Source organism: Magnolia sinica, chromosome 8 (assembly GCF_029962835.1).
Source record: "Magnolia sinica isolate HGM2019 chromosome 8, MsV1, whole genome shotgun sequence".
Classification (NCBI taxonomy): Eukaryota; Viridiplantae; Streptophyta; class Magnoliopsida; order Magnoliales; family Magnoliaceae; genus Magnolia; species Magnolia sinica.
This window is the reverse complement of record NC_080580.1, coordinates 51,145,026-51,217,114: the sequence shown is the minus strand read 5'-3', so window position 1 is coordinate 51,217,114 and position 72,089 is coordinate 51,145,026. Positions and strand designations below refer to the sequence as shown.

Genomic DNA, 72,089 nt, shown 5'->3' with positions numbered 1-72,089 from the left:
ATCTTGAAGAACGATGAACGGTTCCTTCTTCTTAAGGAGGATGCCGAAGAATGATGCAGAATGAATTAGAAGTTACTGGATTGAAGGTGAAAATTTTTGAAAGGCAGAAGAAAATTCAGAAGAGTTTCGAAACAAGGATTTTTAGTGCTAAGTATTGCCAAGTTGTGCGGGTGAGTTGCACGGGTAGCTTGTGCAGAGATTAAATTCTGGTTGGAGGAAGGACTTTGTAATGAAATGAATGAATAGAAGTCTGGCGAGTTGCGCAGACCCGTGCAACTCAAGTTCTACAAGAAGAAGTTGATCCTTCAAGTTGACTTAAAGAAGTCAAATTTCAGATTAAGGGGTCATCTATTGGGGAATAAAATTTTGGTTATGGGGAGAAGCTTCAGGGAGAAGAATTGGTGAAAGAAGTGGAGGATAGAGAAGTAAAGACCCGAGTTACGCGGGACCCGAGTTGTGCGGAACCTGAGTTGCGCAGGACCTAAAGTATGTAAGATTCTAGTTGCACGGGATCGCGCAACTCATTAGAGTTACATCGGGTCGCACTATATTTTTTCATAAATAATTACCAAAGTAATGTGAAGTGGGGTCCATGGCACAAGATTCGAGGGCTCACATGTGAGAATGCCTATAAATACCCCCTACCCCCCTCATTTTAAGGGAGAGATGCTTAGAAGACCAGTGCCTCTGACAGGTATTGGAGATAGAGAGAGGGAGAGAGAGTGCAGAAGGCCGGGCCACGCCACTCCATACGAGTTGTGCAAGCCCGCGCAACTCCGGTATTCTTTAAGGTAGCACCATGCTGTATTTTCTTAGGTTTTCAGGCCATTTCAGATATTTTAAAGGGATTCTAGCACTCCATCATGTCAATGAGGGATGAACTGCATGGAAAGCCCGCACAACTGATCTCCTCTGGAGATATGACTGATCTGAGATGGAATGCTGCCAAAATTTACAATTGAGCCGATTCAATACTTGTATTTTTGTATTTTCTAAGAAATTCTATCTCGGAATCAACTGATCAAAAGTGTAACGACCTTGGAATTTTTGTTCTTATCTTTACTTAACTAGTTGATTTTTGGGTAATTATCGCTTTACTTTATTGCTTGTGAAATTCGCATCATTCACTTTTAATTGTATCTGCATGACTCTAAACGTGTAGATTAGTGAGCGCTATGTTACTTTGAAATCTAGGATCCATCTAAATCCAGTTATTCTGGGGATTTTTGGAAGATCTGGATCGGACTGAGACCGCGCTCGAAAGTCCGATGGCGATGATCTTAGGTTTTTGCGGTCACCGAGTTGGGCTTGGTCTTCACCTCAAAAATCAAGTCGATCGGATTTCTAGGTCGATTTGGTTGAGTTCGAGTGAAGAGTGTGAGAATGGTTGGAATTTAATAAGCTTTTTATGAAATTGAGTCGTGTCGCTTGCGGATGATTTTGAGCAATCTATCCGTTGGATTTCGACCCAATTTCACCCTCGATCGGGATGGTTGGCCCAGGCATATCCTAGTGCTTGTGGACTGATCGAGATTCGTGACCGTTGAATTGAGTGTGGTCCGCCACAGCTGATCGGAAGAGCTGATCAATACGAAAACTCAGCTGACCTAGATCCATGGTCGGTGAGCTTAAGTCCGACCTTTCGTGGTTATAGGCCCACCGAAGTGCTTCGTTGGATCGAGAAAGGCGTGCTTTGGTTATAACCTAAGTATACCTTGACCGGGTTATTTCCATCATTTTAAGGTCTATATATAGTCCTTAAACCCTAGCTCTCATTTCCATACGAATTTTCTCTAACCCTAGCTTGGAGAGAGTGGAAAAGAGAGAGTTAGTGAGAGAGATTGGTTGGTGAATCATCTTGATTCTTCCTTGTTCTTCTTCACCTTTGAACCTTCACTTTGAATCGTTCCTCTGACGATTCTGAGTTCTTTTGGGGTAAGTTAACCTAACCCTAACCTGTGTTAGAGCTTAGACTAGACTTGGTGTTGTTGTATCTCATTTCTATCCTTATTTTAGGGTATTCTAGCGCCGTTGACGAAGACAACTCGTCTAAATCAGTTCGGCGGTTCTTTCTTTGCTTAAGGTGCGGACTTTAAGTGTATAGGTTATGGTTTTCAAGGCTTTCAATCCCAGTTAGTGATTTATTCTTGTTATGGATGAGATTTCACATGTCAAATGTTATGTTTGCATTGCTTTCCTGATATGCATGTGCTATATTGAGATTTGTGTATTCTAAGTGTATTTATAAAGTACCGTATACGTATAAAATATGCACTTATGTTTGCCATGATTAATTGTCATGTATGTATGCTGGATGCATGTATGACAACTCCTTGGGAAAAGGAAATGTCTAAGTGCATGTGTTTCAACATACGTCATGTATGTTGTTCCATGAATGCTAAGTGTTTGTAGAAATGCATGAATGACCTAAGTGTAACTGATTACACTAAGTGTGGGCGTTGAGAAGTGGTTCTCAATACTTCTATGGATGCGCATGATTTCCTTTATGCATTTACATTCCAAGTTATTTAAATTCAAGCATTCCTATGCTTACATTTATGTTAAGTTGATATTCTTCAGATGTGTATGCTCCATGATTTGAGTGGTTGTTCCATTAATGATTTACATTCCATATGAAAATATTTAGAATTGTAAAGTATTTGGGACTATGCCTTAGTCCAGGAAATCGGTAATTGACCCTATGAATCGTGGTTGAGATTGCTTTCGCCACGTAGGACGTATTAGACGAACCCGAGCCGTATTAGAGTTGGCGGCAGTGGTTTGGCCACGCGGAGTGTTTGCGCACTCTATGTCGTTCAATTCAACGTGCGCTCGTGCTAGTCGAGTTCGTCAACTAACCCGATTATCCAGTGTATGTTAACCATGTATGGACGCTACTGCTTGAATCTAGGGTACCGAACTTACCAGTGAAATCCTAATAACCATGGTACCTGATCCGCTAAGACTCATGAGCCGGACATGGTGGTATGGACACCGTGGTCGAGCCGTCGGCCACAGGGGTGACGAGCCTCCCCGTAGTGACCAGTGAGCAACTTAACTCGTGAGCCGATTATGGTGGTATGGGACACTATATTCGTGCTGTCGGCCTACATTGATTGGTGACGAGCCCTTTGTAGTGACCTCGAGCATACCTGGATACCGCAAGGAGGTGACGAGCTGATCTGTGGTAGTAAGGGCATGAAAGGCGTGCATTGATTGGTGACGAGCCCTTTGCTACGACCTTAAATATAAAATCGTATGAGATGTCTAGGATTGACGACCCTAGTATGGATCACTGTTTGGATGGTGATATGAGGAAGGTATCTTAGCTTCCCAATCCTGCTGTATGAATTGGACTAATAACAACTTGGTAATCATATCCATGCACCGCATTTGCATGTGCTTTGTAGATGTGGCGCACTTTGAGGCGATGTCATGCGTAACGTAAGATGAAGACGCTGAGGGTGTACGTGTGAGGGCACGCATCATATTGCATTCATACCTGCATTAATAAGAGTACTTAGGCTTTATTTAAGTGTTCTGCTTTATCATTACTGTTTGATTGAACTGATAGCATGTTAATCAGTGCCTTATTGTTCCACTGAGTTGATCACTCACTCCCACGTTTCTGGGGCGGTGTTACACACCCACCAGACTCTGTCTTAGGCCCTGATGTTGCAGATGTGGATGCGACGTCTGAGGCAGAGCAGGAGCTGGATGACGACGAGGCTGCCTTCTCCTATATGCAGTTTTCAGACGGGTTCTAGCGAGCTTCGGTCTGTTGCGCGGGATCTCTGGGATTATATTTTGGGAATTGAAATGATGTAATTGATACTTAAATTTTGTTAAATAACACTTTTACACGATCTGGTTGTATATGTAATTCAGGGACTTACACTTGCACACATATTTTACTATAAGTCTTCCGCTTGCTTTATTCACTTATCCCTGAATCATATCTGCGTTTTGGCTTAATCTATCCCATGTTTATGTGCTAATACAGTCAACATACATCATTCATTAATTATGTTGCATAAGTGATGTTTTGGAACTCGGGAGTTGAGTTATGCTCGACCCCCGAATTTCAGGGCGTTACAAAAAGGATGTAATGAATTCAGAATGAATGAAATTTATGATTATTCCCTTTGCTCTATCTTTTGTTAATATTAAGTGAGATAATTCTCCAAATTAAATGCATTTCGTTTCTAGTCGAAACAGTTCTCTTCAAATATACAAGTTAAATTTTAAAGCTCCTAAAGGTAAGTCCATAGAACTTAAGTCATCCAAATATATTTCAAAAGATAACGATGTTAATTCTGATATTGAAGACACAGAGGATGATATGGTTTTACTTGCTAAAATGTTTTACAAGATTTTCAAAAGTAAGAAAAGAGTTGATTTTCAAAAACCTTCTGATAAGAGAAAGGGAAAATCTAAAACTTGGAAATCTCTAAAAGACAGTCAAAGTTTTAACTGCCATGAATATGGGCATTTGGAAAATAAGTGTCCAAAAAGGGATAAGCCAAAAAGAAAAGGCATGTTGGTCACTTGCGATGAATTATCTAGCTCTGAAATTTCTTTTAAGTCAGATGAATCAGAACAAGAAACTTCAAATGAAGTAAAGGCTCTAATAACTATAGCCAGAGTCACCTCCTCAGATAGTTGTAATTTATCTGAGTATGAGAATCTCAAGAGTGACCTTGAAAATGAAAATGAAGATGATCTTCACAATGCCTATAATGCCCTATACAGGAAAAGTTACAAAATAGTTGTCAAATTAAAGCTTCAAAAAGAAAATTTTCTTAAATTAAAAGAAGAACTTGAAAATATTAGTTTGGAAAATTCTCATCTTTCTGATTGTTATGAAAAAGCTAAGCTTGATTTAAGTTTCAAAACTTTTGAATTTGAAAAAATCATAACAGAAAATGAGAAATTAAAGCTTGAAGTTTCTTCTCTATTGAGTTCTAAGGATACTTGGAGATATGCGCATGGAGACCCTAAGCTTGAAAAATAATTAACCGCATCCAGAAAGTGTGATGATAAATCAGATTTGGGCTATATCAAGGATTCTCCACTGAAAAATAAGAATGCATCTCCTCTATTTGTAAAAGGAAAATTCTCAAACTCAAAAGAAAAGAACTTGAAAAATAATAACCAAAACAACTTTAAAAATTCGAAACCTTTTCAAGCTTCTAAAGTCAATCCTAATAACATCAGCTTCAGAAATCAAAGATATAACCCCTTAGTTGAAAAAATAGTGGACTTACTCAAAGAGCTTCTCAAATCTAACTCTAACATTAGAGTTGATAGATAGAGAAATTTCAACTCTACCAAGCCAAGGAAAACTAATAGTACTCCTAAACCCAGAACAACAATGAAAGTGGTTCCCAAAGTTACTTGTTTTGTAGCCCACACTGCCTTCAAGGCTTCTAGCCTTTCAAAGTAGTACCTAGACAGTGGATGTTCAAAACATATGACAGGTGATAAGGATATATTCACCAACTACAAAGAAATGAATGATGGCTCAGTTACTTTTGGTGATGGAAGCAACTGTAGGATTATTGGCCAAGGTACTATACAAATTTCTAACCTTCTTCCTTTTGAAAACGGCTTATATGTTGAAGGTCTTAAACACAATCTCTTGAGTATATCTCAATTCCATGATAATAAACCTAGTGTAAAATTTACTAATCAAGGATGTGAGATTCCAAATGAGAAAGGTTGTGTGATATTAAATGGTCATAGGACTTCTAAAAATTGCTATATTATTAATGAGTCTTGCTCATCTACATTCTCATGTTACATGGTTCAAACAGATGAAAAGAAATTATGGCATAAACGTCTTGGACATGTTAACTACCGAAATCTCTATAGACTGAGCCAAATTGATCTTATTAGAGGTCTACCCAAACTAAAGAAAGTTAATAAAATATGTGGCGCATACCAAATTGGTAAAAAAAAACTAAGAGTAGTCACAAGAAAGTGAACTCCTCTGCCACATCCAAACATCTTGAACTTCTCCACATGGATCTAGTTGGACCAACTAGAATGGAGAGTAGAGGTGGTAAGAAGTACTTTCTGGTTATTGTTGATGACTTTACCAGATTTACTTGGGTACCATTGATGAGAGAAAAATCTTAGACTCTCAATGAAGTCAAAAGAATACTAAAATAAATTTAAACTGAAAAAGAAATGAATGTTATCAAAATCAGAAGTGATCATGGTACTGAATTCGAAAATAAAAATTTTTAGAAAACTTTATTAATCATGACATATCACTTGAGTTTTCGCTCCTAAAACACCTCAACAGAATGAGGTTATTGAAAGAAAAAATAGAGTGTTATAAGAGATGGCCCATGTTATGCTTGATAGCATGAAGTTACCCAAAAACTTATGGGCTGAAGCTATAAATACTGCATGCTATATTATAAACCATGTGTACATAAGAAAATCTAAAGATAAAACAGCTTATGAGTTATAGTTCAATAAGAAACCAATTGTTAAATACTTTTGAATTTTTGAAAGTGTTTCATCTTACGTGACCGTGAAAATTTAGGAAAGTTTAAAGCCAAAAGTGATGAAGGAATATTCTTGGGTTATGCTCTGTATAGTCAAGTATATCGGGTTCTTAATAAGAGAACAAGAGTGATTCAAGAATCTATTAATGTTACAATGGATGATCATTTGAACACACCCACGCCTAGTAAAGAAGATGATGAAGTCAATTTAATTGAGAAACCTGACTCCTCATCTAGTCTAGTCAATACTAAACTAAGGTTAGTTAAAGACCATCCTACTAATCTAATATTAGGAAATCCTCTCACTAGTGTGCGAATAAGAAAATAATTAGAGAATATTTGCAATTACGTTTACTTTACTTCTCAAATTGAACCAACCAATGTAAAAGAAGCACTTACAGATGAAAATTGGATTGTAGCCATGTAAGAAGAATTAAATCAGTTTGTTAGTAATGATGTTTGGTATTTGGTTCCAAGATCATCTAATAAACATATAATTGGAACCAAATGGATTCTCAAAAACAAATATGATGAAATGAGAAATATAATTAGAAACAAGGCTAGACTGGTTGTACATGGGTACACTTAAATAGAAGGAGTTGATTATGATAAAACCTTTACACTAGTAGCTCACCTTGAATCCATCAGATTATTTATATCCATTGCCTGCTTCAAAAAGTTCAAGATATATCAAATAGATGTTAAAAATACATTCTTAAATGGTGATCTATATGAAGAGGTCTATGTTGAACAACCTAAGGCCTTTGAGGACCCTAAACACTCAAATCATGTATATCGCCTTAAAAGGGAACTTTACGATCTGAAACAAGCTCCTAGGGCTTGGTATGAGAAGCTGACTAAGTTTTTACTCAGTCACAATTTTGTTATGGGAAGTGTTGATAAAACTTTATTTGTTAAAAAAATAAAATGATCACATACTAATTGTATAGATATATGTTGATGATATTATCTATGGTTCCACAAGCACTAACCTGCCCATTGAATTTGCAAAGCTTATGAAATCCAAGTTCGAGATGAGTATGGTTGGAGAATTGAATTACTTTCTAAGCTTGTAGGTTAAATAGCTAGAAGATGGTATCGTCATTTCTCAAACTAAGTATACCTTAAATTTGGTTAAGAAATTTAGATTTGAGAATGGTAAGAAATTTGATACTCTTATGAGTATGACTCTCAAACTTTCAACTGATGAAACAGGTAAAAGTATAGACTCTCGGTTATATCGCAGCATGATTAGTAGTCTCTTATACTTAACTGCTAATAGACTAGATATTGCCTTTAATGCAGGTATCTGTGTTAGATATATATCAAATCCAAAAGAATCACATTTTATTGTTGTCAAATGCATTATTAGATATGTCGCAAGTACTACTAATTTAGGCCTTTGGTATCCACATGATACAAATGTTCAACTAGCTGGATATACAGATGTTGACTGGGCGGGGAACATCGATGATAGAAAGTCTACTAGTGGTGGATGTTTCTATGTTGAAAATTGTTTAGTTTCCTAGCACAGTAAGAAACAGAGTTCGGTATCTTTATCCACAGCCGAGGCTGAATACATTGTAGCTGGTAATGCATGTACCCAGTTGGTTTAGATGAAAAGAATGTTAAACGATTACAAAATTGTGCAAGATACAATGATCTTATATTACGATAACTCTAGTGCAATTAATATTTCAAAAAATCCATCTAGCATTCTCATACGAAGTAAATAGACATTTGTTATCACTATATTTGAGAATTATTTAAAGATCAAAGCATTTCTTTAGAATATATACAGACCAAAAATCAACTTGCTGACATTATGACTAAATCGCTTGACAGAAATAGATTTTCCAAATTAAAACATGATATTGGTACGTGTAATTCAAATTAATTAAATCATGTTATTTTTGCATGTTTTATTTATTTTTTTATGAAAAAATTTTGGAAAACATTTAAATACAATTTGATATTTCAATGTTGCACGACCAGTCGAGCACGTACTTGACTAGTCGAGGAGCGCGGGTGGGTGTCTCTAAAAATGGGAAAATCACTTTTTTATTCATTTTCTTCATCTTCCTCATCAAGCTCTCTCTCGACTTGTCAAACCCATCTTCATAAAGTCATTGTAAGTGTCTCATTTTCAATTTTCTTTTATATTTGGGTTATTGTATGCATCTTTAGCATCATTTTGTTATCGATTTGGGATTTTCATTCTATTTTTAGAGGGTTTTAGCTATAAATCTGATTTCTTTGAAACCCATCCTCTATTTTTTATTCTCTCTATTGCAATTATTCTGTAGATAATCGAACTAAGAAGAAAGCAACTTGTGGTTCATCTTATAGGGCAACTCCTCTTAGGATTAGAACCCTAAGGGCACCCAAGGAAGCCCCAGAGTATGATCAGGATATTGCAATAGAGAAATCATTGTATAAAGAACTGTTAATGTCAATCATTTGGCTCCTTTTCAGCTTCTTCCCATCCTTACCTCTGTTGGTTGGGAAAACATTTTAAATTGGGGTAGACCGGCATACCGCTCAATTGCACAAGGGATGTATGTGTCTATCAGTGAAGTGTCCCTAAATGATTTGACATTCTCTATCAATTTTAGAGAAGGGATGTTTCCTGTAAATAAGCATCTTATCTCAGGCTTATTAGACATCAATGTCAATGATGAAGTATTCTAATACCTACACTAGCTGAGAGAATGACTGAATTTGAACGACGAACAATTACCCGCAAATTGTGTCGGTTTGATGCTAAATGGAGTTCGGGTAATGCTCTCCATGCCAATCAAATGTTGCCCAAATATAGAGTTCTTCACTGCATTTTTATTGCCAATGTTTATCTTAGGTTTGGAAACAAGGCCGAGCTTACCTCCTTTATATGTCATATTCTTCATTTTGTTATGTCTGGCATACCCATATGTCTTCCTTAACTAATTTGTTATATCATGATACAATTTTGTCTCCATCCTGGCCTTAGCTATATCCCTTTTGCCTATCTAATGACTACCCTAGCACTTCATTGTAATATGGCTATTCCTACTAGGTGCTGATAGGAGTTCTTCCATTTAATAACTTCAACATCAACAAGATGCACCTAGAATATTTGCCTAGTCAATGTGATGAGGAGGATGTTGAAGAAGAAGAAGAAGAAGAAGAAGATACCTTGCCTGTAGACACTACTATGGATGATATTTTTGATAAGTTAGAACTGATGATGAGGCGGATCCTAATTTTCAATCGTCTCACTTTGATGAGCGCCTTTGTTCTTTAGAGGAGAAGGTGGTTGAGTTAAAAGTGTCACAGGACAATCTGACTGAAATTCACAAATCATCAATGAAGTATATGTGAAAATATTTTCATCGCGTTACTAAGGGGCTTCATCAGATTGACCCGTCCATTCCATCTCCTTCCTCCTCTGGTTCTGACTAGTTTTTTATTTTATTTGTGTTGGGACTATAACTTTCACTTATACTTAGGTTGTATGACTTAATTTCTAATCTTAGATGATACTCTCTTTATGTTACTCTCATGATTTACTCTTAATCATATTACTCCTAATGTGCTTCATTTATTTATGATTCTCCTTCTGTCTTCCTTTATCAAGTTGTGACAAAAAGGGGGAAAGACTTGTTATGGTTATGGTTATGAGTATGATTAAATCAATTATGTTATTGATTTACGACTTGTTATGGTTATGATTAAATCAAATGCAATGTGCTATTGGATTGTGTGGATTGTATGTTTGGATATATGTATATTTGTTAATACAGGTATTCTACACAAGTCTAAGCTCAGATTGAGGGGGAGTAGATGTTGTGCTCATATTAAGACAAAGTGTCAAGTGTGAAGTTTGTGTATTTTATTTTCTAATTTTGTTTTGTCACGAATTTGACAAAGGGGGAGATTATAAGTGTTGTGATGTATAAAGCACCCTTAGTTGTCAAATTTCGATGAGACAAAATAGTTTATAGTGTGACTTATTCATGTGATGGAAAGTTCACCTCCAAGTGAATCAAGATGGATAGTTCACCTTCAAGATCATCATATGAAGTTTAAAAGTGCAAGACATGAAGATAGTACTACAAGGTTGAGTTCTACTTCACTTCAAGTTCAAGATCAAGCTACAATCACGAGTCTACTTCAAGTAGAAGATCCACTAAACGCTACTGAAGATTCAAGTAATAATTTTAAGGTATATACTTCAATGTCCAATAATTACAAGTATAACTGACCCTAGAAAGACCCTAGACTTAGGTCCTTTCATATGTTAATCATTCACGAGTTTTTATACTTTTTTTAGGCTTAAATTTGACTAGTCCAAGCCTAAGTTCGACTAGTTCAGGCTCTAGTTCGACCAGTTTAAGATTCAAACTCAAAATTAAAATTTTTCCGATAGTTCCTCGACCAGTCGAGAACTGTGCTCGACTAGTCATGGACACTCGCTCGACCAGTCGAAGGGAGCTCGACTTGAACTTCAGCAACTAAATTCATGCTCCCTCGACCAGTCAAAGGATATGCTCGACTAGTTGAGCAGGCCCCTCAACCAGTTGAAGGTCGGTTTTATCCGATCACGCCAAAAATTTGAAATTTGGTTGATTCTTCAACCAGTCGAAGGAACCATTTTTTAGCCTATAAATAGAAGTCTTTTCTCATTCTAATTCATTCAGAAAAGCCACAAAAAGCCTTCACTTTGAGAGAGAAAAGTCTCTATCATTATCAATTTATAGTCTAGAATTTTAGATCTTTTTATAGCTTTTGTTTTTGTAATTCTTTAATCTTTATTTTGTGAATTTGACATTTTAAAAGGGAGTCTTTACTCTACTTTGTGAGATTTAAGGAATTCAAACAAGTATCCCTAGGTTTGAGTTAATTTAAAATCTATTTAAAACCTAGAACCCTTGATTATGTTTATTGGACACTGAACATCTATACATTAAGTGAAGCTGTTCTACGGGCTACATTAAAGAGCGTCTTCAGAAGAAGATAAGTATTCTTTATTTGTTTTTAGTTTTTGAGATATCTAGAAAATCTCTGTATTGGTTTTGACTGAGATAAGCCAAAAAATCTCAGCGTGGGGTTTTGATTGTGATAGCTCATTTGAAAACACAACTGTATCAGTTTTAAGGTGAACCTGAGAAAACCTTGATTTTTAGTGAACGTCAATATCACGTAGGTTGTGATTATTGGGAGTGGAGTAGGTGTGGTTGTTTGAGAACAGTTGGTGTACACACTGAACCACTAGAACTCCTGATGTTTTGTGCTGAATGATGTATGTCATATATGTGTGTTAAATGATTGTAATCTTTTCATGTACATGTGGTGAATGCTTGTAATAGTTAGCTTTCTTCCTTTGCCTCTTGTTTTAGTTTGTGATCTTGATCCTTACTGTGTTCAAGAAATCAGGTTGTCCTACCTAAAACATTTATTTTTGGTGTAAGGTTGTCCTTTGAACAAGGTTTGAATCAATTTCTCAATACTATTACAATTGAGATCTTTGATTGGTTCTAATTTATTTAATCTTTCAGTTCATTAATTTTTTATTTGGCATAGTCTTATTCACCCCCCCCCCCCCCCCTCTAGGAATGAGAGCTCACCCTTTTCATACTGATTCTGAACTTATCCCATTTCCCTTCTTTTTCTAGTCTTTGATTTTATATCAACAGTCAATTTTTTATTCATTCTTTTTATTTTTGCATTCTTTTCCATATTTTTCATTCTTTTTATTCTTTTTCATGACCTCTTTGTCAATCTCCTATTTTTTAAACTAGTTCTTTACTTCTTTTAAGGTGGATAAAATTCTCCAGTCTTGATTCTCACCATCTATCAATGATTCACATACTAATAATCAAAACTTCTAGCATGTCTTACATAAGACAAATTGAATGTGGCTTGCGATTTAGATTAACATGATAGTCAAACTATCTTTTAATCAATTGAGCGCAAGAACTTAGGTGATAGATTACTTAGTTAATCAAACTCTAACAATCCAAAATTCAATCTCTATTTTTATCATACCCAACACATTGTTAAGTACACAATTCATCGCTCCCCCAACATATTTCAACTTGACACATTGAAAATTTTTAAAAAATTGAGAAAAAACTGATTAGTTCACCTAATCCCTCATCCCCAACCGAAAAATCTACAATGTCCTCAATGTAAAAGAAATAAGCATGTAATGCAAAAGAGACAATGAAAAGAGAAAGGAAGTGATGGCAAGGTAATACTTGAAGTAGAAATTTTGAGGCTTTTCAAATGGTCTCAATGTGAAGATGAGTTAACACAAGAATTAAACCAATAGAAAGCAAACTATCCTAAATAGTGGAAAGCAAACTATCCTAAACAACGAAAAGTAAACTATCCTAAACAACGGAAAGTAAACTATCCTAATCCTAAATCATATGGAAGCAAATAAATCTACCTATACCTCTATCAGACTAGGTGGTCAATCCTGGTAAATAGGGTCAATTAGAGGTATTAACATGTCCTCTGAATCAAAATTTTCAACAAATAGCTTTAAATGATGTCCATTTACTTTGAATTCATTGCCATTATTTGGATTCTGAATCTCGACAGCCTCATGAGGATAAACATTAGTAATAGTGAAAGGGCTAGTCCAACGAGATCGGAGTTTACCCGAAAAAAGGTGTTACCGAGAATTATACAAAAGGACTTTCTGACATAGTGTGAATGATTTCTAAAGAATGTGTTGGTCATGAAACACCTTCATCTTGTCCTTGTAAATTCTCGAGTTTTCATATGCTTCATTTCGGATTTCTTCCAGTTCATTTAACGGAAGTTTACGTAGTGAGCCAGCATTGTCCAAATTAAAGTTCAGATTTTTAATTGCCCAGTAGGCCCTATGTTCCAACTCCACAGGCAAGTGACAAGCCTTCTCATAGACAAGTCTAAAGGGAGACATTCCAATAGGGGTCTTAAATGTAGTACGGTAAGCCCATGAAGCATTGGTCAATGGATTGACCAATCCTTATGGTCAGGGTTAAATGTTTTTTCCAAAATATGTTTAATTTTCCTATTAGAAATTTTAGCTTTCCCACTTGTTTGTGGTGGTATAGAGTGCTCACTTTGTAGGAGATACAATATTTCTTCATTAAGTTCGCAAATGGCCTGTTATAGAAATGTGAACCTTCATCACTAATAATGGCTCAAGGTGTTTCAAACCGGTAAAGGATGTTCTTTTTTAAAAACTTAATGACCGTTTGATGATTGATGTTCCAACACGGGATTGCTTTGACCCATTTAGTGACATAATCCACCACTAGCAAAATACACAAATTTCCAAAAGATTGAGAGAATGGTCTCATGAAATCGATGCCCCAACAATCAAATGCTTCGATGATCAGAATGGGGTTCAAAGGCATCATATTTCAACAGGACAATGCTCCAAATTTCTGACAATGCTTACAAGCTTTGCAAAAATCATAAGTGTCCTTAAACATAGTGGGTCAGTAAAAGTCATACTGCAAAATTTTGGCCATGGTCTTTTAGAAGAAAAGTGACCACCATAGGCTTACGAATGACAGAAAGAGATGACAATTTGGTGTTCATTATCTGGCACACATCTCCTTAAGATTTCTTCTAGGCAATATTTAAACAAATATGGAAACAACAAAAATTAGTAGTTAAATCAAGTTATATTCTATTTTGGAGATGAAAGGTAGGATGTTCTCGTCGAGAGTCGCCATTTTAGCACCTTATTGGCGCCAAACAATTGTGATTATCTTTCATGCAATTCTTAAGTTAATATTTAAGTGAATATTCCCTAGCAGAGTCAACATTTTGTTTCGAACAAGAAACAAATGCCCATTTAGGGAAATTATCTTATTCACTTAATTATGAACAAAAGAAAGTAAAGAAAATAATCATAGCATTTATTCATTCCAAGTTCTTTTACATCCTTTTCTCCTTTGATTCCAAAATAAAATATTTATGACTTGTAATAGAAAACAAATAAAGAAAATATGTGTTGGAAGTGTCGTATATTGCAGACAACAAGTGTCGTATATTGCAGACGGTTGTGCATTGAACATTGCTGTGCACTAAGTATTATCATGCTTTTGGGCTACTATGTGGCCGCCTTATTGTGCGCTTAGCTCGTTGCACGCTTGCTAGTGTTGTGCGCTCGCTAGTGTTGTGCGCTCGCTTTTGTTGTGCACCAATAGCTTTGTGCACCAACTGTGTTGTGCGCCGCACAACACCTGTCTCTCACAATGAATGCAGACTCTACCTCTCTCTCTTCCAGATCTTCTTCTTCTCCTTGATTGGTTGCTAATGACCTCCTATTGAAGGGTCAAGGGGTATTTATATCCCTTTCACACATGTGAAGATGCCACGTCGACATTGCGTGGTATTCCTTATGCACTAATTCCCCTATGTGCAGTCTCCTTTGTGTGGACTTCAATGTGCGAATTCCTTTGTGCGGACTTCAATGTGCAGATTCCTTTATGCGGACTAACTCCTTTCGGCACACAATGCTCTACTGCACATAATGATCATCAGTGCACAATACCTCTCTGCGCACAATGGTTGTCTACATACAATAGTTGTCTCCACACAATGACTTCTTGCTGTCTCTCTCTCTCTTTTTTATGCCTCAACAGATGCCCCCTTGATCCTGCATTTTTTGTTTTTATATTTACAAAATAAACAATGTAGGATCAATATTTTAATTTACTCTAACCAATTTTGCTTTCCTTTTCTCTGTTGTGCGCATCATTAAATCCTTTGGCGCACAATCATTTTCTCTATTGTGCGCTCACCGAGCTGCACACAACATTTTTCGTACAACGTCTACCGCACAACATTTTTCGCACAACAAGCCAGACATTTCCTATAAATATAGGACTTCTACTCTTTTCCCCCACTTCATTTTCCACCTGCTTCACACTATTTCCATGTCAAGATATTCTTCATGCCAACATCATTGTGCGCCAACAGTGTTTTTTGCCGCACAACCCCTGTCTTGCACAATAGGACTTCGCACACAATGCTTCTCTATGCTCAATCAGAATTTAGTGCACAAGGACAGGTAGCGCACAACATTTTTTGCACAACGACTTGTGCTTAAATGTAGACTTGGACACCAAATTTACTCACCCCCCTTTTTTAGCAATCTTTCATACTTCTCCTTTATCTTAATGAACTTCTCTCCCTCATTTTAATTTATTTACTGACTCCTGTATAGATCTTCGATGGCTAGTTCAAAAAGACCTCTCACCTCCCCAAGTACTACTAGGTCTTCTGACTCGCAACCAGTCGAGACCCGTGGTCAGAAAAGACCCAGATCTGCTAAAGGCTACTCTTCCTTTTTCAAAGAGCTAGCTCCTATCATTATCAACTTTACTGATCGTATCCAACGCCTGTCTGAACACATGCGCATGGTTGTACTGATGAAGGAGATAGAGGGACCCCCTACTACAGGACAAGTGTAATAGCCCGACTAGAACAATATGATATTGTCTGCTCTGGGTCCCACTGGACCCGCACAGTTTTGTTCTCGGGGTTTCCCCCAAAAGGCCTCATACTATGAAGGTTCCAACTCCACATATAACCACCACAACTTCGAACAACGCTTCTGATGTGAGACAAGTTCAACCTCCTATTGCATACATAGTACCCTGCAGCATAGTAGCCTACCAACCACTGGTAGCTCGCCCAGGCCATTAGACCCCGCCCACATCAACATCTGCCCACATGTGCCCACCCACATATGCAACAGTGACGACGCATCACAATATCCCCCATCGAGGGTAGAGCCATCCTTGGCTCCGATACCATTTGTAACAGCCCGACCAGCACAGTATGATATTGTCCGCTCTAGGTCCCACTGGACCCGCACAGTTTTGTTCTCGGGTTTACCCCCAAAAGGCCTCATACTATGAAGGTTCCAACTCCACATATAACCACCACAACTTCGGACAATGCTTTCGATGTGGGACAAGTTCAACCTCCCACTGCGTACACAATAACATGCCAACACAGTAGCCTACCAACCACTGGTAGCTCGCCTAGGCCATTAGGCCCCGCCCACATCAGCATCCGCCCATGTGTGCCCGCCCACATTTGCAACAGTGATGGGGCGTCACAATATCCTATGCACTTTATGTATGTGCATGTTATAGGAGCCCTAATGGCCATTTATTAAGTATTCACAAGAGGTATAGGGCTTCAGTGTGCTATTGAAGACACTTAAATGTATGGACGTTTATGTCACATTGATTATTCTTGTGTTTAGGCTAATTATTGTTTATATCTGATAATCATGCTAGTGTACCTAGTCTACTAGGATACACTGAAAATATGCTTAGTATAGCATCATGTTACATGCCCATGCGCATCATTTATATGCTTGTTATAAGGAGTGATTGATCATAGCATATGACATTGGGTGGATTGTTTATAGGATTCCTTGATAGATGGAGTTGCCCAACATGAGTGTGAGGTGCGCGCAAGATTAATCTATGATTAGATAGTGTGATTGATTCACCTTACATGGTATGATTTGATTGTTGTATGCCCTAGCGACATCAGGGTCGTAGCCTTCATAAGCATAGCATGGATGACAGGGTTGGACACCGAAAATACTTGTTCTAGCACGAGAGTGCCATAGATGTCCCAAGGTGAAAGTCCACAAACCTTCTTGGTACCAGAGGATGCTCCAACATTGAGACCGAGTGGATACATAAGCACACAAGGGCCGTATACCAGTAGGCCACATCTCCCACTGTGTCATGGTCGGTTAGAAGGGGGTGTGGCCTTACTCGCCCGAGTGAGGGGGCAATGACTAGGCTGAGTCTGACCCAGCTTGAGGAATGGGTCCAATATCGACGAGTCAGGCCCGATATTGGCAAGTGGATAGTGACGTCTCTTCCACTTACCCAGTTGTGCGCTTAGATGGGGCAGCAAGCTGGTGTTGAGTGTACTAGACCCCTGTGAATATCCAAAGAGGAATTTTACTGATATGTGGATTCAGATAAGGACTTGCATGCTTGAGCAGCATCTTACATATGACATTTGGCCAGCTAGGCCTTGCATCTCATAACCTTGGCACAGTGGATAGTATTCATGTATGGTACTGACATTCTGACGCCTTGTCACTGTTACACACGTGGTTGGGCACACGTGGGTGGACGCTGATGTGGGTAGGCCTAAGGGCATGGGCAAGCTACCAGTGGGTGGTAGGCTACTATGCATACAATGGGGCAGAACCTTATCCCACATCGGAAGTGTTGTGGTGGTTATATGTGGACTCACTAAGTAGGAGTTGCATACTTAACATCTGACTCATTCATTCATTCATTCACTATCTACTCAGGCTGGTGGTGCGCAACTAAATCATTATATGTACCTTCATAATGGCCATGATTTTGGTTGGGTACACGACCAACCTTAGATCAGGAGTTTACCACATTGAGTCTAGCTATCCAAATTTAGGTATGAGCCTGGTTTGGATAGAAGTCCCTTATGATGGACACCACAACTTGCGATACCGCATACTATCATCTTGACTACACATATCAACTCTGTCATTGCCCTTCCATCATATGTCATATAGTAGAAAATAGAATTTGATTATCTTGTTCATGATGGTTAGCTATTTTAATGATTCATGGTCGTTTGTTGGGTGACATGTCTATTATTGATGTCATGTTAATGGTAACTTGTGTAATTATAAGACATGATTGATTGATAACCTACTCACCTATGATAACATGACTGGTTGATAACATGCCTATGGTTGTTTTGGATAAGGGAGTGCCCTGATAAGACGTGTTTTACTCCCAGCACGTAGTAGACTCACGAGCTGTGGTTTGCTCATATGTATGACTTACACTTTTTCAGGATGAGTACAAGCGTTGTTGGAGTTTGCTATTATTTCCTTCATTATTGTTGAGCTGGTGCACCATATTATGTGTGACATGTCAAACAAGTTCGTATCTTCGATATGTGTTGATACCATGTACAAAATGTATAACCGCCTAAACATATTAACCGTTAAAAAAAAAAATTTACATTGAAAATCCTCCTTGTAGGACCCTAGGATCAGAATCTGGCATATGGGTGTTAAGAGCCGAGAATGGGATACTATGAAGGCTGTCAACGCCGGATTCAGCGATCGGGAATTTTTTAAGCCCGATTTTCGAGTTTGGGGTGTAATAACTTATGGGAGAGTTGAAATTAGAATTTTGAAAATAGATGTTCGTATGTTTTGCTTAGGACTAAGAAAATACTGGTTGGGGTGTGTTGAGTGTGAAATATTGCATATTTTTCCCTTGTTATACCTTGGTTTTATGAACATGATAGTGTTTAATTGATATATTTATATATGTTTTGTCTTGCAAGGTGATTTTGAGAATTGTTCACAACCCCAGGTGCAAGGTCGCGATGTAGTAATAACTCGGTGAGACTGAGGTCAAATCTACAGGGAATGGGTAACACGGTTTAGAACTAATTTAAATCTAACTTGGTTAGTTTGGGTTGTAAATTCAGAGATTTAAAAAAGGGTTTTAAAATAATAAAGATAAAAGACTAAGGATCCATGAATTCACTTATAGCAATCTCAATAGTCAATCTAATTGATTCAATGATAACTCAATTGGAATCGAAATCCTATCCTATCCAATTGGATGATGGAGCAGTTAAAATAGAATCTGAACTTTCCATTAATTTGGTTCCCAAATATTCATCTAATTGTAATGATAGTAGGGAATTTAATCATCCTACCATGCCCAAGAGATGATGGTGAATAACGACTTATACACATCACACAATTCGAAAGTCAATAAGATCATATCAAAAGCCTTCACATCATCTATTGTAATTTCAGTCACAATAAATCATAAAAAACTAGAAATATATCTTAATTCAAACCAAAACTTAATAGAAGTTCAACATAAACATGAATGAAAGTAAACTAAACATTAAAAGAAACTATAGGTTTCATCTCTTAGCCTTAGCTAAGAGATTAGCGTGAGAAGACTAACATCTTAGAAGAAAAACTATAAAGATCTACTAGAACCATGAATAAATCGATGTGGAAGAACATTGTCGGCGCTCCACCTAGGCCTTCTCTCCCTTTTCAAACCCTAGAAGATGCTTTGGAGCATCCTAGGGACTCCTATTTATAGTTGTGGAACTCCAACTTTCGCAGCGAGTCGGAAAAGTCCACAAACTGCCTCAATTTTACGCAGTCCGTGTAAAATTTGCATAACACCTTTAATACATTGAACAGTCTTCGATTGATCAAAAATTTGTCCCAAACTGTTCAGTGAGTTTGATTTGAGAAATCCTGAAATTCTCAATTGCATCAAACTGGCTTCAATTGCACCTTCGATTCTATCGAAGTCTATTCTAAAACTTTTTCAGAACTATATTTTTCTGGCCCCGAAATTTCAGAATATCATTTTTCAGGACAATTTTCAGGATTCCTTTTCTTCACTTCAAATCTTCAATTCTCTTCATTCCTCCCTCAGTTTCCTTGGATCTTTGGCATGTAAATTCTCCATTAATAACATTCAAATATCCAATTCTTCATTATTTTCTTTTGAGATCTAAATCCATCCTTTTAAGTACATATTTATCATAAGCTTCCAAATCACCTCGCATGACAAAAACGTATATAATTAAATCAAATTATCAATTAAATGCTAGAAAAATTAATATAATTAAACGGTTAAATATGAAATACTTGAGTCTCAACAAGAACTTAATGTGAAAAGGATGCTAAAAGCATGGATTTGATTCTTAAAAGATTACCAAAGCAAGGAATGGATACTTGGAGGCCAAGAATGAAGATTTTAAGAGTGCGAGATCTAAGAAAATCAAGTAAATAATGAAGAAATTTGAGATTGCAAAGTGCATAAATCTAGAGCTGTTGAACTTGATAGTTTGATGCCAATGAATACAGCTTCAAAGCCATCAAAGTAAGTGCTTGATGCCATCAAAGGAGGCTCGACCCCATCGAAGCCAGTTCAATGACATCGAAATTATCATGAATTTTAGGGTGAACTCGATGGACAGTTCTTGAAGTTTTTTTCTGCCATTGAGTACGCGTTCAATGACATCGAAGGAAGTTTGATGCCATTAAAGGTCAGGCGATCTCATTGATGGATTTACGCAGATAGTTTACAGTTTCCAAATTTGACTCGAACTCGACCATAGATCTTTGATGCCATTAAAGTCCCATCAAAGCTCACATCGAAGCTGCATAAATTTAAGGCAATTTCAAAGTCTGTTTGATCAAAGCCTATATAAAGGGACCTTATGAGTTCTTTTAAGCACAAATTTGGTTAGGAAGAGAAGAGCGAGGAGTGTTGCTACCTCAAGGAATTCTTTCTTTCCTTTCTAGTTAGTTTTCCATATTTTTCTTTAAGAGTTTTAGTTCAATCATGTCTATGGTTAACTAATCTCTTAGCTAAAGCTAAGAAACTAATCTCTGAGCTAGAGCTAAGAGGTGAAGCTTGTAGTTTATTTTAATGTTTATCTTACCTTGATTCAAGTTTATGTTGAACTTTCATTAATTTTTGGTTTGAACGAAGGAATATTTCAGTTTATTGTGATATATTGTCATCTCCAGTCACAGTAGATGCATAGGAAGGTTTTGATATGTTCTTGCTTGTTTTGTGTAAAATTCGTGATTTACCATTGTCTCTAGGCATGGTAGATTCTTAAATTCCTTGCGATCGTTACATTGATGCTTTGTGAGGGAATCGATGCAATGAAGGTTCAAAATTCTATTATCTTTAACTGCTCAATCATCCAACTGGATAGGATAGGACTTCGATTCTAGTCGTGTTATTATTAAATCAAGTAAGGTAGAATTAAGATGGCTACAAGTGAATCCTCAAGGCTCTAGTTTTTCCATTATCTTTGATAAGTTATTAACAATTGATCTCTTTTATTACATATTTTAGTTTAGTTCATATTCTAGTTCTAGTTCTAGTTTTAGCTATAGTTTATTTGAGAAAGAACACATATAGTAAGTCCATGTGGATTCGACCTCGGTCTCACCATGATTATTACTACAGTGCAGCCCTGCACTTAGGGTTGTGAACAAATCCCCTGCCCCTCTCACGCCCAAGTCATGCAACCAACCACCCTATTGTCGCCTGGTGGTGAAACATCCCAAAATTTCACAGCCAGGGTTTATACTCGTGCCTGAGAAAAATAGGTGTTAATAATGTATAAACTGGATGCTTTAGAAATCACACCCTTTTTTTTCATTTAGATCACATCGAAATACATTCATGAAGGGAGCTTCTAACATTATCGAGTTTGCAGTGGAAGTATCAACTATTTGATTATTTCGTCAGAGTAAAAGAATTCAGTAAATAATCAAATGTCCTCTCAATGGGAGCTTCTAACATTTATCGAGTTTGCAATGGAAGTATAAAACTAAATCATAAAACTATCTTCTTATTCTTTCAGCATAATCTTCCATAGGGAGATTGCTCTCTAGGTCTTCAGTCTGTACGTCACCTGCATCATCTATACGGTTGGAGAGGGTCAACGCCCTACTCATAGTGATGGTTATCCTTTTAAGATTAACATTAATTCAAGAGATTTATAAAAGCAATATAAAGGTTTTGATATGTCTCGTATTCCACTATTACAAGGAGTATCAATATGCGCAAACAACTTACATGAGATGCATGCCTAGAAATTTGTGTGTGGCTCATCATATGTAGTGATCATCATAATATGGAGCATGATTCATAGAAAACCCGACTCGACCTGTATCCCATAACTACGTATATTCACCGGCATGGACAACGCTACCGTGGATTTACGCGAATACCTCGAGGTGGCACAATACATGAGTCGGATGAATTACGTGACACAATTTGTTCATGGAATGATTATTTACGACATCCAATCCCTGAAGTGATGTAATACATATTGCGAATTACTTACATCGATTTGTGCACCACTACCCAAAAACCTATGGACTTACATGACGACCAATAGGGTCTCTAGCCAGAGCGTATTACGTCCATGAGAAAATATTTAAATCACTAGTTGTGATACCTCTTAACACATCACTTACACTTATAACGAGATAAATTGAATTATGGGAGTTCTGGAATATCAAGACATATGCCCAAGCCGTAAAGGTAAATAACACAAGGCTAGTAAAGTATGGAAGAGAGTAGCAATGGTTAACTCATAAAGAGGGGAGTGACAGTGGTCAACTTAATAAAAGGAGAGTAGTAATGGCTAACTCAACAAATAGAAGAGTGACAATGGTCAACTCAATAGCAAGGAGAGTGACAATGGCCAACTCAATAAAGATAAGAGTAGTAAGGACTAACTCGACAAATTGATAAAAGCAAGGGTAAGGCTTGTATCCATCGCTCCACATAAATTCATTAAGATCACTTGTAAATGACATCATATCATAATTCCCCAAAAGGGTAGATAATTGTTGATGATAAATTAAATAGTTATAGGAAGGAAATCATAGCAACATGAAAACATAGTATGTAACAGGTAAGATAAAGCATATCAACTTAGATTATCATAAGCTTAAAGGATAAAAATGCTCACCTCTTGAATCAGATTGCTTTATAAGGTTGTCAAAACCTGACATACAAGTTGTAGGGTCAGATTCTATCATGTTTAACATAATTCCTATAGTTAGATATGATTAAGGTTGAAGGCTACGATTTAGCATGGATATAGATTGGGAGTGGGGATTGAAGTAGTTTCTGATTTAATTAAGAACTTCAATTAGAGTGGAGTGTAGATATTTATCCACTTTGATCAGCGATTGTTCTTAACCTATCAAAACCTGAAATTCAGCAAGTTTCTACAATGAATTGACTCAGCTTGACTAGGTCGTTGCCAAAACTTCATATATTAAATTTTTTGATTTCTCATTTGCAAAAAACTTTTGAAATTGTGTAAAATCTAATGATTACTGAGGTTACAAGGTATTTTAGAATAGTAACTTGCCTCCTTTACTCAGCTAGGGTCTAAGATGATCAAGTGCCTCGATACCCTTTTGAGACAGCATCCGAGCTCTCCCTTTCTGTTGAAAATTCCTTCTTTCATTTCTTACTTTCTTTTCATTTCTTCCTTTCTCTCTTTTTTCTCTTTCTCTTTCTTTTTTTCTTTTCTTTTCCTTTCTTTTCTTTTCTTTTCTTTTCTTTCTTTCTCTCGTTTTCTTCCTTCCTTTTGTTGCTTTCCTTTCTTTCTCACCGTCGGTAGAGATAGGTCCATTTTGTAGGTGTAAGGCTTCTAGGCCTTTCCTGTGTATCCTTATGTAGTAAGAACGGGATGCAGTCATGTGGATTAGTTTCGCAGCATAGTAGAAATCGGGTTAGGTTTGCATCACGAAAAGAAAACGGAGTGGCCTGTGATTCGATCTTTCCAATCTGTTTTCGTGGAAGGAGGAGGAATGTTGTTTGGAGGGGTTTGAATGGTTGAGATGGGATGGTAGATCACGTGGATGGATTCCGTAAGTCTGGTTTTCTCAGTCTACAGATTTAACGGAAGTCGGCTTCCCTTCTTTCGCGAATTCCTTCTCCTCCTGACAACGTGGAGAGAATCGAACATCCCTCCTTGTCATTTTGGATGACTCTAATTGAATTCAGGTGGCCCTCTTTGAATCTCTTACACAACCAAAATAGAACCCGTTTTGGTTTATTAGCAATGGAACTTGCTTTATTGTTCGAGGTGGTTTGGGGTGAAAAGATTAGGGTTTTAATCGGATTCGTCCTGGCTTCAAGATAGATGGTTTTGATTTTCTAGCTGGTCGATCATAGTGGGCCATAACAATCGTAATTGGACGCTGTCCGTTCAAGCTATTGGGGGTGAGATCTCTTATAACTATTGTTGTGCATGTGTGTGTGCATGGGTGCACGTGGCCAGCGGCGTTTTGATCGGGCCGAGCTCTTCTAAAGGATGGACGGTTCTGATCTTTCATGCAGGCTACGATGGTGGCCCCTAGATCGTCATAGTAGACGATCATCCGATGTTGGTGAGAGAAAGGAAATCAGTTGACTTTTCTTTTGGAAGAATCGTCGGGTTAAACCTGTTTGACCTAACTTCTTGCTTAGTGCACTGCTGGTGTACGCGCAATGCAAAGGGGACTTCATACTTCACGTTTGGTCCATATAATGTAGAATCCAAGTTATCCATATTACTGGAAACATCCTACTACGTTCACATACTAGCTTTTCTCACTTGATGTAGCTCAAAATTAATGGTCAAGGGCTAATTTCCCAATTAGGTCACTACTACGATGATCCAATGGCTGAAAATTGACTTGTATGGTTAATCTATGCTAATTAGGACCGGTATAAGGTTTCACATGAACCAGATCATGGGAACCATGTGATTCGGATTTAGGGTTCTAGGTTAATGGCATCTTCATAATTATTGCTGATATGGGAGTTTTGGGAAATATAATGGTCTACATGGTTGTAGGCATGTTTCTAAGTAATTCTTAATAAAGATCTTATGTCTAAATCATTATGGATGAAGGGTTATTCGTTAATTTAGTTAGAGGAATGTACATATATCAATTCACGTGACCAACAGTCGGATGAATTGATTTATGGTTGGAGACTGTTCTCAAGGATTAGATTCGTGACAAGAAATAGACATAAGATTAGGATAGTTAGCTCGGTATCATACACATGTACATATTAAATTAATTTTGTGGTAACACTCATGAAATTTCAATACTTGAGTATTGAAATGTTCGAGGTGTTACAGGTGGTGCTCAACTCAGGTGTGTACACCACACTTAAGGCTTCTAACTATCAAGAGGCGAACGTTCTCGAGCTTCCCAGCTATCCATCCTACTATAGGTCACGGATAGTTTCTTTGACCGATTGGAATGTCATTACACTCAGTTTCTGAATAACAGGGATCCTACTGAGCTAATTAATCACTGTATATCATAGTTAGGCAGGAAAAGAATAGAGGCTCCCTCGAAGGTACCCAATGTTGATGTAACGCCTTGAAAATCGGGGGTTGAGCATAGGCCCAACTCCCGAGTTCCAACACATCACTTATGCAACATAGATAATGATGATTAAATGTTGTCTATATTAGTGCATTAAACATGAATGAGATTATACCAAAACAACATATCATACTCTAGAGACAAGTGAGTTTTGCAAGCGGAAGACTGCAATACATGTATAAGATATATGAATTGTAGTAGGTCTCAGAAGTGTGATCATGTTACCAAGTTAAATATATACATGTATACTCCCAAAATGTACAAAATGAATATACATGTGTGCTCCAAAATACAAAATAATAGTGTAAGGGCATCTAGTCAGTGTCCCTGAAGCCCCGATGATCAGGACACGACTCACATGAACTCGCCCGATAACTGCATGTAGGAGAATGCCTCCTCGTCATCCTCAAAGTCTGGCTCTACCTCATAGGCATCGCCACCACCTACAGCTAAGAGAGAGTCTAGTTGGTGTGCACAACACCGTCCCAGAATGTGGGAGTGAGTGATCAACTCAGTGGAGCTATAAAGCAAAGGTTAACATGTTATCAATTCAGTCGAGCATTAATGATAAAGCAATACAACAAGCATTCCTAAGTACTCTGGTTAATGCAAGGATGTTATGTATTAATGATGTATGCCCTCGCCTGCACTCCCTCTACGAACTTCATCTCATGGTTGTGGCATGCATCCCTTCCATAGTGCTCAACTCTAACGCTAAGGGCACATGCAATGTGGTGTATGAACATGATTACCGAGTTCTTATTAGAGATTTTTATAAAGCAGGATTGGGAAGCTAAGGTACCTCCCTTATATCAATTCTCAAACAATGATCCATTCTAAGGTCGCCAGTCCTAGTAAATCTCATACGAAGTTGTGGTTCTAGGTCACTACAAAGGGCTCGTCACCTGATCAGTGTAAGCCTAGTTTATACTCTAGTTGCTACGAAAAGGCTTGTCGCCTCAATGCAGTCTCAGAGTATGCTCGAGGTCACTACAAAGGGCTCATCACCTGATCAGTGTAAGCCGACAGCTCGGATACAGTGTCCCATACCACCGTATTCGGCTCACGAGGCGGTGTTGCTCACCGGTCACTACGGGGAGGTTCGTCGCCCCAATGTAGGCCGACAGCTCGACCACGGTATCCCATACTACCATGTCTAGCTCATGAGTCTTAGCGGATTGAGGTACCAAGGCTAACGAGGTTTTCACTGGAGAGTTTGGTACCTTAGGTTCACGCAGTAGCGTCCATACATGGTGAACATACATTGGGTCAATTGGGTTACTTGACGAGCTAGACTAGTACGAGCATACGTCGAGCCGATCGACATGGAATGCGTAAGCACTTCGTGTGGCCTAACCACTATCGACAACCTAAGTACGACTTGGATTCATCAAACACGTCCAGTGTGGTGAAACAACCTCAGCCACCAATCCAGGACCTGTTACCGATTGCCTGGACTATACCATAGTCCCAAACACACTCCAAAACAATTTATTTCACATGTGATAGTCAAGAACAACATGTAATAATCAATCCACATAAATATCTTATTTGAGCATTTTAACAAACACATAGTGTATATGTCAACATACATAAGCATTTCATCACAACTCACATAATAGCAAGGTAGGTTACATAAGGAAACCATAAGTATAGATAAGGGGGTTGAGAATCCTATCTCAATGTCCTTATATCATACCTTTAAACAAGCATTTACTCATTCAGACATTTTTACAAGCACTTAAACTACCCACTTCAACATACATAACGTATGTTAGCGATAACGAGTGTTAGGGTGAATCCTTCCACCAAGGAGTCGCATAACAGCCGTACATTCACAATGAATAATCATGACAAGCATGAATCCAAATTCCATACTCATTCAATCATACCAACAAACACATGGAATACATATATTTAACATAGTTCATATATATGTGTAAAGTATGGGAAACATCGTGTCTAAGCATGTAATAGCATTCAAGTCAGTCATAAATCATTAACTGACATGGAAAGCCTTAAAAACCATAACCTAAACATTTATAGTCTGCACCTTTCACCGGTAAACTCGTAATGAACTCCTTTTAAAAACTAAGTCTTTGTCTACGGCACCACAACAACCTATAACATGAAATAGGTTAGCTATTTCATCCTTACACTATTGAAAACCCTAAAATAGATTAGGGTTAGGTTTTCTTACATAAGAACAGAATCGGAATCACTGGAATAATGATATGAGAAGGGTGGTTAAGCATGTGGAGCAGCGGGATTGAATCCAAGGAAGAAATGCCGACTCTCTCTCTCACTTTCTTTCTCTTTCCTTCTCTTTTCTCTCTTCTCTCTCTTAGGATTTTCCAAATTCGTATGGAATGAGAGAGAGAGGGTTTAAGACCCTTATATAGGCCCAGGATTGATGGAAATGGCCCTAGGGCCAAGGTATACTTAGGTTACAGCCAAATAGTGTTTGTTCCAAACCAACAGAGCACTTCTAGAGGGTCATTTTCTACATGCGGTCGGACTTAAGCTCCCTGATATTGAATCTACGTCGAGTTAAATTTTTGGTCCGATCGAATTTACAGATCGACCGTGGCGGACAAGTTTCAGTTCAACGGTCACCGATACTCTATCAGGGCCACAAGTGTACTGACATGTGTTGAAAATTTTTTCTAATCTGAGGGTGTAATTAGGTCAGATTCTGATGGTATAAATCCTTAGATTTGGCTTGCAAGCGAATGACTCAATTCACTTAAGTTTCAGTTCACTTTCTAAAGGTATTCGCATTTCTCACACATTTCGCTCCGGGCTTAAGTTGTGCATTTTTGGGCACCGCTAGGACTTGATTTTTGAGGTGGTTGTCAAGTCTAGGAATGCAGTCCTAACTGTATGGTTTCACAGTACTCGAACTTTCAATGCGCGGTCCAGGTCCGATACGGAGTCTCAATGTGCTCATGAGAGCAATCGAGTTTAGAGATTGATCCTAGATTTCAAGGTAATGCAGCGCCAATGATTCTACACATCCTGAGTCTTGCAGATCATATATAAAGTGGGTAGTGCTAATTTTATAGGTACCCTAGTGTAGCACTAGCTAATTCTTGTCTAATTTCTAAAGGATTTGGTCCTGAGTGATTTCTGCCTATGGTCATACTCGGGTCTTTGTACGGATTTTTCCGAGACATTACAGTTAAGGGTCAAATATTGCATATTATCCCTCAGTTATATCTTGGTTTTATGAATATGATGCTACTTAATGTCCTATTTTACTTATGTTTTCGTTACAAGGTGAATTTGAGAGCTTGGATTGAAAAAGGTGCTAAAAGCATGGATTTGATGCTCAAAGATCACCAAGGTTGTAAGGCATGTGTCCTAGTACCATTCTATTCCTTAGGATCCCGCGATCCACCCCATTGAACTCCTGTGACCTGCGACCAGTAGACCACATTCGTGAGTGACCTTAAGTTGCATCTTGTAAACTGAGTCGAATCAACCCGAGACCCATGCTATTGCGACCGCGCGGTCATCGTGGTTCCAACGCCCCGTCTCGTCCGCTAATGTGACGCTGAGATTAGGAGATGTGGCTCGCGCATTATCCCGGCCGTGAACCTCACGTTGCGGGGCCATGGAATTCCAGATAAAGTGTATCCCTAGATAGACATCATTAGGATGATGTCATCAAAGGCTACTAGCCTAGGGGTTTGGATGACATCACCCTACCCTATTGCAAGCATGCTAGTAATTATGGCAAGCATGCCTAGCCTCCTTCCCATGTGCAATCATTTCCTTACATGCAATCATTCCTCTCTTTCATCTCTCTCCATCCCTCTCTTCTCCCTCATTCCATGCTAGCAAGAGCTCCCAATGTCAATGAGAGCTCTCCATTTCCAGCTACTTCCAAGCTTAAGCCCTTTCAATCCAACCGTTTATAACCCATCTCCACCATTAGAACACCTCCTTTGAAGCTAGAGAACCCAAGGGTGGAAGAAGGAGAAGAAGAATAGAGGTGGGTGTCCTTCTAAGTTTAGATTATTTGTTTTTGTGTTAGATCTTTAGGTTCTCTTGCATGGGGCAAGTACGACCCACCAATCAATGGTGGGGATCCTATTTTGACCCCTAGGTGTGGCTAATGGCCCACCTTAGTTGCAAGCACATGTCATGATGGGGCCATTCTCCATAGACCCCATCATGATGTATTGCTTGATATAGAACATTGAAGGGTCATTTAGATCCTTGATTGCATGGTGGAGATGGCATCCCCACCTCAGATTTTCTGATGTAAGGGCCCATGCATGCATGGGACCCATGTGATGTATGGTTTGGATTATGTTGAGGGGCTCATAGTGGTGGAGCCCCTCCCTTTGGCCGATCTTCTCTCTCTCTCTCTCTCTCTCTCTCTCTCTCTCTCTCTCTCTCTCTCTCTCCATCTTCCCATGATGTGTGGCCCACCTAATGTGCTTAGCATATCCAGACCGTCCATCAGGGTGGGACGGTCCCGCTGTCCAAAAATCTAGACGTAGGCTGGCCCACCTTGTTGTCCTATGTTGCATGCAAGGTTAGACTCAAACTCAAGCTTGGTCTAGGTGTGTGTGGCCCATCTAGGTAACCCTATTAGGATCTACGTTATGAATTTTCTCACTGTCCAGCAACCTATGGGCTGCAATATGTAGCAACATGTTGCTGCCTAGATTTTTAAGCCCATGTTGCTGACTGTTTGAGTAGAGTTTAACCTTCTTTTCTCAGCCTGATTTTGGTGGGAGGGGTGGATCATTAGTGTGTGGACCCCACCTTGATATATGTTGAAAACCCTCAACATCCAACTGTAACGCCTCAAAAATCAGGGGTTGAGCAGAAGCTCAATTCCTGAGTTCCAACGCATCACTTATGCAACATAGATAATGATGTTTAAATGTTGTCCATATTATTGCATTAAACATGAGTGGATTATACTAAAACAACATATCATAGTCCAAAGATAATTAAGTTAAGCAAGCGGAAGACCGAGATAGGTATATAATGTATAGAAGTGTTTCTCAATCCCTAGAGCATAAGTATGTTACCAGGCTGAATATATATACATGTGTTAATCCAAAATTTATAAAATACAAAGATGTAAATGTCCAACTAATCCTTATAGTCCCTGTAATCCCATCGATCGGTACATGGTCTACATAGACCTGCCTAATAGCTGAACGTGGGAGAATTCTTCCTCATCGTCTATAAAATCCCAATCAACAGCGTATACATCGTCGCCACCTGCATCTACAACAAAGTCTGGTTGGTGTTTTAAAACACCATCCCAAAGTGGGAGTGAGTGATCAACTCAGTGGTACTATAAAGCAAAGGTTAACATGTTATAAATTCAATCAAGCAGTAATGATAAAGCAATACAACAAACATTCCCTAACTACTCTAGTTAATGTAAGGATGATATGTGGCAATGATGCATGCCCTCTCCTGCACTCCCTCAGTGACACTATCTCACGGCCGTACATGCTACTCCCACTGTGCCTTATCGCCAAAGCACATGCAGTTTGGTGCATGTACGTGTTAACTGAGTTCTTAATTAGGCTTATTCATACAATAGATTCGGGAAGCTAAGGTACCTCCCATTATATCATTTACCCAAACAATGATCCATCTAGGGTCATCAATCTTAGTTAATGACATACGATAGGCAAGTTATAGGGTAACATCACCCCTAATTTGAAAGCAATAAATAGGCAAGTTCACGAGTTTACACTCTAGGTCACTATAGGGGGCTCGTCACCATCCGTGTAGGCCTATTTTATACTCGAGGTCACTACGAGAGGCTCGTCACCTGATTGTAGGCCGACAGCTCGAAAACAATGTCCCATACCACCGTATTCGGTTCACGAGTTTGGGTTGCTCACTGGTCACTATGGGGAGGCTCGTCACCCCAGCGTAAGCCGACAGCTCAACCACGGTGTCCCATACCACCATGCCCAGCTCATGAGTCCTAGCAGATCATGGTACCAAGGTTAAACGGATTTTACATTGGTAAGTTGTACCTTAGATTCAAGCAGTAGCGTCCATACATGGTAAACACACATTAGGCCAATTAGGTTACTTGACAAGTTTGATTGGTACGAGCACACACTGAATTAATCGACATGGAGCACATATGCACTCCTCATGGCCTAACCACTACCGATAATCACCGTAGGACCCGGATTCATCAAACGTATCCGTTGTGGCAAGGTTAGTTCGGTCACTTGATCGGAAACCGTTACCGATTGCCTGGACTACGTAGTAGTCCCAATCATACTCAATTACAATAGGCATTCATATGCGATAGTCAAAACAACATTTAACAACCAATTCAAATACAATTCTCATTCAGGTATTTTAATAACGATATTGCACATGTTATCATGCATAGGCATTTTATCCATAAATTATGTAGTAGCAAGATAGGTTACATGAAGGAAACTTTAACTATAGATAAGGTAATTGAGAATCCTATCTCAACACCCTCATTAAATACATTTCAACAAACACATGGAATGTATTTTAGTATACAACCTAGTTTACACATACATGATATATCGAAAACGACATTCATGTTTCCAGCAGGGTGCACAGGTGGTGCAGGCGGGGCCACATTCATGTTCTGGGCAAGAGCCCCTCCAAAGGTGGTCCAAATCTACTACTGTTGCTGCATCAGGAGCATCATCTGCTCCAACCTATCAACAGGAGAAGCCGCCCGGGGCATGTATGATGTCGAGGTAGAAACACGGTTCTGTTCCGGAACCGGTGGTGCACTAGGTGCTGGCCCATTTGTGGGGCCAGTTACCGGCAGAGATTCCAGCATAGTCTCGTGATTCGGGCCCAAACTGGGGTCTATGTGGCTATCTCTTAGGGGAGGTGCACCATCAAACGATCAGCCAAGTATGAGACGTGTAGTGCTCCGAGTGGCCTTAGGTGGCATTTCCTATATAAAACATAGGGTGCAACCCGTGTAAGATTTAGCATAAGAACACTCACGCATCCAAACATCATTCACATTCCAAATCAAAAGAAGCTTCATGCATTTCATTTAGCCAAAATCTTCACAATACATGAGATGTAGTCTTACATGGATCATGACAGAAGATGCATGTGAGCTAGTCTAAGACAAGTTTTGAACGCTAAACACATTTACAACCAACCAAGCCTACCAAGGCTAGTACAAAAGAAAACTAGCAACAAAGCAAACTAAAAGATAACTACAACATATGACTAGTCGTTCGAATCTGGTGATGGTGGAGGAGCACCTTTGTCCTGCATACAGCACAGGAGAGCCTTCAAGGTGCGAGATACCTTCTTAAACCTTTGTTTCATGTAAGACTGACTCTCGTCAAGCCTTTACTTTACTTCGGCCCAGGTCTCTCTGACCTCTTGTCTCAGGGCTACTTGACTCTTCTCAATCTAAGCCAAGTAGGCTTCTAAAGCAGCCGGATCATGGTGGTGCTCATGTGTAGCAGGAGGAGGGCCCCCATCAGAGTCTTGGGCCTCCTCTTCTTCCTCTCCCCACTCTTCCTCATCACTTCCCTCACCATCACCTCCTTCCTTGCCTTCACTGCCTTTCTCAAATTCTTCTTCCTCCTCCTCTTCACTGCTTCCTTCCTCTTCCTCTATCTCGTCACCATACTCATCAAGTCAGGCTTGACGTTGTTGCGACCCAATGCCCATGCTGTTGAGTATGGTGTCATTGATGAAATGGATCGACCCATGCTCATCCGCGTTAAGTCTGTAGCCGAACTCATGAGCAATCTTGCATATAAGTCATCTAAATGGGAGTGAAATATCCATTCAAACGGCGTGTGCAGTCTTTGACTATTTGTAGTAGTACGCATGTAGGCAGACACAGCTTGTCTCCTCGCCTGGCTTTATATTGGAAGTCCACCATCAAACGCGTGCATTCAGCGTGATTACTTCACCTCAGATACACATTGTATGTGAATATGTGGTGGACTAGGTAGAAGTCATGAGTCATCTTGGTCGCTCGGAGGCAATTGCCTCGCTTCCATTAAACCAGTCAGCCACAAAGAAATTGCATGCAGCGATCTCTTTTAGGCACACTCTTGAGATTCTTCTTGCTAGCGTGTATCTGTCCACGTGGAATCCCCATGACTCGGGATATTACACCAACATTGACAATGGCTTCCCGCCTTCCCATGGGGATAGTGAACTATAGGGGCTCCAGCAGTGGATCTCGTATGTGGTCGTAGAGGGCTCGGACAGTGCTCTCACACCCACATGACTTGCCCTCAAATATGGGACCGCACCCGGCATCAATCAGGAGGTCCATCACTGGATAAAGCCCAAAAGTCTTTCATCCACATCTGCTTCAAAGATTACTCTACGGCCTTGAAATCTACCATGTCCAATGCCCCTAGTAGAGCTCTTTCGAGAGGAATTTGGGGATCGAGATCTTGCTTTGTCCTTCGCTCCCGCTCAATGCTAGTGCTAGCCTTGGCACCTTTCTACTTCCTTGGGCGGGTAGGGCGGCTAGGCCCGACTTTATCTACGGATGCCTTCTTCTTTCCCATAAGGGAAAGGAGAGTGGAAAGGGAAAAGATGGCAGCCACTAGCTCAAAAAGAGCCATAAGAGTAAAGAAAGGTTAAAGGATAAGATGGCTTAGAGGATTTTGAAGTTTATGAGACACAAAGGTGGGTTTGTGTACTCAAATGAGAAGAAATAAAGGGGATTGAAGGTAGTAGAAGATGGATTTGAGAGAATGGTGGAGGTGGGTGCAAGAAAAGGAAGAAGATGAAGTTTGTGATGTATGGAGGAGAGATTTGAAAGAGAAATTGAAAGTTTAGAGGGGTTTGAAAGCTAGGGGAGGGGTAAAATGAGCAAAGGGGGGTAAAGGAAACCCAAATAGGGTGGTTCCATGTGAAACCAGGCCCCACATGTGTGTGGGAGGGGCAGCGGGCCGCTAGACCCAGGAGCCCACAGTGGCCCGCTAGACCCGACCGCGATGCATCGCGGTCGGCATAATGGGGCCGCGATCCACTAGCCCTAGGGGTTGGCTCCACCCTGGTTCCCCCCTATTTTGCGGTTTGGGCCCCTATAGGCGTGAAGTGTGTTTTCTCACCCCATTTCACACATATTCATGCCTCTTGGCATGTTTTGAGTTAGGGATTTATCGGATAATAGTCTAAACCCATCATTTGATGGCCTAAGGAGGAATTAAGATCATTTTACCTGGTCTCGGTCGCGTACGGGCTATATGCAACAGTCACTTTTCGCCCTTGGTGAAACTTGGGATCCTACGACTGTTTCTACATTTCATCACCCCCTTTTAAGCCAAAGTATGTCAGTGTGCATCGTGTTTCCATAACCTAGGTCCAGTTTAATCCAAATCATGCTCTGATACTAACTTGTAACGCCCTGAAAATCAGGGTTTAAGTAGAAACTCAACTCCTGAGTTCCAACGCATCACTTATGCAACATAGATAATGATATTTAAATGTTGTTCATATTAGTGCATTAAACATGAGTGAGATTATACTAAAACAACATATCATACTCCAAAGATGATTAAGTTAAACAAGTAAAAGACTAAGATATGTATATAATGTATAGAAGTGTTTCCCAATCCCCAAAGTATGAGTATGTTACCAGGCTGAATATATATACATGTGTTGATCCAAAATTTATAAAATACAAAGATGTAAATGTCCAACTAATACTTATAGTCCTTGTAATCCCATCGATTGGTACATGGTCTACATAGACCCGCCTGATAGCTGAACGTAGGAGAATTCTTCCTCCTTGTCTATGAAATCCCAATCAGTAGCGTAGACATCATCGCCACGTGCATCAACAACAAAGTCTGGTTGGTGTTTTAAAACACCATCCCAGAGTGGGAGTGAGTGATCAACTCAGTGGTACTATAAGGCAAAGGTTAACATGTTATCAATTTAGTCAAGTAGTAAATATAAAGCAATACAACAAACATTCCCTAACTACTCTAGTTAATGCTAGAATGTTATGTGGTAATGATGCATGCCCTCGCTTGCACACCCTCAGTGACACCATCTCACGGTCGCATATGTTACTCCCACTGTGCCTTCATCGCCAAAGCACATGCAGTACGGTGCATGCACGTGTTAACCGAATTCTTAATTAGGCTTATTCATACAACAGATTCAGGAAGCTAAGGTACCTCCCTTTATATCATTTACCCAAACAATGATCCATATAGGGTTGTCAATCCTAGTTAATCATATATGATAGGCAAGTTATAGGACAACATCATCCCTAATTTGAAAGCAGTGGATAGGCAAGTTCGCAAGTTTGCACTAGAGGTCACTACGGGAGTCTCGTCACCATCCGCGTAGGCCTATTTTATACTCGAGGTCACTACGAGAGGCTCCTCACCTGATCGTGGGATGATAGCTCGAATACAGTGTCCCATACCACCGTATTCAGCTCACTAGTTTGGGTTGCTCACTGGTCAATACGGGGAGGCTCGTCACCCCAGCGTAGGCCAACAGATCGACATGGTATCCCATACTACCATGCACGGCTCATGAGTCTTAGTAGATCATGGTACCCAGGTTAAATGGGCTTTATATTGGTAAGTGGTACCTTATATTCAAGCAGTAGCGTCCATACATGATAAACACACATTAGGCTAATCGGGTTACTTGACAAGTTCGATTGGTACGAGCACATGCTGCATTAATTGACATGGAGTGTATACACACTCCTCGTGGCCTAACCACTACCGATAATCACTGTACGACTCGGATTCATCGAACATATCCATTGTGACGAGGTTAATTCGGCCACTCGATTGGAAACCGTTACCGATTGCCTAGACTACATAGTAGTCCTAATCATGCTCAAATATAATAAGCATTCATATGTGATAGTCAAAACAGCATTTAACAACCAATTCAAATACAATTCTCATTCGAGCATTTGAACAACCATATTACACATGTTATTACACATAGGCATTTCATTTATAAATCACATATTAACAAGATAGGTTACATGAAGGAAACTGTAACTATAGATAAGGTAATTGAGAATCCTATCTCAACACCCTCATTAAATACATTTCAACAAACACATTGAATGCATTTTAGTATACAACCTAGTTTATACATACATGATATATCGAAAATAGCGTAACTAAGATCATATGGCAGCAATCAAGTTAGACATAAATCATTGCTAACATTGAAAGGCCTGGAAACCATAACCTAAACATTTATAGTCTGCACCTTTCGTCTATTTTTCCGTTACGAACTCGGTTCGTACACCACGTCCTTGTCTACGGCACAATTGCTACCTAATCATTGAAATAAGTTAGATATTTCACCGGTTTCTCTATTTGGATTCCTAAAACAAATTAGGGTTAGGATTTCTTACCCAAAAATGGAGTTGAAATGAGTTGAGTAGCTAGACGTAAAGGCGATTCGATGAGTGGAGTATCAGAACTGGAGTACTGCAGCAAACTCCAAAGGTTTCCCTTCGATCTTGACTCTTTTCTCCTCTTTTCTCTCATCTCTCCTAGGGTTAGAGAAAATTCGTATGGAATGAGAGAGGGGTGGGTTAAGGTCCTTATATAAGCCCATAACTGATGTCAATGGCCCCAGGGCCATAGTATACTTAGGCTATAGCCAAAGGATGTCTGTTTTAGGCAAATAGGACTCATTTGGAGGTCCATTGCTCGCATACGGTCTGAAGAAAGTTCCCTGACAATGGATCCATGCCAGGTTAAGATTCGGTCTGATCAGATTAGTGGATCGATCATGGAGGACCCGTTCCAGTTTAACGGTCATTATCACTCGATCTGGGCTACAAGTATACCAATGTTTGTAGGGAAATTTTTCTAATCCAAGAGTGTAGTTGGGTCAGAATCTGACAGTCTGAAACCTTAAATTTGGCCTACAAGTGAATGTCCTAATTCACTTAAGTTTGAGTTCACTTTCTAAAGATATTCGCGTTTCTCACACACTTTACTCCAGGCTCAAGTTGTGCATTTCCGGATACTATTTGGATTCAATTCCTGCGATGCTTGTTAGCCCAATATGGCAGTCATAACCTTATTGTCTCATGGTAATCAGACTTTCGACGCGTGGTCTAGACCCGATACGGAGGTTTAATGTGCTACCGAGAGCAACTGGGTTTTGAGATTGGTCCTAGGTTTCTAGGTAATGTTGGGTTAGCGATTCTAATGGTTTTGGGTCCTGCAGTTTGTACAGAAAGCAGTTCCAGCTAATTCTCTAATTTATTTAGTTTAGTACTAATTAATTTTTGCCTAATTTCTACAGAATTCGATCCTTAGTGATTTCTTCCTGAGGTGATACTCAGGTCTTTGTACAGATTTTTTCAAGACGTTATACCAACCCTTGGTGGGACGCCTCTGGGCTGGGCCCAAGGGGTCAGGACGGTCCAACAATTGGGATCATCCAGCAGTCCTGTATAGAGGGAAAATGAAAATATCAGCTTAGTTTTTGGGCTGGTGGGCCGCTCATGTGGACCGCACCTTGCTGAACATTTAAGGGTGCATATTATCCACCCATTTTCCCATGATTAGGCAGGCCTAGGCCAATTCCAAAGGCAGGACCAAATAGAGCTAACAACATTATATCCAACAACTTGTTGGCCCACCATAGTATGTGTTTTATTCCCTTGAGTAGGTGTTTTTGTTTCTCCATTTATACCCCTATTTGTGGCCCACCTCAGGTGCATGTGGACTATCCAGGCTGTCCATCTGTGGGACACCACTTGCCAAGGTCAACTACCCATCTGTTGGACGCCTAAATAGGCCCAGCATCTAACAGGGGCTGATCGTCCATGGCTACAGGCCCACTGTGTATGCATTTTGGGCCAGCTGTCCAGGCCCTTAGACAGTCCAGGCTAGGTTGGGTACTGCTGGACTTGCAGTCCAACAGCAGGCCTGCCCTGATTTATGTGTTGTATCCATGGCCTCCATCTGGTGAGGCCCACTGTAACATTTATGGGCCACCATGAAGTATTTATTCTACCTAGATAGCCTACTTACTGGATCCCAGCAGGCCCAGGAAGATAGGTGGGCTGGATGTCTAGCAAGGGCCTGAATTTTGCTACATATAACTAAATGTTTTGAGGTTGTGAGGCCCACCAGATTGAGGGTGTTGTGTATACACACCATGCATGTATTTTCTGAGATTATGAGCCCCATTTGTACCTTGTAAAGCCTACCATTTGTCTAGTTGATTGAGGACTAATCTGTCTAGATTTTTTGACGTCCAGCAGGCCCAGATGGGATGGACGTCCAACCTTAGAGCCTTCTTTGATGCATGTATTGCTCATCCATTATGCCAGGCCTTGTGGGTTGTTTGTAATCCCACTATGATGTATGTTATTGTATCTTTGTTGTCCATCCAATTTGTCAAGTTTTAGGCTAGCCTATAAGGCCCACAATGGTACTTGTGATGTACTCCTAGCCCAACTATTTTCTGGGGCATATGGGCTGCCCATGAGGCACACCATGATGCATGTATTGTATGTTCCCTTGGCCATTGTATTTTTGAGGTATGGGTTGTCTCAAGAAGCCCACCTTGATGTATGTGGACCATGGGCCGTTTCTTGAGTCCCGACATGATGTGTGAAATGTTATAAATTAGATTTCATGATGGGCCGCACTCTAGGGGACAATGGTGATTAAATGTCCACATTGTGAACCTCCCTAGGGCCCATTGTTAGGCTCATTCTCATCTATTTGGGCCCCCATAAGTGTTATCCATCGAGCTTAGTGGACTAACCCAAACCGTTGGGCCCCCATTATTATTGATGCTTCCACCATGCCTTGTAGATTTGTTCAAGTCATTAAGCACATCTTGTGTTTATTGGGCCCCATAGGAAGCCCAGTTTACTACGTGATGGAGTAGGTGAGGAAGCCCACTCCTTATTCTTAGGCCCATTCTCGACATGAGTAGGCCATCTAGGCCCATCCCGATATGAGGAGAGTAGATCATCACCGTAGAATTTGCTCCATATAACTTCATGATTCATGCCCATGCGCATCATATGTATGCTTGATATGAGGAGTGATTGATCATACCATATGCCATTGGGCAGATTGATTATGGGACTCCTTGAGAGACGGAGTTTCCCCACAGGAGCACACGATACGCATGGGATTGATGCATGACTGGATAGCATGACTCATGCATCTTGTCTTATGTGATATGATCACTATACGCCCTAGCGACATCAGGGTTGTGGCCTCCACAGGCTTATCGTAGATGGTAGGATTGGATACCGAAAATATTTGATTCTAGCACTGTGGAAACTTAGGATGTTTTGGGTGAAAATCCCAGAACCCTTATGGTACCGGGAGGATGCTCCAATGTCGAGAGTGAGTGGATACACGAGCACACGAGGTTGTATACTAGTAAGCCGCATCTCCTACTATGTCGTGGTCAGTTGAAAGGGGGTGTGACCTTACCCGCCCAAGGGGAGGGGGTAATGTTGGGCTGAGTTTGACCAGCTTGAGAAATAGGTCTATTATCGACGAGTCGAGCCGATATTGGCAGGCAGGTAGTGAGATCTTTTTCACTTGCCCAGTTATGCGCTTAGATGAGGTGGCAAGCTGATGTAGAGTGTACTAGACCCCGGTGATATTCCAGAGAGGAACTATAATGATATGTGGATCCAGCTGAGGACTGGTGTGCTTGCGTTGCATCTTGCATATGACATTGGCCATGTAGGCCTTGCATCGCATAGACTTAGTATGGTTGATAGCATTCATGGACTTGCCAGCATTTTCGCATAGCATTCATGGACTTGCCAGTATTTCCATATTACTCTAATGTTTTATACTTGCCACATATATTGCACACACACTTACACCACCCTCTGAGCTTTCTGTAAGCTTATGCATGATAAATGCGTGTAGGTGACTCTAGGACGCATTGAGCTAAGGCAGGAGCGTTCGACTGAGCTTCTGGAGTTTTTGATATCTATCTTGTATTTCCCCTTCATGTGTTGTACTCAAAGTTTTTGATATAGTGAATGTGTGGTGATGTTGTGGGTTATGTTGGTGGTTATATTTCTTTACAAAATTTTATTTTAAAAATCATCCTTGTAGGATCCCAGGATCAGAATCCAGTATATGGGTGTTGGGAGCCGAGAATGGGGTACTAAAGAGGCTGTCGATGCCGGATTCGGCAATTAGGAATTTTTTGAGCCCGATTTGCGAGTCTGGGGCATGACAAATGTAAAGAATGGATCTTACGAGACAAAGATTGAAGATTTCAAGGTCCTAAGATTAAAAAAAAATCAAGTGGAGAAGGAACAAAGCTGAAAGAATAAGTGCAGTATTCACACTGACTGTGTCATCGAACACAATTCGATGACATCGAAGCTACCATTCGATGACATTGAACACAGGTCAATGACATCGAATTTATGAAGGAAAATCGAGTTGGTTGCTAGACAAATTGAAGACATTTTTCGATGACTCGAGACTTGTTCAATGACTCGAAGCCTTGCTCAATGACATCGAAGTTAGTTCAATGACACTGAATTTTCTGTGGATTTTCGACAAAACTCGCTAGACATATTGGGCACAATGTTTGATTACTCGAAGGCTTCATCGATGATATTAAATACTTGCTTGATGACATTGAAGGCTTCTTCGGTGACATCGAATTTATTAAAGAAATTGGATTAACTCTCTAGACTATTTTGGACACGTTTTCGATGCCTCGAATAACATTTGATGACATCAAAGGCCTCTTCAATGACATCGAAGGTAGGTTCGATGACATAGAAGGTTACAGAGTCCGGATGAAGTTACAAAAGTGCAGAAAAAGCATGTATAAAAGGCACCTTCGATGATATCGAAGCCAGTTCAATGTCATCGAAAGAATCGTGCGAAGTTACGCAGAGTTACGAGGAGTGTGTAAATTTGAGGCAGTTTCTGGATTTTTCCAAGGAAGCGCGAAAGGAGGTGTTGCACAACTATAAAAAGGAGTCCCCTTGGCATCCTTGGGCATCAATCTAGGGTTTAAAAGAGCGAAGCACAAAGGCAGAGAGCTATCGCCAAGTATTTTTCTTCTTTCTTCCTTAGTTTTTCATGTTTTCTTTTAGGGTTTTAGATCCAATCATGTCTATTATTGGCTAAACCTCTTAGCTAGGACTAAAAGGTGAAGCTTGTAGCATGACGGGATGTCTCTATTGCTTTGATTCATGCTTATGTTGAACTCTCTTTGATTCTATTTTGATATTTAAGGAATACTTTCAGATCTTAATGGTTTGTTGTGACTCAAATTACAATAGATCTACAATAGCTTTGAGTATCTTCTTTTCATGCTTTAAGATTGTGAAGTTAGTAAATCTTGTTGTTCACCATTTACCCTTATGCATGGTCGGATAATAGAATCCCTTCTAACCTTTACAAATCTCCTATGTTTAATTGTGGAATTAGTATATCCTATTGTTTGTCATTGTCTCCTAGACATGGCTAGGTGATGGAATCACTTCCAATCCTCACAACTTTTATCCATTGAGAATTAGAACAAAGGAAGTTCAGATTTGATCTTAATTGTTATATCTTCCAACTAGAGAAGATAGGACTCTGATTCTAGTTGTGTCCTCGAATCAAGCATAAATCTCCCTGATTGCTATAAGTGGATCCTTAGAAACCCTAGTTCCCACCTTTGAATTTCTTAAGTTTCAAATTAAAACTTTCATTCCCTTTAATTTTAGATTTATATTTACATCTTCTACTAGTTCTACTTCTAGTTGCTTTCAGAATATACATGAGATTAGTCCCTATGGATTCGACTTCAGTATCATCGAGATTATTACTGCATCGTGACCCTATAGTTGGGCTTGTGAACAAGTTTTTGCCGTCATTGTCAGGGATTAACGGTTGTGTTTTTCTGAGATAAAATAGTTTTGGAATTAGTTTAAGATTAGGGTTTTTCTACTTTCTATTTTTATGATTAGGGTTTTTTCTGAATTATTTTAGAAACTAACTTAGCTTTCTATTTCTAGGTTTAGAAACTTTCCTTTTTTGTTTATAGAAATTTTGTTAATTTGTTTTTAGAAACTAATTTTTTTAGAAACTTTCCTTTTTCATTTTTAGAAACTAGTTTACTTTCCTTTTTTTTTTTTTAGAAACTTTCCTTTTTCATTTTTAGAAACTAGGTTGCTTTCTTAGTGTTTTTTTTTTTTAAAGAAACTAATTCACTTTCCGTTTTCTTTTGCAGGATCCCAATATAGAAACTTTTAACTTGGTAACTTCTATCTAATTCTCTTTTTCTATTTCTAGATTTTTATTCCTCTTTTTCTTTTCTAGGTTTAAGTTAGATTATGAAATAGAGGGTTGAGGGTGCTTCATGCCCAAGTGGGCCTGTGATAGCACTCGACGTCTCTTAAGTGAAGGAGGATTGGTTGAGGGTTTATTTATCCATCATAGGATTAGACATTACTCGAAATCCACAGAGTTAATTGAAGTTATGGCAGCCAATCAATCGGCCAATCAACCTTCAAATCCACCTCAACATAGGGTTTAAGAAATCTAGGATGAGAATGAGGTGCATCAAGCACCCCCGCCTCTTACTTTAGGAGATTATTTACAACCAGCGGGGGTGAGCATGCTCTCATGCATAGTTTTTCTAAAAAATATGGGACATGGATATCAAGCCATGGGTGATCCAACTCCTTCTAAAATTCTATGGACTTAAATATGAAAACTCATATTTACACTTGAAAGAGTTTGATGAGATTATAGCCACTTCACATTTTCCGAATGTGTCTAATGACACGGTCAAGCTGAAACTCTTTCCCTTTTCTTTGAAGGAGAAAGCTAAGACATGGTTGCATTCGATACGTCCTCGATCTATTGGTAGATGGAATGATATGACAAGGGAGTTTATAAAGAAAATTTTCCCACACCATAAAACGAACACCCTCAGAAAGTCAATCATGAACTTCGACCGAAAGGAAGATAAAACATTCTTCCAATGTTAGGAGCGGTTCAAGGATCTTGTCAGTTCATGCCCACAACACGGTTTTGAAATGTGTCACATTACATACTTTTTCTATGATGGATTGACATCCTCTATGAGCCAATTGGTCGAGACAATGTGCAATGGAAAATTCATGAACAAAAACGTCTATGATATGTGGGATTATTTGAACAGACTTGCTGCAAACGCACAATCATGGGACGTCTCCCCAAGATCAAGCACCACCTCTAGGCCCGCTCAATCAAAGGAGAGGAGTAGAATATACCTTTTGAAAGAGGATGATGATATCAATGCTAAAGTAGCTAATCTCATGAGGAAATTTGAGGCCATTGAACTAAAGAAGTATAAGGTTACGGAAACTGTTTGCAGTATTTGTGCTTGCAACATTCACACAACCGAAAATTGCCCAACAATACCTACTTTTCAAGGGGTACTGAATGAGCAATCTAATGCCGTGAATAATTATCAAAGGCCTTTCAATGGATCCACCTCCAATACATACAATCCTAGTTGGAGAAATCATCCCAATTTCAGTTAGAGGAATGGACAAACTGCTACTCCTCAAGGATTCTTTATTCAAATTCCAAATCAAGCGAAACCTCAAGAGGATCCGGTTATAAAACATCTTCAAAATCAAGTGCTTTTCAATCAGGGGGTGTTACAAGACCTTACAAAGGCCATACAAGGGCTTGAGACAAAGAATGTGATTGAGAATAAGGAAAGCCTTCCAGCTCAACCTCTTCCTAATCCAAAATTGCAATATGAAGTCAATGACCCAAGCTCTTCAAATCAGATGGAACAAGCTAAATCTATCACCACTCTTATAAGTGAAAGACCATTGACAAAGCCATTCTAGTCAGGGCCGAAAAGCCTAAGGATCCGAAAGAGGATAACAATGATAGATCTAGCACGGCTCCACAAGAATTAGAACCAGAACTCTAAGGCAAGTCGATTATTCCATTTCCCCAACGGTTGATTGCACCAAAACCTCTCTCTAACTCTTAGGACATTCTAGAGGTACTGAAACAAGTGAAGGTCAACATTCCTCTATTGGATGTCGTTAAACAAATACCTTCATATGCCAAATTTCTAAAAGACTTATGTATGACCAAAAGTGGAAAAATATTCAAAAGAAAATCTTTTTAACAGAAAAAGTGAGTGTCATCCTAAAGTAAAATATGCCATAAGAGTATAAAGATCTTGGTAGCCCAACCATCGCTTATTTAATTGGGAATTACCGGATTGAGCACGCACTTCTTGACTTAGGAGCGAGCGTAAATCTAATCCTATACTCGGTTTATAAACAACTAGGTCTAGGTGAATTAAAACTCACTACAACTACATTACAACTTGCCGATCCCTTAGTTCGTGTATTGAGAGGGATAATTGAGGATGTATTGGTCTAGGTTAACAAATTCTACTATCCAGTAGATTTTAATTGTCTTGGACACTCAACCCATCGTGGACATGAACACTCAAATTCACGTCATTCTTGGTCGTCCATTCCTTACCACATCAAATACAATTATCAATTGTAGGAATGGAGTCATGAATTTGTATTTTGAGAATATGTCAATATCTTTTTCAATATGAGCAAATAGGCAGAGGATGGTGACAATGCCCACGATGTTAATTTGATTGGTTCTTTCGTGGAAGATAGAACACTTCTGACCTTATCCTCTGACTCTTTAGAGACTTGCTTGGCCTACTCCTATGATTTAGATGATGATATGATTAGGGAGATGGGTGTCATGCTTGATTCGACGCCAGTGCTTGAAGTTAACCGGTGGAGGCCACAATTTGAAGAACTACCCCAAACTGATGTAGTGCCTCTACCGTCTAACCTCAAGGCACCGAAGCTTGACCTAAAACCTTTGCCCTCTAAATTGAAATATGTCTATTTAAGTCAAGATGAGACATATCTGGTGGTGATTTCTTCCAACCATGAGCTAGAATAGGAGAGTATGCTTATCTCTACTCTCATTGAGCACAAAGGAACCCTTGGATGGTCGATTGTGGATCTTAAGGGAATTAATCCTTTGATTTATACTCACCACATTTATCTAGAGGATAATACGAACACCTCTCGGCAACCACAACGTAAGTTAAATCCAAAAATGAAGGAAGTGGTTAAGGCAGAGGTTCTTAAGCTATTAGATGTGAGTATTATATACCCTATATCAAATAGCCGATGGGTGAGTCTAACATAGGTGATTCCTAAGAAATCCAGAATCACCATCTTAGCCAATGCCAATAATGAACTCGTGCCAACTAGAGTTGCTACTGGCTGGAGAATGTGCATTAACTATAGGAAATTGAATATTGTCACGAGGAAGGACCACTTTCCTTTGCCTTCATTGATCAAATTTCGAAAAGGCTAGCTGGTCACTCGTACTACTGCTTCCTTGATGGGTATTTGGGTTACAACCAGATAAAGATAGCCCCTGAAGATCAGGAAAAGACCACATTCATATATTTGTTTGGCACCTTTGCTTACCGAAGGTTGCCATTCGGACTGTGTAATGCCCCGCTACTTTTCAATGATGCATTATGAGTATTTTTTCTGATATGGTGGGGCAATATTTAAAGGTCTTCATGGATGACTTCTCTATCTTTGGTCCATCTTTCAACGATTTTTTAGAGAATCTTAAATATGTGCTAAAGTGTTGTGAGGAAAAGAATTTGGTACTAAATTGGGAGAAGTGTCATTTCATGGTTCGGAAGGGAATTTTCCTTAGACATATCATCTCGTCCAAAGGAATTGAGGTAGATAAGGCTAAGATTGATCTTATCTCTAACTTACCTCTACCTAAGAACATACGAGTCGTGTGTTCCTTCTTAGGACATGCTAGGTTTTACAAAAGATTTATAAAGGACTTTAGTCACTTCTCTCATCCTTTATGCAATCTACTTCAAAAGGATGCACCATACGAGTAGACTGAGCAATGCTAGGAAGCTTTTTCTAAGCTTAAGGGCATGTTAACCACCGCACCTATCATGCAGCCACCCGACTGAAACCTTCCTTTTAAAATTATGTGTGATACATCTGATTATGCTATTGGGGCAGTTTTAGGCTAGAGAAAAGAAAAAAGCTCTATGTTATTCATTATGCAAGTAGAACTTTAAATTCTACCCAGGTAAACTATTCTACTACGGAAAAGGAACTCTTAGTCGTAGTATTCGCTTTAGAAAATTTTAAGTCTTACATGATCGAATCCAAGATCATCATCTACACAGATCATGCAGTGCTCAAGTATCTTCATTATAAGAATGATGTAAACCCCCGCTTGGTAAGATGGATCCTCCTACTCCAAGAATTTATTTGGAAATAAAAGATAAAAAGGGAGTAGAGAACGTGGTGGCTGACTATCGTTCCCTCCTTGATCTCTCTGATTCCCTTGAGACGACACATATAAATGACATATTCCCTAATGAACGATTATTTAAAGTTTCGTATTTACCTTGGTTTACAAATATTGCTAATTATCTTACTACAAGTTTCATGCCAACACATCAGACTGCGCAAGATAAGAAAAAATTCTTCACCAAGGTATGCAAATTCTTTTGGGATGATCCGTATTTATTTAAATATTACCCAGATCAGATCTTAAGGATATGTGTGCTAGAAAATGAACACCAAAGTGTCATCTCCTTCTGTCATTCTCAAGCCTATGGTGGTCACTTTTCTGTAAAAAAGACCACAGTCAAAATTCTGCAGTGCAGCTTTTACTGACCCACTATGTTCAAGGACACTCATGAGTTTTGTAAATCTTGTGAGCATTGTCAGACATTGGAAGCATTGTCCCATTGAAATATGATGCCTTTGAACCCCATTCTGATCATTGAAACATTTGATTGCTGGGGCATCGATTTCATGGGACCATTCCCCCAATCTTTTGAAAATTTTTATATTTTGCTCGCGATAGACTATATCACAAAACAGGTTGAAGCGATCCCATGCCGGAACAATGATTATCAAATAGTCATTAAAATCTTAAAAGAGAACATCATTTCCCGGTTCAGAACGCCCCATGCCATCATTAGTGATGGAGGTTCACATTTTTGTAATAGGCCATTCGAGAACTTAATGAAGAAATATGGCATCTCCCACAAAGTGAGCACTCCATACCACCAACAAATAAATGGGCAAGCTGAGATTTCCAATCAAAAAATTAAACATATTTTGGAAAAAACGATTAACCTCGACCGTAAGGATTGGTCAATCCTCTTGACCGATGCCTTACGGGCTTACCGTACTGCATTTAAGACCCCTATTAGAATTTCTCCCTTTAGACTTGTCTATGGGAAGGCTTGCCACTTGCCTGTGGAATTAGAACATAAGGCCTACTGGGCTATTAAAAATCTGAACTTCAATTTGGACAACGCTGGCTCGCTACGCAAACTTCAGTTAAATGAACTTGAAGAGATCTAAAACGATGCATATGAGAACTCGAGAATTTACAAGGATAAGATGAAAGTGTTTCATGACCAACACATTCTTTGAAAATCATTCACACTAAGTCAGAAAGTCCTTTTGTATAATTCTTGGTTACATCTTTTTTCGAAAAAACACCGATCTCGTTGGACCAGCCCTTTTACTATTACTATTGTCTATTCTCATGGGGCCATCGAGATTCAGAATCTAAACAATGACTACATTTTCAAAGTGAATGGACATTAATTAAAGCCTTTTACAGAGAAATTTGTTTCATAGGACATGTCCATACCTTTTATTGATCCTATTTACTAGGATTGACCTCCTAGTTTGATGGAGGTATAGTTAGTTTATTTCTTTCATATATGTTAAGATTAGGATAGTTTTCTTTTCACTATTTAGGATAGTTTACTTTCTGTTGGTTTAATTCTTGCGCTAACCCATCTTCACATTGAGATCATTGGAAAAGCCTCAAAATTTCTTCTTCGGGCATTAACTTTCCATCACTTCCCTTTTCTTTTCATTGTCTCTTTTGCATTACATACTTATTTCTTTTACATTGAGGATAATGCAGATTTTTTTGTTGGGAATTGGGGATTAGGTAACCTAATCAGTGTTTTCTCAGTTTTGAGCAAAAATTTTAAACTTTTCAATGTTTCAAGTTGAAATCTGTTTGGGAAGCGATGAATTGTGAACTTAAGAATGCCATGGGTATAATAAGATAGATATTGAATTTTTGGATTGTTAGAATTGATCATCTAAGTAATTTACCACATAAGTTCTTGCGCTCAATTGATTAAGAGGAAGTTTGAATATCATGTTAATCTAAATCACAAGACATATTCAATTTGTCTTCTGTAAGATGTACTAGAATTTCTGATTGTTAATATGTGAATCATTGATAGATGGTAAGAATCGAGTCTGGAGAATTTTATCCACTTTAAAAGACGAAAAGAATCAGTTAAAAAAAAAACAAGAGATCGACAAAAAGGTCATGTATTATGAAAAAAAGGAATAAAAAGAACAAAAATATTGAAAAAGAATGCAAAAATAAAGAATGACCGTCGATATAAAATCAAAAAATTGGAAAAAGAAAAAGAAAGGGGATAAGTTCGGAATCAGTACTTGAGTTTCAAATTGAACTTGAAGTGATGAGCATGGCTAACATTATGAATTGATAGTATTCGTATGGGGAGTAAGTTGATCATCACTGAGCACATTGAAAAACTTAATATGCAAGCTATGCTTTGATTTAATGGATAAAGAATTTACTTGATAGGTTGGTAATACGATTCGGCTCTAGGTTTTCAAAATCTCATTTTCGTATCTTATTTCTACCCATTCATACTTGAGTGAACAAAAGATTTTTTTTCTTAAAGAGGATTGAACATTAAGCATTGTGATTTATTTCATGCATACTTTGCTCGGAACTAGGAAAATGCTAGTTGGGGATTGTGTTGAGGTTCAAATATTGCATATTATCCCCCACTTATATCTTGGTTTTATGAACATGATGCTGCTTAATGTCCTATTTTATTTATGTTTGTGTTGCAAGGTGAATTTAAGAGCTTGGATTGGAAAAGGTGCTAAAAGCATGAATTTGACACTCAAAGATCACCAAGGCAAAGAATGGATCTTAAGAGACAAGGATTGAAGATTTCAAGGTCCCAATATTCAAGAAAATCAAGTGGAGAAGGAACGAAGCCTAAAAAACAAGTGCAATATTCACATTGACTGTGTCATCGAACACAGTTCGATGACATCGAAGCTACCATTTGATGACATCGAACACAGGTCGATGACATAGAATTTATGAAGGAAAATCGAGTTGGTCGCTGGACAAATTAAAGACATTTTTCGATGACTCGAGGACTTGTTCGATGACTTGAAGCCTTGCTTGATGACATTGAAGCCAATTCCATGATGAATGCATTTTATCCATGTCGTCCATCGAGTGGGCCCACTTGCCAGTCCATTTAGATGGGCCTGATTAGAGGAAAACACAAATGTCAGCTTAATACAAGCAGGTAGGCCACACGTGTGAACCCACCATATGGATGCATTTCAACCATGCCATCCACCATCCGGCTATCTGGATGGTGCAAAACCCACTGTGGTATATGTGTTAATTGCACACCGTACACCCAGGGAGCCCGCGTGATGTATATATTTTATCTATATTCACACCGTCCACACACATGACCCTACCTTGATGAATGTATCTGATCCACACTGTCCACCCTTTTTTCCAACTCATTTTAAGTGTTGACCCAAAAAATGAAGCCAATCCGAATCTCTAGCAGGCCATAATGTAGAAAATGTTGAGGGTTAAATATTGTCACATGATTTTGCGTACATGATAATGCTTAACAGCCTATTTTAATTGTGTTTTTGTTGCAAAGTGAATTTACAAGCTTAGACTAAAAAAGGGTGTTAAAGGCATGGATTTAACGCTTAAGGATCACCAAGAACAGGGATGGACTCCAGGGAACCAAGATTGAAGAATTTACACAGCCAAGATTAGAGAAAATCACGTATTTAATGCAAAAGAGTCTTGAAAGTCATCCAGAATGCAAGATCACAGGGTTCTCACCATCCATTCGGCTCGAAAATTTATATCTGGCCTGAGGACCATAAATTAACCATACACATCAAATTTTAGCCCTCAGATCCCTGTGGAAGTGGCCCAACGGACAGGTCAGCCTTAAACCATTGATTTTGGGCCCGCCAGATATTTGGATATGCTTCAAAATTGGTCTCGACAGCTTAAATAAGATGAGAAAATGGGTGGATGGATCGAATCTCTCATTAACATCACAGTGGACCCCGCCTTAAGTGGAGTGTGCATAGTGCACATGTGCACTAACTATGCACTATAACCCAAAGTCCGGTCAAACCGACTTTGACCCGCAGCAACTGCCAAAAATGGAAACTTTCATTTCTTCTTCGTTAAACAGGGGTGTCGTTTGAAATTCGGTGGGCCACCATCATGGCCCACATGGACAATCCAATCCGTCCATCATGAAGATGAGCTTGAGCGGGTCAAACCCAACTCAACAGTGTGCAACCATGCACATGCACACGCCCGCTACAACAGTCACAAGAAGGCCACTCCGCCGCATTCAAAGTAGTATAGCAGATGTGATTCTTTGGGTCACACCAATTTCGGATCAAAAACTTAATTTTTCGGGCCAAGATTCCACGAGGCAGCTAATGGACGGAGTGGATTTCTCTGTCGACATTGATCATGTGCCCCACCACTCATCAGCGTCAAAGGAATTGCGTAAACTGTGCACATCCGAGGAAACCGCCCGATCCGGCGTGATGGGCCACCAAACAAGGGATCAAATTGATGATCCAGACCATCCAAGTTAAGAAGATGACGATTTCGACCGTACCTATGAGGTTAGAATTCGCGGAATGAATGACCATTCGTCTCGGATTCAGTTCAAACGCAAGATGTTTATGCATTTTTGCTACGTAAAATAGAGATTGTGCAGTCCATTTTTTGGGCAAATTACAATGCGTAAGAGAAGTCAGTTCTCTGACTCCAACAAACCTACGGTCATCAATCCTATAAAGAGGAGAAAAATCATCTTTGAAGCTGAGACGTCTGGAAGAGAGTTTAGAGTTTTTATTTTTATTTTTTATGAATATTTGGAGATTAGCCTAATCATGTCAGGCTAACCTCTTAGCTAGGGCTAAGAGGTGAAGCTTGTAGCATGATTAGGGTGTTAGTTTTGATTTGATTTATGTTTATTGAACTCTCATAGATTCCAGTTTGATTATAAGGAATGTTTTTAGTTTTAATGGTTTGTTGTGACTCAAATTACGATAGATCTAAGATAGCTTGAGATATTCTCTTTTTAGGTATTGAGATTGTGAACTTGGAAACCCTGTTGTTCACCATTATCTCATGGGCATGGTGGGGTGATGGAACCTTTCCTAACTTTCACAATTCTCTCATGATTGGCTGTGAGGTTGGTAAATTGCTATTATTGGCCATAGTCTCCTAGGCATGATTAGGTGACGGAATCACTTCCAAATCTTCACCACTCTTATCTATTGATGATTAGATCCATGAGAAGTTCAGAGATCTGACAAATCTCTTCTTACCAATTGGATAGGATAGGACTCTGATTCCAATTGTGTCCTTGAATCAATGCAAGGTAGCTTCCTAATTGCTACAAGTGAATCCTTGACACCCTAGTTTCCTTCCTCTGAATTCTCTAAGTTTTAGATAAATATTTCATCATTATTCCCTCAATTATATTCGATTTAGATTTCATCTTAATCTAGTTCTAGTTCTACTTAGTTTCAGACTACGTACAGGTTTCAGTCCCTTGGGATTCGACCTCGGACTCACCGAGTTTATTACTACATCACAACTCTATACTTGGGGAGTGAACAAGTTTTTGGCGTCGTTGCCGGGGACTGACGGTTACGTTTCCTAAGATTAACTAGTTTTAGAATTAGTTTAAGATTCAAATTGTACTAACTTTAGTTTTAAATTTTTCTTTCTATTTGATTTTTAGAACTAACTTTCTTGTTTTGTAGGGTTGTTGATAAATCTTCTAAATTAGTAACTTCATCCTAATTTCTTTACTTTCTCTATTCTTTAGATTAGGTCTTATCTCTTAGATACTAACTTGGTTTGTTTTGTTTTGAAGGATCTTAACATAGGAACGTCTTATTTGGTAATACGTTTCTAACTCCTCTTCTTAGTTTCTATACTGCTGTAGGATTTTTTTTATTTTCTTCTAAGATTAGACTCAGAATTAGGGTTCACCATGGAAGCTTAGGTACGTGTTTATGCTGAGATGGATAAGTAGTTTTGGGGAATGCTTGAGGGGTTTGGAATTCAACGTATACCTCAAGATTTTTCTCCATCGAGAACCGACATTGAGAACCGACTAGAACGTTATGTTCCATCAGTTAATAGGTCCATATACGATCATAATTATGGGAATGAGGATTATTATCAACCATCATATTCTCTCATGTATGATCAGTATGACTATAACCAATGGAAACGTCAAATTTGGGACAATGAACCAACAACAGGTTATAATGATTATTCTCTTGGATACCCTACCTTTGAGATCCAACCGGAAATGATCCAAGAGGATTCATTTCAGTGTAACATGGTGTGTCTTGCGAAAATTAGAAAAGCAATGGAAGCACTCAATTCGTGCCTCGATAAGATAGAGGAAACTCGTTCATCCCAACCACAACCCAATGCAAAAATACAATGCGAGGAAAGTGATCCTCAATCGCTTTTGAAAAACTCTGAAATTTAGAATGAAGAGTTGAATTACGTTAATGAGCATATGGTTCAATTTTCTGAAGAGTCAATCTTGATGACGGTTCAAAGGAATGGTCAAGAGATGTCGGTGTCTTTCAAATATAATGATGATGACACACTTCACTCACATGACACATTCGAGTTCAATGATGAGGAAGAGGTTAGTTTATGTGAACCTCAACCCAATCTGGGAATAAAATGTGAGGAATGCGATCCCATCCCAAGTGTGCATTGCACTGTACTAGACTATGATGATTATTGGGATAATGATCATGAATGTACAGCCCCAGTTCCCCTGGAATTTATCTCAAGTTTAGTCCAGGTCAATGATCAGGAAGTACACGAAGTGAGAGGTCATAATGAGCTACTTCACTCACCTGACATGTCTGATTTCAAAGTGGATGAGCTCCTTACAACTAACCCTTTTATCTCTTATGAGACATGTTTGGACCACTATTCTGAATTGAATGATGATATGATTTGGGAGATGGACGAGTTACTTGATACGACTCTGGAATTTGAAACCACCCAGTTGAGGCCACCATCTGAACTATTGAATTTTAACAATTCAATGCCTCTTTTGAGTAGTATATATGAACAGAGTCTGCACATCAATGCTTCTTCTACTAACCCTCAATCTGTTTATGCAAGGCTGGAGCAAGAGAGTGTACCTCTGTTTACTTTTAAAGATGATGGACTCCTTGGGCAGTACATGACAAACTTCAATGTGAAGAATGAGTCTGAATTCTTCAACTCTTTGGATGATTGCTTGTCACACTTTACAGATTCAAACGATCCCATGATAAGAGACATAGTGAATGCCTTGTAAGACAATATCTTGGTAGTTGTCACGGACCGAGAGAACCCTTACTCTAAAGCCCCTCCCTCCCCAGATCCTCACTGTCTACCATCAAAGGAGGAGAAGCTAACAATGGAACCAAAGTTTGGCACTTCAAAATGTGTTGAGACTACATCACTTCCTGAAAAGTTTTTTGAACTTTATCTACTTATAGTCTCTGATTCACCATGGAATACTAACAATGAAACTTTTTCTATCACAGGTGAATTGTATATACTCTGGATACCGCACGCAATTCAGCACAAATTTTTTGAGGTACATAAGTTTCTCTGGAAAGTCATGCTCTAGGGCGTCTAAGCCTATTACAAATAGGGCTTTTGGATGATCCTGTTGAGGAACTTACCGAGAAAGTTATCAAGATATGGGCCAGAAGAGGAACCTTGCGGCATGACTGAGTAGTTTTTCCCTGCTTTCATAGGACTAGTGTAGTTTTCTTTATGTTGTTCTAGGATGGACGATTTTATGCTATTAGGTTAGTTTGCTTCCTGCATTATTTTAGGATAGTTTGAGTTAGTTATTTTCACTCTTATGCTAACCCGCTCTTACGCTAAGATCTCTATGGAAAAGTCTCTATCGATTCGTTATCCAGGTACTATCTTCCCATCACTTCTCATTTACATTCGATGTCCCATGTGCATTGCATGCTCATATCTTTTACATTGAGGACAATGTAGATTTTAGGTGGGGGTCGGAGATTAAGTTACCTAATCAGCGTTTTCTTGGTCTTGAGAAGCAAAAATTGTGAAATTTCTTAAAATTTTTTGGAATTTCTTGTGAATTCGAAGTGATTTTGATGGCCATCTTGGATTTAGAATTACAAGATAAGTGTTATTGGTAATTTATGACTCTTGGATGTAGTTATCTGTTAGATTTCATAGTTAAGTTCGAATTGTTAATCCATGACTAGAAGTTTTAAACATTGATTGAGTCATGATTCAATAGGACACATCTCGCTTACACATTAAGATTTCAGTTTGATATTGAATTGTAAGTTGGTGATCATTAAGTATGGAAGGAACCAACCTGGGGAATTTGTCCATCATGTTCAATAAGAAGAATATAGAAAAAGAAAAAGAAGTTAAAAAATAAAATAAAATAAAAAAGAAAAAGAATACCTAGCTAAAAATAGTTGTCATCAGGAAAGGGTTGGGTGTACGATCTTCACCATAGGTTTGCTCCCGATAGGCACAGATTTGATTCCCCTCCCCCTTGATGGAAAAATCAAAATCTGAAAGAATGAAAAGAAGAACTGTAAGGCAAGTTCTGGTTTAGGTTGTCCTGAAAGCTCTTTTGATCATCAATATTATCATGGAAATTGACAATTGGATCTCTTAATGATGGTAAGACGGGTTTACACTATACACCCATGGAACTCAATGTTTAGAATTTTTTCTAATTGATGGGTTAATACATTGAACTTGATTATGAAGTTTACTGTTCGCTTAAGTCTCGGAGAAAGTAACGCCCAACATTCATTAAACTTATAATTCTAGGATTTGGATAGTTTTTCAAAAATCACTCAAGAAATTCTCCTATGATTCTCAACGTATTTTTCACATACTTTGCTTAGGACTAGAAAAATGCTAGTTAGGGGTTGTGTTGAGGGTCAAATATTACATACTAGACCCCAATTATTACATGATTTTGTGTACATGATAATGCTTAACGGCCTATTTTAATCATGTTTTTTTTTACAAAGCGAATTTACAAGCTTAGACTGAAAAAGGGGGCTAAAGGCATGGATTTAACGGTCAAGGATCACCAAGAATAGGGACAAACTCCAGGGGACCAAGATCGAAGAATTTACACAGCTGAGATTCAAGAAAATCATGTATTTCACACCAAAGAGGCCTGAAAGTCATTCGGAATGCAAGATCACAGGTTTCTCACCATCCATTTGGCTCGAAAATTTATATATGGCCTAAGGACCATAAATTGACTGTACACGTCAAATTTCAACCCAAAAATACCTATAAAAGTGGCCCAATGGACCGATCAGCCCATAAACCATTGATTTTGGGCCCGCCTGATATTTGGATATGCTTCAAAATTGGTCTCGACAGCTTAAATAAGATGAGAAAATGGGTGGACGGATCGGATCTCTCATTAACATCACAGTGGACCCCACCTTGAGTGGAGTGTGCATAGTGCACATGTGCATTAGCTATGCGCTGCAACCCAAAGTCGGGTCAAACCGACTTTGACCCGCAGCAGCTGCCAAAAATGGAAACTTTTGTTTCTTCTGCATGGAACAGGGGCGCCGTTTGAAAGTCGGTGGGCCACCATCATGGCCCACATAGATAATCCAATCTGTCCATCATGAAGATGAGCTTGAGCGGGTCAAATCCAAGTTAACCGTGTGCAACCGTGCACATGCAGTCACCCGCTACAACAGTCATAAGAAGGTCATTCCACCGCTTTCAAAGCAGTACAGCAGATGTGATTCTTTGGGTCACACCAATTTTGGATCAGAAACTTAGTTTTTCGGGCCAAGATTCCACGAGGCAGCTAATGGACAGAGTAGATTTCTCTTTCGACATTGATCATGTGCCCCACCACTCATCAGCGTAAGAGGAATTGCACGGACTACGCACATCCGAGGAAACCGCCCTATCCAGCGTGATGGGCCACCAAACAAGGGATCAAACTAATGATCTAGACCGTCCAAGTTAAGAAGATGACGATTTCGACCGTACCTGTGAGGTCGGAATTCGCAGAATGGATGACCATTCATCTCAGATTCAGTTCAAATGCTAGATGTTTGTGCATTTTTGCTGCATAAAATAGAGATTGCGCAGTCCATTTTTTGGGCAAATTACAATGCGTAAGAGAAGTCGGTTCTCTTTCTCCAACATACCTACAATCATCAATCTTATAAAGAGGAGAAAAATGGAGGAGAAAAATCATATTTGAAGCTGGGACGTCTGGAAGAGAGTGTAGAGTTTTTATTTTTTTATTTTTTTAATGAATATTTAGAGATTAGCCTAATCATGTCAGGCTAACCTCTTAGCTAGGGCTAAGAGGTGAAGCTTGTAGCGTGATTGGGGTGTTAGTTTTGCTTTGATTTATGTTTATTAAACTCTCATAGATTCTAGTTTGATTATAAGAAATATTTTTAGTTTTAATGGTTCATTGTGACTCAAATTACAATAGATCTACGATAGCTTGAGATATTCTCTTTTCAGGTATTGAGATTGTGAACTTGAGAACCCCGTTGTTCACCATTGTCTCATGGGCATGGTTGGGTGATGGAACCTTTCTTAACTTTTACAATTCTCTCATGATTGACTGTGAGATTGGTAAATTGTTGTTGTTGGCCATAGTCTCTTGGGCATGGTTAGGTGACGAAATCACTTCCAAATCTTCATCACTCTTATCTATTGATGATTAGATCCATGAGAAGTTCAGAGATCTTACAAATCTCTTCTTACCAATTGGATAGGAAGGACTCTGATTCCAGTTGTGTCCTTGAATCATTGCAAGGTAGCTTCTCAATTACTACAAGTGAATCCTTGGCACCCTAGTTTCCTTCCTTTGAATTCTCTAAGTTTTAGATAAATATTTCATCATTATTCCCTCAACTATATTCGATTTAGATTTCAGTTAATCGAGTTCTAGTTCTACTTAGTTTCAAACTACGTATAGGTTTCAGTCCCTTGGGATTCGACCTCGGTCTCACAGAGTTTATTACTACATCACAACCCTATACTTGGGGAGTGAACACAAAATAATGGTTTCAGGTGGTTTAAACTGTTAAGGCCCACTGTGATGTTTTCATATGCCGAAAAAAATTGTATATTGGGCTCGTTAGATCTGTTACAAGCTAGGAAGACTAATAATCAGTGTGAATTTTCCTAATGTGGGCCCCACCTATTAAAATCCTTAAAATATATATATATATATTAAACAGCTCTGGACGCGGCATCCTGTTGCTTAGAATGGGTTAGATCAATGGGCCCCACCTCAGGCCCTACCATGATGTGTGTTGAACATCAACACTATGCATTTGATGAGCCCCCTTTAATCAGCTGGTCACCCCAAATATCAGCCATACATGGAATTCAGGTGGTCCACACCACCAAAAATTAGAAGGAGATTGAACATCTACCATTAAGCCCTTTTTGGGTCACATAAGTTTTGGACCAATATGAAATTTGTTTTTCCTCAAGGCTCGTTGGGCATGGTCCATTGTGACATATTTTTGGCCCATATGATGAGCCCCGAATTGATGTATACAAGGCCCGTTGCGTTGTATATTAGGCCCGTGAGATGTGACCCACTTGATGTATATTAGGGCCGTGTGAGTGGGCCATCGTGATGTATTCGAGGCCCATGTGATGCGGCCCATCGTGATGCGTATTAGGCCCATGTCATGCGGCCCGTTGTGATGTATTTGAGACCCAGGTATGTGGCCCGTTGTAATGTATTTGTGACCCATTTGATAAGACCCATTGTGATATATTTGTGGCCCGTATGACGAGGCCCGATGTGGTGTATGTGTGGCCCTCGAGTGAGGCCCAATGCGATGAATGTGCGGACCGATGTAATGTGTGATTTCACTATAATATATGTAATGATGTTTATGTGAGCCACTGCTTGGGAGTGATGTTGGTTAAATGTCCACATTGATGGGCAATGAAGGTTAAATGTCGACATTGTGACCTTCCCTGGGGCCCTTTGTTAGGCCGATTACCGATTCTGATTGTCCAGGTCGATTATCGATGCCGATTGTCAATACTGATTATGAGTATGTGATAGCATAGAATCAAGATACATGCCTATACACATCATCTGCATGTTTCTAATGAAATGTAGTTGACCATTGCATATGTCATTGGGCAGGTTGTTATGAGACTCCCTGATAGGCGGAGATTGTCTCATATGAGCGCATGATATGCGTAGGATTGATGCATGACTGGATTATATGACTCATGTATCTTGCATTATGTGTTGAGATTATTATACGCCTTAACAACATCAGGGCCGTAGCCTTCACAAGCATGTCGTGGATAGTTAGATGGGACACCAGAAATCTATTACTAGTATCAGGGTGTCATAGATGTCCTTGGGTAAAAATCTCTAAACCTCCGTGGCCAGTAGACGCCCCAACGTCTATACCAAGTGGATACATGAGCGCCCAAGTGCTGAATACTAGTAGGCCACGTCTTCTACTATGTCGTGGTCGATTGGGAGGGGGTGTGGCCTTACCCACCCGAGGGTAGTGGGCATAGCTAGGCTGAGTTTGACTAGCTCGTAAATGGGTCTGCCATCGACGTTCCAGGTAGATATTGGCTGATTACTGGCCAGGCGGATAGTGAGGTCTCTTCCACTTACATGTTTGCGTGTCCAATGGGTGGCGATTGCATGTATAGTGTACTAGACCCCAGTGATGATCCCAGAGATGTATGGTACTGATATGTGAACTTATTGAGCAGGAGTTGCATACTCATTCATTCATTCATTCACTATCCACTTGGGCTAGTGGTGTGTAACTATTTCTTACATGTACCTTCGCAATGGCCAGGATTTCAGTTGGGGCACACGACTAACCTAAGATCAGGAGTTTACCACATTGTGTCTGACAATCCAAATTTAAGTATGGGACTGGTTTGGATAGAAGTCCCTTGTGGTGGACCCCATAGCCTACGATACTTCGTACTATCATCCCGACTTCACACTCCAGCTTGGTCATTCCACTCGTATCACATATTGCATTGCATCCTCAGCACATTGCATTTGGTTTACTGTGCTTCTGTATTGCACAACCTGATTAAGGTTAATGGTATTCGTGGACTCAGTATCTGATATTTGGCTTACTATGTCTCTACATTGCATAGCTGATCTATATTGCTTCCTCAGCATATGATATTGGCCTATTATGTTTTTACATCGCATAGTCTGGATAAGGCCAATGATATTTATGGACTTAGCATCATGTTTCCGCATTACTCTAATATTGTATGATTTATGAATTGCTAGTATTTTCACTTACTCTAATATCTATATGCTTGGTACATGCATCGCACAGACTTTCACCACCCTTTAAGCTTTCTATAAGCTTATGCACGATAGATGCGTGTAGGTGATGTTAGGTTGCAACAGCATTGAGCTTGGAGCAGTCTTCTGGAGCTTTGATTTTCAATATATGTATTTCCCTTTCAGTATTGTATTCAAATATTTATATTAGTGGATATGTGATGATGATGTTATCTTTGTGATTTGGGGAAACTTGTGGTTATGCCTGTTATGAAACAAATGTACGTTAAAAATCCTCCTTATAGGATCCTAGGATCAAAATCTGGCGTATGGACGTAGGAAGCTGAGAATGGGGTACTAAAGAGGCTGTCGGCATCGGATTCGACAATTGGAAATTTTATAAGCTCAATTTCCAAGTTTGGGGTGTGACACTAGGTTTCTTAAAGTATAAGCCCCAATGGTCCATCCCATGTTGATCCTAAGCTTTAATGTTATTGTTTAGATGAATGGTTGTAAATTCCTAAAACCGTTTTATATTGACAGCCTATCACTCCCTGAATTTTAATTTATAAACCGTATATCTGAATTATCTAAAAATTTAAACCTAAGTCCCTGACTTATTCTTAAGACTTTAGAAAAAACTTTGAAGTAATATTCTATAGTTTAGTGAGTCTTTCATCCCTGTAAGCTGCAAAAAGGCTTGCTATTTATCAGTACCTTTCACCAAATTTTGACACTATTGAATTTTTCTAAACTTTTTTGTAGATCTAATAAAGTTAAAATTTTAGAGAGAAATTTCTATAGACCTATTTGAGATATCAGAAAAGTTTCAAAATTTTCTGATAAGTTTACCTACCGAGACCAGTGAAAGTTTCCTACCGTGTTAGTTTTCATCGAAACGACAAAAAAATTTAGGAAAATTGAAAATTTTCCAATTCTGGTTTGGAAAACTTATTTTTATTGTTTGGAAATATGTTTAAGGATGAATTTTAGTCCACAATAAATTTATTTGGGAGTTTGGAAGTTTATTCTAAAGGTACCTAGATTCATAGTCTCTAAATTCCACATCTAATTTAATGTTTTCAATGGGGAACCTGAATATGGGTTTCTAATTCCTGAAGTTCATAGTTTCTTTGGGAGTTAACTTAAGTATATGTATCTAATTCATGATCATATCCTAGTCATGTAAAGCTTATGACGGACTATTCCCTCAGGCCCAGTTAATCTCATTCTCATGATCTGATACCAACTGTAACATCCCGAGTACATACTCGTGCCCGACAATTCCAGCTGTTAATAATGTAAAGATGTATATGCTTCAAAATATTACTTTAATTTTCTTTCCATTTAGATTATATCCAATTACATTCATTAAGGTAACCATTCACGATAGTAAAATCAACTGTATTTATTATTCCATTAGATTAAAAAAATTCAACAAATTATTAAATGCCCTCACTTATTACATTATCAAAGTTTTTAGTGGAAATAAATAAAAATAACATAAAGTTATATCTTTATCTATTCAGAATAATCTTCTGTAAGGGATTATCATCTATGTCTACAATCTACACATCACCTGCATCATCTATACGATTGGAGAGGGTCAATGCCCTACTCATAGTGATGATTATCCTTTAAAATTAATAATAATTCAAGAGATTCATAAGACTAATGTAAGGGTACTGATACGTCTTGTACTCCACCACTATGAGTGATATCGATATGCACAACCAATATATATGAATGCATGCCTAACAAAGTGTGCGCGGCTCACCATACGTAGTGATCATCACAATATGGAATATAATTCAAAGAAAACTCGACTCGCCCTGTATCCCATAACTAAGGAGATTCACTGGCGTGTCCAACACTACCGTAGATTTACGTAAACACCTCAAGACGGCATAACACATAGATCATATGAATCACATGATGCAATTTGTTCATGAAGTTACTATTTATGACATTCAATCCCGGAAGTGATGTAACACGCATCGTGGATTACTTATATCGATTTGTGAACCACTACCCAAAATCCATGGAATTACGCATCGACCAAGAGGGTCACTACCCAGAGCACATTACGTCCATGATAAAATATATGAATTACTAGATGTGAGACCTCTAAGACATCACTTGCTCCAAAAGGGGAAATAAATTGAACTATGAGAATTTTAAAATTTCAAGACATATGCTCAAGCCATAAAGGGAGGTAGCACAAGGCTAACCTAATAAAGGAGAAGAATAGCATTAAGTTATCTCGATAAAAGAGAAGAGTAGCAAATAAGTTAACTCAACAAGAATAAGGGGAGATGAGCAAAACGCTAACTCAATATAAAGTGAAAGCACGCGTCGCTCTCAAAATTGGTAAAGGGCAAGACTTGTATCCATGACCCCATATAAATTCCCTAAAATTATGTATAATTACAATCATACCTTAACCATAATTCCTAAAAGGATAAATAATTGATAATGGTAAATCAATCAATTACATGAAAAATCACAGGAATATGAAAGTATGTAAAAATAAGATAAATCATATCAACTCAAATTTGTGTAAGATTTAAAGGAATCCTTCACCTTAACCTTAGATCTAAACCCTAGGTAGATATCCATGTAGAAAACCTTCTACATGAATCATGACATCGCTTAAGCAAGAGCGAGACACCACCACACACGTGGAGAAGGAAGAGGATAATGGGCGTCTAAGCTTCTTCTTTACTTTCTCCTTCTCTTTCTCTTTCTCTTTCTCTTTCTTTTCTCTCTCTTGGCACGCACTCTTCCTTTTATAAAGGAGTGGGCATGTGAGAGGGGGTGTGTTTCACATCCCACTTGGATTGGATTTCTCCAATTTGACATTTTTTATTGATATTTCTTTAAATCTAATTCATCCTGTGTGTTGGGGTCATCGAATAGGGCCGGGGTATATGATTTTCTTAGTAATCTGAAATTTAGATTGGCCTATCTTGACAATTCTCCTAACGGGTGCCAAAAAAACTTGATCTCAATTAACTGTCCACACTTAATGATCAGGGCCCAATTTTGAGAGAAATGTGTAGTCAAGATATGTAAATGGTTGAAAAAATTTTGATGGTTAATCGATGGTGGAAAAAACCTAAATCTAAAATTTTACCTTTTATACTAAAAGGAAGGAGATGACTTCAACATTCAACAATGTAGGATCATAGATCAAGATTTAAAATTTGTATAACCTTGTAGTCATATGAGACCAAAGTGTGGTCTAAATTTGAGTTGTGATGGATGGTAGGAAGTGATTAAATCAGAAGATCTAAATTTATAAGGAGTTAGTAAGCCTTAGAAGGATAACTTCGCGCCTAAGGAAAAACCTACCAAAGTAGAGTCTTCATATTTCACACTTGGTCCATATTATGGGCAATCCAAGTCATTCATATGAAGGGAAATATCTTACTACCACTACCCACAGGGTTTCTTCACTCGATGGGCAACAAAATCAACGGTTAAGTGCCTGATTTGTCAATTGGGTCACTTTTATAATGATCTAAGGGCTAAAATTTGATATGTATAGTTAATTTTTGATACATAGGCATGATATAAAGTTTCACATCAAACGGATCGTGAGAACCATGTGATCTAGAATTCAAGGTTTAGTTTAATAACATTATCGTAATTATTGTTGATATAAGAGTTTTGGGAAATTTAATAGTTTCACATGGTTATACGCATGTTTCGAAGTAATTATTACAAAAGAACTTATATTTAAATCATTATGAATAAAGAATTATTCACCAAATTAATTAAGGGAATGTACAAATATCAAACAACATAATGGATGGTCAGATGATATGTTAAAAAACTTAATAATTAGTACTCTAATCATGTATGTAAGTGTGTGTATGGTCAGTTTTGTAAACGGATGATCACAAGTGAGTTTTTAGAGTGATTACTGTTAGATTTAAGTGACTTGTTCACATGTGTAAGTTTCTCAGATTATAGTTTTGATGGTAGGTTAAATATATTCACAGGTGGTGAATAAGATGAATGGATCAGAATCTCAATTTGATATGTGTACAAGTAGATGCAGATATCAGGTAGTTAGTTTATTATGATCGAGTGGTCCAAACTCAAAGTGGACTGTCAGATATCTTTACCTATCGTTGGATAGTTGGCTGAACATTTGGTTATGATGGACAAGTGGGAATACTTGGACATATAATGATCTTGTCGTAAAATCAATGGTCGGATGACTTGATCTATGGATGAAGATCATTCTCAACGGTCATATTCATGTTAGAGAATAGATGTAAGGCTAGGATAGTTAGATTGGTATCGTACACATGTACATATTAAGTTAAATTTCATGGTAACACTCGAGAACTTTCAATATTCGGGTATTGAAAAGTTTGGAGTGTTACACTAGTTTCCTCTCCACAGCCATTGAAAGCCCCGAAGAAAATTTCTTATTTGGAAGCTCTACTCGCTCCACCTCCAAAAGCACCAGTCCTTACTCTACGGCATGTCAGTCCTCTTAAGTCATATTCAATAATAAAACACTGACAACTACCAACATCTGCTGGGTCGCGTTGACCGTTAGGTACTTCCTCGATGAAGGTCATATCTTCTTTCAAAACATACTTCAAAACCAAGTGCTAGCCCAATCACACTATTGGTGACTATTCACAAGAGATCAATGAGGGCTTGAAACGACATCAAGAAGCCCATTTTAAGAAGTATCTCTTACCTTATCGTTCTAATCTGCCACCATTCTCCACTTCCACCCGACCATTGACAACCATAATAAAAAATCCTCAGGCCGTTAGAGATCGACCCATTGTTTACACAGTTTGATTTGACCTACATGGAAATCGATCACTTATACGTATGTTTGCATTTGATTCGTTGCTTCTTTCATTGATTAACCCTTTTCCTGTTCTTTTGACAGTTACTTTGGAGTTGACAACTGCTGAGAAATAATTGGTCGTGGCCCAACCACAGTAACAACAACCAACAACAGCAACACCAGCAACAACAACAATGTCACCAGCAGTCCCATGGGTTTTCGACCCCGTGATTACTGAGATCATAACCATTGATCCAAGTCCACCCGAAGTTAGCAATGGTCCTAATGACTGGAAGTACATGATACAAATCCCTCGTAGTCCTGTGATAGTTGATTAGATCGCGGTCGTGGTGCTCCCTCTTGGCCCTTAATTATGAACTTCCCTCCCATATTGCTACTCTTCCCAGTAGGACCAACACCCATAATGATCGAGAAGATCCTAGCCTCAACCAAGCTCAAGGTTGTGGCCATTGAGGAGGTAGTTAAGACTATGGTTGAGGCCAAAGAGACCATGGCTGAAGTCAAGGAAATTGCTACCACAATGGTCGAGGTTTTTAAGACTACTCCACCAAAAAGTACAAAGCCCACCATGGTCAAGATCATTGAGACCACTCCAACAGAGGTTGTTGAGTCTACCCCAATCGAGGTTGTCAAGACAACTCCAACCAAAGTGGTTCTGACCGAGACTGCTCCTAGCCCCTCTAGTGAAGACTTTCCTCTAGTGGATGATATCATTTCTTCTTTCTAGTGGGCCTTAGTTGGGGAGACGACCATGGCTGAATCTCCCTATCCCTTTAGCAATCTGCAAGAAGGGATGAGCTCTATGTCCTTTTACAAAAGGGTTTAGTGCGATCCCTTAATGCTGAGTCTCGACTGATTAGTCAAATTATACCACATCTTCTCTTGGACATACCCTGCTCTGGTCAGCAAGGTACCCATCCTCCAAGAGTTCCAAGGTTGCTCAAGATGTGTTATCACGATGGCGTCGTTATCGACCATCTTGAAGCTGAACAAGCCATGGCCGAGTCCAAGAGGGTCTCTACACGAACCACTGCCTAAGTGTTTAAGGCCAAGAACACAATAATGAAAACTTCTCAGACCGAGCTGGAAAATCTAAAAGTTAGGATTATGGCTCTAGAGGCAGAGCTAATTGCACTAAAGCATGAATTTGGGGGAAAGCACGCAGAACATCTTCAGTGTAAAGGGGAAGTTCGACAATTGGCAAATGTTGTGCACTCTCAAACGGTAGACATTGGCCAACTTCTTCTTTCTGTGGCAAAGAAAAGTGCTTCACTACAAACAACGAGGGGATAGCTAAGGATGGCGAGGGATTCATTACAAAGATTTTTATTTGTAGAATTTTAATTCCAATCATTCTTATGATATATGAACGACCGTTGAGCCATTTTGCATTTCATTACCCCTCTATTTTCTTTTTATTGCTTTTCTTATAACTACCTATTAACTAAACCCTACAATTAGGTAAATGTGGGTAACCTCCAAATTTCATGCCCTGGAACGTGTGACGATCTCGTTTCCACATTCCGCATAGATCGTGGGCACCAGGAATCCCTATTTAAACATCATCTGACTCCCATTCTATTCCCACATCATCATTTCCTTATGATATTAATCTTTTTCGATGGCTTCTAGCTCTTCTTCTCTTATTGCAGGTGTTGAATCTTACTTAAAGGAGATTTTTGAATGGGGCCTGAAGGAATATTTAGATTTCGGCCTGTTGTTCGATGCCAATGGTTTCGTAATAAGTGCTTCATCCATTATCGAATCAGACGCTGCACTCGGGGAACTCATCCAGAAGCTAAAACATTTTTATGCCACGGGAGATCAATATTACAAACTGACTTTTACAAATCAAGTGAATTCGTCATACCTTCGACAACAAACCACGACAAAAGAGGATTCTTTAGCGATGAGCAGCAAACAGAAACAAGCTTGGTACGAGAGATTGCAATGTGTCGAAACACACCAATTCGACGGACCATGTTGAGGATGTTGTAGTCCTATCGAGCTGAGTTAATGCTAGAATTGGAGGAATGAGAATGCGGCTACTTTGCTAAGGAGATGGGCACCGTAGAAGACTTAACATTCCTGAATGAACAGATTGCCCTGTATTAGACGCGGTCAAAAGCGAGCTCTAGTGGTAAGAAAGTGGCCAAAGAGGCGGTCTCTTCAAGCGCACTTAGTGTTGATTAGTTGCTCTATCTCTTCCCACTCATCATCAAAGAACGAGCGACTTGGGCTTCATCCAAGGAGAAGAGTGAAGAGGAGATGCAGGCTCTCTTTGAGAGTTTGAGAAGATGAAGATCTAGACTAATCGACCACTTTTAGGCTTTTTATTTCCGTTTCTTTGTTATTGTGATGCGGCCGATGACTTAAAGAGCTTGTGAATAAACTCTCATGCCAATATTACCATCTTATTTTCCTTACAAAAGGGAAACATGCTACACTGTCACTGTTGAGGTATGCTTTCATATAACCTTTTATCCTTTTATACTCTCTCATTTTCTATTGTGGATATTCACACTCTTTTTTTATAGTTATTAAAGCCTCTATTTTTAGAAGGATACTCTCTGTTATTAATTTTCCAAGGTAACAAAAGCTCTCACTACTTGCTCTTTTATAGGCCAAAACAACTAAGAAGTTAAGATAATTGAACAAAAGACAACTTGGCCAATTTTATATCTTTTCTAAAATGATCTCATTTCTACTCACATTCAAATAGAAATTATTAAACTTAAGATTTGGGAAGTGAGATGAATTGGAACATGTATAGATAATTATCTTCATTAGTTAATTTAATATTTATAGATAGTTTTTTATTTGATGTAATTAAATTCTTTTTACTATTTTGTTTTACAAGCTGTAGGTAGGACAAATGGGAGCTGGATCATTGGTTTTTTTTATTATATGTATTTAGAACCATTCAACTTATTATTGTAAATATTATTTTAATATTCATTTTAAACTATGTTGTGCAACATTTTTTAGATTTCAAATATATAGACAAAAATACAGGTTTTAATCAAATATAAATAGTCAAATGCATAAAAATGAATAACCAAATGAATTAAAAAATATTTTTACTAGCGATCTATATTGGTGCTTCGGTAGACCATTATAGCATTTTGGTAGATCTTTAGTGGTGGTTCGACATACACTTACAGACGCTTATATGACTTTTTCAAACACTTGAGGCTTTCCTCAGTGCTTAGGAATATCTTTAATGATGTTTTTTCAGCCTATAATAGCAATCAGAAGAAGCGTCGATAAAAGCTGCTGACCGCCAGTAAATCTCCTCCTATAGCAGCGGTCAGCAAAACCGCCGGGAAAGCCTAATGGGTGCTGGTAAATGAATTAGTGACGCTTTCTTTTTCAGCATGTGTCTGGTCGTTGGCAAAGGCTTTGGTAGATCTATAGCATTTTGGTAGATTTTTAGTGGCAGTTCGGCATACCTTTACCGGCGCTTATAAGACATTTTCAAACACTTGAGTCTTTTCTCAGCACTTAGGAATATCTTTAACAATTCTTTCTCAGCCTACAATAGCCGTCAAAAGAAGCACCAGTAAAAGCTGTTGATTGCCAATAAATCTCCTCCTATAGCGGCGGTCAGCAAAACCGCCGAGAAAGCCTTATGGGTGCTGGTAAATGAATTAGTGACACTTTCTTTTTCATCTCGTGTCTAGCCACTAGCAAAGGCTTTGCCGACAATTTTTGGAACCTTTACCTATGATTTTGGCCACCGATAAAGGTAATTTTCTCATAGTTCAATCATGCTTAGGCGACCTGTGCAGCCTAATCTCCACCAATAAAAGGATCCAAATTGACAATCAAAATTATCATGGTGGGCCACAGATGATTTGTGCATAATAAATAAGGTGGCTAGGGTCAAAAATGTAAAATCCCCGCACCCACATGTGCTAGATGCCCATCGATTTGAGTGGTGTGGACGTCGTGATAACTGTTTCGTGTGCTGTTGCCCAGTTGAGCTCTGGAACTGCTTCATTTGTGGGCTTATTGCCCTAAAATAAGCTAGTAAAACCGATGGATGGCGTGGATATAAAACCCATACATCACGGTGGGCCCCACAACGTCTGGCAGGAGGGAATCTGCTTCCTCTCTAGTTAATAAAATGGGAATTTAACCCTAGTGACCTCTATGTATGGTCAAATTCCCTAAAGAGATTCAACCTTCCAAATATTTCAAAGGTGGCCTTTTGACAAGCTTTGAAAAATATTTTGGACCAAAATGCCCTTTGCCTTAGTTCAGTAGTTGTACAGTTTTTTAGTGAATAAGAAGTTACATCATTTTTAATGCTGAGAAAGTGATGTGGACAGAAAGTGGGCAAGGCCCAACCTGTCATGCCCCAAACTCGGAAAACGAGCTCACAAATTCCTGATCGTCGAATCCGGCGCCGACAGCTTCCATAGTGCCCCATTCTCGGATTTCAGCACTGACATGTCAGATTCCGATCCTAGGATCCTATAAGGAGGATTTTCAGTATGAATTTTTTTTTGGTAATGGAGCATAACCACAAGCATAACCAAGTCACAAAACAACATCACCACATATCCACTATATCAAAAACTTTAAGTACAAATACGGAAAAGGAAAATACAAGGTAATCAAAAAATCCAAAATGAATTGATGTACGCTCCTGCCTCAGTGCTACTGCGATCTAATGCCACTTGCATGCAACGGTCATGCATAAGCTTACAAAAGCTTAGAGGGTGGCATAAGTGTATGCGCAAGGCAAGCGCCAAGCGTATAATATCAGAGTAATGCAGAAATATGCGGTAAGTCCATAAATACAACCAGTCGTACCAAGGCTATGTGATGCAAGACATGAATGCTATCGGCCATACCAAGGACATGCAATGCGGGACATGAATGCTATCCGCTATACCGATGCAATACGAGGCCTACATAGCGGAATGTCATATGCGAGATGTAATTCAAGCAAGTCAGTACTCATCAAGTACACATATCAATACAGTTCCTCTCTAAATATCACCAGAGTCTAATACAGTTCATAATAACTGCCTCCTCCCTAGCTGCACAGCCAAGCAAGTTAGCTGCACAGCCAAGCAAGTGGAATAAACTACACTATCCGCCTGACTAGTAGTCTACCAATACCTACCTGGCTCATCGATAGCGGACTCATTTACGAGCTGGTCAAACTCAGCCTAGCTTATAGCCCCCTCATTCGGGCGGATAAGGCCACACCCCCTTCCAACAGACCACGACACAATGGGAGACGCGGCCTACTGGTATTCAGCACTCGGGCGCTCGTGTATCCACTCGGTCTAGACGTTGGAGTAACTCCTGATACCAAAAAGATTCTGGGACTTTCACCCAAGGACATCCTAAGTGCCTACAGTGCTAGAATTAAGTATTTTTGGTATCCGATATAGCCATCCATGATGTACCTGTGGAGCCATGGCCCTGATGTCATTAAGGCATATAATGATCAAGTCACACATATGCTAGATGCATGAGTCACATCGTCAAATCCGTGTGTTTGTATGATACTCCATTAGTGAGATACGCCATAAAGAATTATTAGTGTATTATGTGCGCAAGGTGTCATGTACTCCATTCCACACATGTGCCATTTTTCTACACATAGAGAGAGAGAGAGGAGTGATCTTGGTGGGCCATCAACTCCATCAATCCCATCCTTTCCATCTATCTCAACCATCAATTTCATCCCTCAATCCATCTAATTCATCAAGGTGAGTACACCCACTCCATGCTTAGTTTGTTTTCTTTTTGATTATTTGTATGATTATTAGTGGTGACGATTTGATGTGATCATTGGTGTGGATACATAGGAGAGTACATACAAAAAGATGATCAACAATGGTGATGATATGATGATAATGATGTGTTTAATGGTGTGGATTCATAGGAGAATCATATGAAAAGAATAAAAATAAAAATAAATTTTTTTTAGACTTTATGTGAGACCCATTGATTGTGGGCCCCACTAGAATTTTGTAGGCCATCAAAACCATCCAAAGTGTGGCCCATTGGGCTGGCCAAACACACACACTCACACCCATGCACACATGTGCACACCACACCATAAAAACAAATAAATAAATTAAAAAAGTAAATAAAAATATAAAAAAATAGATGAACTGTGTATATGTAATAAATACATCACTTTGGGACCCATGTAACTTTGATCTCCTTGAACCGTTCATACAACTCGGAGCTCAAGTATGTAAAAGCACTTGTGGGGTCCACCTGAAATTTGGATGCATCTGAAACTTGGACTGACCCCTCAACTAAGTGGTACACACATAATGGATGGGCTGGATTTGTGATCCATGCCTCAATGGCCCAACAAGTAATCATGAATGTTTTAATGGAGGGTAATCCTCTCAAATTTTATATGTGGTATGGCCCACATGTGCCACAGATTGACTTGATTTTTAGCCCTAGGCCTACCATGGATTGGTGGCCCATTAATTATACAAATTGGATTGATGTGTGAATGGTCCAGATCTTTGTTAAAATTTCTATATATTGATGGTGTACAATCATGTGACCATGTAGTGGACAGCCTACAATTGATGTAAGTGTGACGAATGCATAACCCCATGAGCTCCACCGCATAGAACCCATGTGAATTCCAGTGATGTGTGGGCCCAAGAATATTAAGGCTCATTTTGAGTGAATCTCATGTGGGCCTATCAGTAGTAGCCTTGTTTGGGCCAACCATTGGCCCTCTTCGGTAAGAGTTTGTGATCTACATGTATTAAATGTATGCTATATTGAATTGTGTAAAATTGTGTTATGTGTATAGCCCTTCACCACTTGGTATGTGATATATATTGTATTATGTTGCTACCTTATATTACTTAATTATATAACGAGTGTATATCCTTTCACCATTTGGCACTTTGGTTAGAGTGTGGCCCTAAGTAGTAGGATCATATGACATGTGTTTAAACCCATAAACATGTTCAATTATAACAAATATGTAGACTTTAATGGTGTGAGGATGTGATGTACGTGTTTGGCCCCTTAATCATGTGGGCATGTGACGTATGTAAGGTCACCTAATCATATGCAATTGTAGAGTATATGTAGTCATCTAACTATATGATTACGAAATGCACACAAGGCCAACCAATTACATAAAATCAAGTGGCAT

General features: G+C 39.0%; 1 non-coding gene across 1 annotated transcript; it reads right to left on the bottom strand.

The window, feature by feature from the left end:
* Positions 1-43,447: 43,447 nt before the first annotated feature.
* Positions 43,448-43,554, bottom strand: LOC131254616 (small nucleolar RNA R71). Its single transcript, XR_009175737.1, has one exon. It is a non-coding gene; the product is annotated as a small nucleolar RNA R71 (small nucleolar RNA).
* Between the last annotated feature and the right edge of the window lie 28,535 nt (positions 43,555-72,089).